The 71,403-nt window shown below is 43.6% G+C and overlaps 2 protein-coding genes and 1 long non-coding RNA gene across 6 annotated transcripts; 1 reads left to right on the top strand and 2 right to left on the bottom strand.

Moving 5' to 3' along the window:
• Window positions 1-22,373: 22,373 nt before the first annotated feature.
• On the bottom strand, window positions 22,374-27,641 carry LOC147654962 (uncharacterized). Its single transcript, XR_015283573.1, has 2 exons — window positions 25,102-27,641; window positions 22,374-24,266 (listed from the first exon to the last, which is right to left on the bottom strand). It is a non-coding gene; the product is annotated as an uncharacterized LOC147654962 (long non-coding RNA).
• On the top strand, window positions 27,615-49,382 carry MRPS18A (mitochondrial ribosomal protein S18A). The gene is made up of 6 exons (XM_023924441.2): window positions 27,615-27,798; window positions 27,968-27,999; window positions 30,676-30,780; window positions 38,737-38,860; window positions 39,676-39,742; window positions 48,402-49,382. The coding sequence occupies exons 1-6, from the start codon at window positions 27,699-27,701 to the stop codon at window positions 48,544-48,546; spliced, it is 573 nt and encodes a 190-aa protein (XP_023780209.2). The 5' UTR covers window positions 27,615-27,698; the 3' UTR covers window positions 48,547-49,382.
• A 1,075-nt stretch (window positions 49,383-50,457) lies between these two features.
• On the bottom strand, window positions 50,458-70,825 carry RSPH9 (radial spoke head component 9). Of its 4 annotated transcripts, none has more exons than XM_086878256.1 (5): window positions 68,731-70,825; window positions 68,391-68,553; window positions 67,564-67,693; window positions 66,843-66,995; window positions 50,458-50,716 (listed from the first exon to the last, which is right to left on the bottom strand). In XM_086878256.1, the coding sequence occupies exons 1-5, from the start codon at window positions 68,955-68,957 to the stop codon at window positions 50,556-50,558; spliced, it is 834 nt and encodes a 277-aa protein (XP_086734382.1). In that variant the 5' UTR covers window positions 68,958-70,825; the 3' UTR covers window positions 50,458-50,555. The 4 variants fall into 4 exon arrangements, with proteins under 4 accessions (XP_086734382.1, XP_086734383.1, XP_086734384.1 ...); XM_086878257.1 differs by having other exon boundaries at window positions 66,849-66,995; XM_086878258.1 differs by lacking the exon at window positions 50,458-50,716 and adding an exon at window positions 59,595-59,831.
• Window positions 70,826-71,403: the final 578 nt, after the last annotated feature.

Below are 71,403 nucleotides of genomic sequence, written 5' to 3'. Positions count from 1 at the left end.
TCACCTCATCCTGAAGTTCAATGCAGCTCACACTGACTTAGCATCCCATCCCTGGAAGCGTCCAAGGCCAGGCTGGATGGAGCTCTGAACAAGGCGTCCCTGCCCATGGCAGGGGGTTGGAACTAGATGATCTTTAAGATTTCTTCCAACCCGAACCATCCCGCTAATCTATAATTCTATTATTCTATGACCTGCTTTTGGCACTGGATGGATGTAAACAATAAGAGAAGGGAATCAGTGGCAAGGAAGAAGTACTGGCTGGTAGCATATGCTGGTTGAAGGCAAACAGTTGGCACTTGTGGTCAAACTGGTCAGAGAAGCAAAGCCAGAGGGTTAGAATGGTCCATCTCTATGGGACACAAAGCAGCACCAAACTCCTCCTCACTGTTCCAACTGCATGGCAGCTCAGTGCCACCAAGGGTTTGGCAGAATGTCCACCTAGCTCCCTTCCCTTTCTCTTCACTGAAGTCTTACCTTGTCTTCTCTGCCTGGGAAGGTCAAGGGGAGAGAAGAGTGGTGCAGCAACTTCAGTCACAGCACTACACCCCAGCAGCACCCTGCAGCCTCCTAACTATTCCATATAAATGCCAGAGGCTATAGAATGGGTTCCCACCAGCTGATCATGGCTGGGATCCATACCTTCACCAGGTAGAGACTCTGCCTCCCTAGTCATCTAAGTTCAACATGGCAGGAGACCAGGTCATTTTCCCTTTGCTGCCCAACTTTTAAGCCCTTAAGTATGCAAGTGCAAAGGGGTTACATGTAAAGGCTTAAAGAACACTCCTGCTGATCCCACATCTGGGTCAGCACTGGCTCCTTTCACAGATGGGCCTTTGAAGAAAAGGCTACAGAGCCCAGGAATATTCAGTTTCTCACCTGCACTTCAGATCGCTGTGGACTCTCACCCGATCCCTCCAGCAAAGATGTGGGCATGTTGTGGGTGCACCCCACAGCAGCAGATCTGTAACCCAACTGTGCACAGCTGGCAGCACTGGCAGCATCTGGGGCCTCCAGCAGGAGAGGAATCGCCAGCCTATGTGTGCTGTATGGGCTGTTCCTTCAACTCTGAGAAAGGAGCTGGTGCCCCCTCTCAGCCTTTGAGACAAGAGCTGGCTGGTCCTCTCTGGAGAATCCCACTCAGCAGGACTTTGTGTCTGGCTGCCACTACATAGCAGTGAGGAGGGAGGATGGTCAAGAGACATTGCTTTTTCCCTGATCACCAACTCACTCATGAGCTCATCATGGTGCCCTAGACAGGTCAAACTCCAGAAAGTGCTTTTCCCCAAACCCCCACCAGGATGAATTCCTTCCCTCTTAGCAGAAATGGTTCATGATAAAACAGGACTTCCCTTGTTTCCTCAATACCTGTGATTTAGGGCTTTGATTGCCCAACACTTGTATGATGGGCTTGAAGGGAACGGGAAGGAGGTCAAGGCAGTGTCCTCAGAAACTGATGACCATCATCCCCAAAAACCCTCAAGCATGTCTTGGAGGTCTGCCCTGAGTTATTCCCTGTTGAACTCAACATAGCTGTACAGTAAACATCCCATTCTTCAAGCCAGCAACGTCAGATGCTGACTGTCCTGACTGGCTGCTCACATACACTACTCACGTATTACTAGAGAGCACTCACAAATCTGTCGCAGCATCAGAGAGGGATTGTATTTTTCCAGTCTGTCGTGATTCACTGGTGAGCAATGGGACATGCGGATTGTGTCTGGTGATACTGTGACATGTGTACACACATCTGGGGGAGTAATTAGATCTGTGGCCAAACTCTAACCTCAGCCTTCCTCTGTGGTCCCACACTCAGCCTGGAAGCTAGAGACTGAGGGCATAGTCTGGCCTTGCTGACCCCAGGTTGGGGAGACCTGCAGTTCAGGAACATTCCTGGGACAAAATGTTCATTTTAGCCCTTACCAACCAGTGCCTTACAGGCAGCACAAATGTTGGTGAGAGGATGAAAGGGTGAAGGATGCTGGTGAGGCTCAGCTCCCAAGGCCCAGCACTGCACTCTGTGGTACATGTCTCCAGGGCGCACCATTCCCAGCCTCGACTGCCCTCATCGCTCTCCCAGACCCTCAGCTCAGTGACATGTCAGGCAGGGTATTTTCCAGAGGGTACAGCCAGCTCGTGCTCAGCTACAGGAAATGAGGCCTCATTCCTCAGGAGTTCCATGGACAGGCAGAGATTAAATCCTCCAAAATTTGCTCATAAAAGACCTTTTCTCTTTCCTTTGCTTTTCCGTACCCTCCATCTCTCTCTCCCCACCTCTGACAGCCCTCCTGTACTCCCAATGAGGAGGCAATGATAACAGTAGAGCTGGAAAATATCACCACTCTGATGCCCAGAAAGCTTTTGATATGTTTGCTGAGCGCTGTCTTGGCGTAGCTGCAGTCCTTGCTCAGGCAGGCTGACACATGGGGGAAGGTTTCTGCTGCCCAGAGTTCTGGTGAGGAGGATTGGGATTCTCCAGACTGGGCAAGGTGTGAATAGACTGTGCCCTTGCAGATAAATTCCAGGGGTGAGATGGGGTGAAGCTGCTAAGGAGCAGGGAGGGGGCAACTGGCCAGCTTGCAAGGGAATCCCTCTAGGTGAAGAATGGCTGTAGTTTAAAAAATGCAAAGATTTCCCGTATTTCCCTACCAGTGCATCTTCTATTCTGCCTCAGTTAACGTCAGACCTTGGGGAGCACACAAGGCATGGGACAGGCAGCAGAAGGGCAAATCCACACACCCTCTAACAGCATCACCATCACCCACCCAGTCACACACAGATCCTCCCTGGCTACCAAAACATCACTGTTTTTTTGTGTGGATGGCTGCTGCAAGGCCATGGGATAGATGCTGCCTCCTCCCAACAGTAACAGTTTTGCCAACAGTATGGTCAGAGAAACCCAAATCTGTAAACAGACCACATTCATTTTGAAAATTACTTTCATCCTTCCTAAAAATTACTTTCATCCTTCCTTCCTAACAGGATATATTGACGATATATGCACCCCTATGCACCAAAGCTAAAATCAGGCAAAATCAAGGCTGGGCTGGCAAAACTTTCCCTGGCTATTATGGCTTGGTGTAGCTAGGGACCTTTGGGGGGCTTCCCATGATTGTCTTTCAGCAGCTTTTGAACACACAAAACATGAAAGTAGAGAGCTGCTCAACCTCTGCTCTCCACAGAGAAAGCAGAAATGAGTGTTTGCAGGCTGCTTTTAGAGAAGTAAAGTCCACCCAAGCCCACCCCCTCAGCCCTCAGTCCTCCTCTTCACTCACTGCCAACAAAAGTTCTCACCAGGCCCCAGCTCTCTCTCCACCCCAGCTACTTCACCAGATGTTGGTCATTAACAGGGACCAGTGTGAAGCGGGGCTGTCCTTTGGGAGCAGCCTCCCTGTGCTGGTGTGAGCGAGTGTCTGTGTGTGTGCAAGCCAGCATGTGTGTGTACAAGCATGTCTCCAAGGGCTGCAGTAACAACTCCTTTGGCCTGCTGCCAGAGGTGAAACATCTTTCTCACACACTCACACTCTTGGCTTTTTGCTCACCCTTGTCCCCTTGCTGTTTTGTAAAGCCCCAGACTCATCTGACTCAACAGTTGAACTATCCGGAGGCCAGGAGCTGGAAGTGTCCCTCCTCCTCAGCTGTGTTCACATCCAACATACAGTGCTTTCCCAGTGCACAGAAGTGCCACCTTCTGATGCCATTTCTGTCATACCCATTTGGCTCTTGTTCTTGTCAGCCCACTCAGACACACACACAAAAAGCCCTGCCTTCTGATTCATCTGCTGTGAGTCCTGAGGAAAATCAATCTTCAGCTTTTGTTTTCAGAGGATGGAGTGGGAACTGTTTACTCAGCGAGATGATTGAATCATTTTTTTTCTCCTTTACACCAGTAACGGAAAACCATTTCAAAGGGAAAGGAGTGGGACCGGATCTGGCATCAGATGAAAGTTGAATGAACCCAGACAAGAGTCAAAGGCAAACAAAGCTTTTGGGTGGCTTGTCCATAATACTGATCAGTCCTGACCCAAGTTCTCTGCCACCAGAATCAGAAAAAGATTCTCCATTAAAGGTAAAGCTACAGCCTAGGAATCCTGGCTTCTCATCCCCTCTCCTGGCTACCTAACCTCAGTGCCTCCTACTGCTAGAAAATTATTTCAGCCATCCTGCCTTCCAGGGGCCTGCTTCATCTTTTAGGTCAATTGAGCACCTAAGGCTGGAAGGGAAGCTCTGGAGTCCTGTTCTGGTTGTTTGGCATTAGTACTTGGAAGAGCTTTTGTTTTACCCACTGAACCCAGCAGGGGCTGTGAAGGCACCTAGAAATAAAGCAAAAAGTGGCACTAACTTCATCCATACACATGATCCCTTCAAAACATGGACACAGGGTTCCTAGCTCATGCCCAGAAGGATTGATGGATTGATGGCAGTAGGATTTGAGGTCAAGCACCTCCATCCTAGAAGGATGGAGGAAGAGTCTTTGACCCAAACTGAAAGTACAGTAACATTGTCTCTAATATGAAGGTTTTTTCTTTCCAAATATTTGTCTGATCTTAAAGTCTCCTCCATTTGGCATTTACATATTGCAGAAAATGCAGCCGGAGTGCAGCAGACACTGTGTGGCTGCTTGGAAAGATGAGCAGAGACTTGTTGCCCTTCTTGCTGCAGGACCCATGGCAATCACTGCTGTTCAGTCATGAGGAGCAGCACCTGGCAGATGGCTCCTAGTGCCCAGTAGCTGATAGATTTAGCATTTTCAAAACTTTCTTGGCCACAGTGGGTCAGTGGTCCTAGGGGTGTCCTCAGCATCTTCTTGCAGCAAAAAAATAAGCAGAGATTGCAAAGCCACGGACAATGTATTTACACAAACCTGTGCTGCTAAGCAAAGATGCAGCTGGGATTGACACAGTTGAAGTCTCCCTCATTCCCCCTTGGCTCTGTTCCCAGATACAATGAGTTGTATTCCAGGAGCTGAGAGGTCTTGCTGCCAGATCTGCATCCAATAGAACATGCCCAGGGACAACCCATGGTCATGTAACCCCCAGGACTGGAAATGTCATCATTGACTTCACTGGTGCATTTCACTGCTCTCCAGAACCCCACAGAGCGACTCACTGACATCATTGCTATGGGCGGGCTTGGCAGAGGCAATGGGGATGAGGCCCAGACCAGCCAGCAGCCTGGGGATGGTTGACATGGTTTCCACGTTACTTTTTCCTCAGGAGTCCATCTTTTCTGCTCAAAAGCCTCAAGTGCCCTCTTTAGCTCACCAGTGCAATAACCGTAACTGCTGCTACGTATGCAATTTCAACACACTTACAGCAAGACACCCCGGCTAAAGGAGCAACCAACTGGAAATTCTTCAGCTGATTCTGCTATAGGCAAAGGGAAATTAAATGAGTCATCCATGCATAGCCCATCCTTTTTGTTGAGTTGGCTATGAAATATAAGGTTTTTACCACTGCTGGAATACTACCAGCAGCTCACAGCAGGATTTTGGATGTACATACATCTGTGCTTCCCCAAAGGTATCTGGACAATGGGCAAGTTGGATGGGCAGAGAAGAAAGGGAAAGCAAGAGAAGGAGAAAGAGACAGGAGCAGAGACAGTTGGATAAGTACAATACCAGAGCACTGCTCAAAAAATGAACAGCAAAGAAAGAATAAGGGTTGCCATTATAAATTAACATTATCACATCCCACACTGGTTAACAGAATCCATTAAGCAGACAAGAGGCCACAAGAATCTTTCTCCCACGTTGCTTTCCAAAAGGAAGTTAAAATGAGCATAGATTTGACTTTATCTGGAGCAAAATGCACACACCAAACAATGGTATTGTCCACAAATAGCCAATGAGAGTGGCTCTGCATCTCAACACTTCAAAAACAGAGAGAAATGAAAGCTATAAGTAACAAAATAGGAGGATAAACATAATTTGTTCTAATGAGCAAAATAACTAGCTCCTCCAATAGACTAACAAATTGATGTATGTGCACATTATCACAGAGCCAGATATGCTTGAAATGAGGAGAGATTTCATGACATTGTGGAAAGTGAGATGATGAAGACTTACACATACAGTCTCAGTCAGGATTCTATGAACAGGGCTTTATTTTCTGATGAAAAATATCACTGGATTCATTGATAAAGAGGACGATCACAGGCCCGTTATCTCAGCCAAAAGACTGTTCTTCCTACACCCTAGTTTCTCCTAGTACTAGGATGTGCCATTGAGTTCAGCAAGGGAAAGTGCCAAATCTTGAATCATCAGGACTTCCTGTTCACTCCGCAGTGACTCAGAAGACAATTTCTAAATTCTATCCACTTCTTGTTTCCCTTTTCACCATGCTGTTCACATTAGATAAGGGTAGTCAGGCAGAAAATATTACACAGCCTGATTTCTGTTACCTTTTTTGTCAAACTAAAGATCCATTTTGTTGGGTTTTTTTAATTTCATTTGCATGTACTAGTAGGCAAAAGGCTTACTAAGTAACTTTGAAGTGCATTTTTTTTCTCTATGAGATTCATCTGATGCAAGATGATTTCTGGTACAAATTCTTTTTTGTGTGGGAAGACTAACATGACTGGACTAGATCTTACCTGATACTTCTCAGCAAGTTTTCGTGCCAGTTTTTTAACTGGAAAAAAAAAATAAATTACTGGACATTAACAACTTTGTGGGAATTTTTCAAGGCTGAAAGATCACACAGGTCAAGGTTAGGTCTGCAAGAAGGATGCAGGAGACCCAGATCCATGATCTGCATCAAATGGACCAGAGAGACTGATTCATTACTCTGCTGTGGTTCCTTTGCCAGGATGAGGCCTTTACTCAAATCCCTCACCCAATGAATAGTGAATCCCTTACATAACCTGAAACAGCTCCTTGGGAAGAGGGAGACCACTTCCACACAGAAACTTGCAGAATGTTTCTAAAGAAACTCTAAAGACTGAGATCTCAGTCCCTGTTTCAATCCAAGCAAATATTTAAGCAACTCTCACACAGCATCTTCAAAATACCTTGTGCCACATTGCCCACTGTGCCCTGGGTGGCCACTGCAGTGACCCATGCCTGGCAGGTCTCACCTGAAGCCCTGCTCATGTACCCTTTCACTCAGGGGATTAATTAGGACAGCTGAGCTGCTCCCAAAGCACATAACTAGTTGTTAATGATGCCTAAAGAGGCTGCCTGGAACAGAGGCTGGACAGAGTTAAAGGAATAAAGTAGATATTTATGAAAAGGCCTTCAAAGGATACACTTTGGCAGTGCAAGAGTCCGGCCATGGCTCTACCCAAGATGGACCCAAGATGGATACAAGATGGACAATTGGTTACGAGTTTTCACATTTTAGTAAGTTTTGGGCCATTTACATATTGGGGTTAATTGTCCAATTACAACTTTGGGTTATGAACTGCCATCCTCCCAATTTGCTCTCCTCAGTTCACTGTTGTTTATACTTCTTGGGGCCTGAAGCTGCAACGGTGTCCTTGGCTTTCAGGCTGGAAAAGGATTGTTTTGTTTAAGTACCCTGTGAAGAGTACCCTGTAAGAGAACTTGCTAACACTTTATTTGAAGTTCAACGTCACACACTAAGGCAGTACAGAATTTGGAAAATATGAAAGCTGAAACTTAAGGCATCATTAAAGAGCTGAAGCAAAGTGCTGAACACCTACAGGGTAGTGAATGATGACTACAGATACTAAAAACTGTTGGGAAGCCAGTTAATAAGCCATTTCATTGCTGAGAAAACAATAGGGCCTAAATCTCCTGAAAGGCTTCCACTGGCACCCCAAAAAGCAGATGGGATTTCAGGCGCTTCAGGCTTCCCACTGGAGGCCCTCCTCCTCACAGGCCATGGACAGTCCCTATAGGCAGCACCCAGTGGACCCAAGCAAGTATTATACTTCATCATTCCCCAAACCCCATTGCCTAAGCAGGTTCCTAAGCTGGTAAACAGCTGTCATCTCCACAAAAACTGAAGAACAAGACAGACTGGAGCAAATAAAAGCCACACTACACACCCACTCCTCTCCATCAGAAAGCACACGGTCCACAAGCCAACAAGGGTTGTTCAGCCCTTGGTGTCTCAACATCAGTGCAGCAAGTGCAGCCCCCCAGAACCAACCATGCTCTGACAGACAGACAATAATCCCGACTCCCACAGCCACCACGCTGCGGGCCAAGACATAAACAATAATCCCCAGCATTAACTAAACCACCAGAAGGATGCACTGATTACAAAGCTCAGACCTCATGTCCTTTTTCTCTACCAACTTATACCTGGTGGTGTAAGAGGCCACCTCTGGAGTGGGACATCAGCTGTGGGTTTATTTTTCATGAGGGGACCTCTCTGCTCACTGCAGGGCCACAGGAGCCTCTGCCTGTCTGCAGGCGCACTGTGGTCAGGCACGTATTTGCCATTGTGTAGGAAGCTTGGCTATCAGGAGAGCTTTGAAAGCTTCCCCCAGCTGCACCTTGGCAAAGCTGCTTTCTGGCAGAAAGAATTTCTCATTTCTAGCTGATATGGAGAGCTAAGGAGGCTGTACCATCCTGGTGTTTTCTCCTGGTCTTCCTCCCCACTCCAGTCCTTGCCCAGCCAGGGTGCAATCCCTTGCTGCTTTGCTCCAGGGGCAGTAGCTTCTGGGCTGCAGGACCAGCCCTCCTGAGTGCAGTAAAGCTCTGTGCAAGGCAGGTACCCCTGACTCTGCCCTCCCCAGCCAGCCCCATTCTGTTCCAAAAGCCCTGTTGGCAGAGTGCCTCTTGGCTCCTAAGAAAACATCCCCTCGGGAGGTGTTCCTAATTGGTGGTTTCCTCCTCTTTCTCTTACAGTGAGTTTTGCTTCCTAGCTCATATTTTATAAGGCTGGTTTTTAATAGGCTGTGCAGGCTGCCAGACCTGAGTCTACCGTCAAACTACTGGGAAAAAAACATCCTGTCTGCAAACCAGAGGATAGACATGGCTTTGTGTCTGGATGTGGGCTGGGCTAGTGGGCCCATCCAGAAGCCAGTAAGAGTCCTAAACTTTTAGGTTTCAGGCCTTCAACAGTTTGAAGCACCCAAGTATCAGTGCAGCACAAAGAACACAACCCGCGGTGGTTTCCAATGTTCATTCCTGAGATTGGCTAACCCATGACATAGTGTATGTGATGGGTGTGAAGGGCAGGAAATTTCTTCATAGGCTGAAAACAGCCTGAATATTTATTACCCTCCCATCATTACTATATCCTTCTTCTCCAGAGGTCACCAGCTGGGACAGGGAATAGACTGAAAACAGCATTGTCTGAAATGCAGACAGATTTTATTGCTGCATGCCCCAGCTGCTAAGGGAGGAGTGACTACACAAAGGTAATTTGCCAGGATATGGCATTCACACAAGAGGAGCCTTTCTGCTGCCTTCAGTAGGGCAGGCAGAGAAGACAGAGGCAGGCAGAAGCAACACGGTTCCCTCCAGCTGCCTTGGTCATTTTTGTCTCTGTCTCACCCCTACAAACCATCCCAGTCTCCCTTAAGAGCCAGGACACTAACGTTTCCAAGGCTACTTTGGCCCTTTACTCCTATGTGGGGACTTGCAGGGTGGTTCGGGCAGCAGAGTTGAACTGAAGCTGAACACACATTGCACACCAGAGGCAATTGGGCTGGCCAGCATCTTTGTATTTTCCCTGAGAGCAAGTGCTGGCTCTGGCAGGGCTGTCACAGCAGCAGGGCCCATGTCCCACCTCTAACCAAACTGCCACTTTTCTGAACACCTGAATTCCATGCTCAGGGAGCAGGCAGGGATGGAGGCACATGGCTATGGTTGATCAAAGCCACAAGTTATTCCCCAAGAAGAAGCCCAGGCTGAACTCTGTGGTGGCAGTTGCTATTCCAGATCCTGGAGGTAGACTGCAGTGGGAACGAAGACAAAAAAGCCCCACACAAGCTCAGACAAAATCTCTGTTCCTTCCTCCATCAGATTGTCTCCTTTGCTAGCTGCTTAGGTCCTCACCTCCAAATCTTCACCAGCTCCTGGGCCTAAGCAAATCTGTAAGTTATCAATCCTCACCTGCCTTTTTGCTCAGATCCAAACTGGGGAGTCATTACCCCTCCCACCTATCACCCTCATCACAGTCCACTGGTGCTCGGAAAGGTTTCTCCTCTCCAAGGAGCCCACACACGGTGTGACTGCTGAATTCCACACGTGGCTGGAAAGTCATGAGGGGATGTTTGTGCTCTCAAATCCGATTTGCAGAACCGACCAACATACAACCAATTACAAGTGTCAGATATCATAGGCACATCTCCAGCTGGATTTTCCATTCACAGGGGAGGTATTGGTTCCAGAAACGGCAGCAAGTGCCTCCCAAGTGTAAGAAAGAAGGGTAACTGTCAGAGAAGGGTCATGGATTGATCCCCTGTCTCTATCCTTCCTCCTTGCTCACTTGAATATTGTTTGTGTCACATCTCTGAGCCTTTGACCCTATTTGCATGCAAATCTCCTTGGAGACAAGGGGCAAAGGAGGGAGACCAGAGGCAGGATTGTTTCTAGAGAGAATAGCATGCCCTCTGTTTTCCCAAGAAGAATCAGGAGCATTCTGCATCCTTTCCAAGACACTGGCCTCCTTGTACTCCAGGGATGAGCCCCACCACCAAGCCTGGACACCAGGTCAAGAAGAAGGAACTTGCAACTTAACCCTGTGAACAGCAGAGCAAGGTTTATTTAGGTGTGAATTGTTACTAATTGCTGTGTGCACTGAAGCAGAACAGAGGGGCTCCAGTGGAAATAATGGTTTGCAGGCAAAGACACATACACAGAAGCTCATCTCTGCCTCAGAGCTTACAGACTAAGGAGGAGCAGATGCTGATGCAAAAGGACCCAGCAGGAAACATCAGAGGCTGCCTCAGTCCATCCTGAGTGTTTAGTTATAGGGTAACACATGTAGGGAGAGAAAAACACTGAGGGGCAGCAGGGACTGTAAAAGAAAGCAGGTAAAGTACTTGGGAGACTTGAGCAAAGAGATTCCCTGGCACAAATCCCCAGCACCATTTATTCTTGCAACTGGAAGGCATCCTGATGAAAGCGTACAAAATACTCACAGAAAGGTGACTGGGTGTTGCTGCCGTTTTTGGACACACAAGAGCAAACAGATATTCAATTAGATGAGGAAGTGATCAGTCCAAACTTCATCAAAGTAACTAATTTCCTTCACTCATCTGGACTAAGCCAGCCAGAACACAAGAAAATGTGGAAGACAAGAATTTAGCAAACTTTACAAAAAGATTGGACAATTATGTGCATGAGAAGAACAAAAAAACACACTAATGATAGCTAACAATACTTTTGGAAAATATGCTAAAATGCATCCTCCTGGTCACAATCCCATCCCTAACAGTGAGTAACCGGAAAGTGATATTAAGTGTTGAACAGATTATATTACATCTGCCTACTGCAGATGTTCTTGCACCTTCCCCTGAAGCATCTGGCAAAGGCATCGGAGAAAGCATCAGATAATCAGTGACAGGATCTGGGAATAAATGGATTTTTAGGGTTCACCCAGTTTGACCATTTCAAGGTTCTAGTGTTTCCAGAGACAAGACTGAAATCTCCATATTTGCATATACAAAGTCCTTGCAGACCCCAGGGAAGTGAAGCCATTTGAAGCAGCATTGCCAGTGTTTGTGATGGATTGTGGATCTCATTATCCTGTTCTGTTTTTCCTTAAAGCTCCAGAACCTGATGACAGATGATTAGGTGAGAAACATGTTATCTGCATAAGACAAGTTTCTAGTCTTGTGTGTGGGGAAAACCTAAAGTTGTGATACCAATGAAACATGTTTTCTACGCAAGAGAAGTTAAGTTTCTAGTAGTCTTCACTGTGGGTAAAAACTAAAAAATGCTATTTAAAGGGAGCTGTAAGGCTCAGAAACCAAGGCAAAGAGAAAACGTTGCATTTATTCTTCTATAAAAGCTCATGATTTTACAGTTATCACAAATTTTTGTGGTCCAGCTTAAAACATCTGAACCCTTGGAGCTTAGAATACTGAATTTAAGGCAATGTAAACTCTTTAAGTTCCTTCATATCTCAGCTCTTTCTAGCTTCTCTCAGTTGCAGGGCAGCTCAGCAGTTCTTCAGAAGCCCTCCTCTGCAGGGTCTGCCTCCCCCCATGCTGCTGACTTTCTAGATTTCATCAGACATCTCATTGGAGTCGTTGTTTTTCTTAATGCTCCAGCTCTCAGACTCACTCAATAATGTGAAAACTTACATCATATAAGGAAAGTTCCTACACCTCATAGCTGCCAGGAAAAGCTAGCAACAGAGCCCTGTTGTAACCCAAAAGCCCAATACTGAAGGCCTGAGAAAAACACCAGTATTTTCTTACACTGTTGAGACATTATGATTTGAGAGATTCAGGTCTTGGATCATGTGTCTGAACTCCTTCTGCTGGCAACATTGCTCTCCCCAGCCCTCGATTTTGAATGGGTCTCTCTTGCCTCCAGCCTGCTGCTGTGCCATTTGCCATTCCAAATTTACACTGCTGCTTCTTAAAAAGGCTAAAAGGCTAAAAAGTACTCCACAGCAGCATGGATTCTGGATAAAAGAAGGAAATTGATGTTCCCTTGAACACTACAACTCAGTCCAGCTCAGGCACTTGTAGTATGTCCTTACTATGGCCCTGAGCTTTGTCCCAGCAAATGTCACTGCTGTGTCTGCCTCCAGCTGAGCTCTGTGTCCCTCCCCCTCGTCTCAGAGCACAGCATTCCCTGGCCAGGCAGCAAAAGTAGCTCTCCTCTTTCTCCTCCCTTCCATTCCTCGTTCCCCTATCAGGTTAGCAGAGGTAGCCACGAGCTGGTAAAGGTTATGACCAGTTTTCCACTGATGTTGTAATTTGGCTCTTGTTTCTATGGCACAGCACATTTTTGGGGGCTTTTGGAACCCCGAGGGCTAGGACATTCACAATTTGCATGGGAAACAAGTTAATGCTCAAGCTCAGGCTCTGACCCAGGTTTAGCATACAGTGTGAACATGCCCACATATTACAGTCTGGTCCTGGGGCCAACATCTTACATCAGCATTTTGAAATTGAATGCACACATATCCTAACTTCGTGTAACCTGCTCAGTAAGGGGTTTCCAGTGCATCCCTCGCCCCATACACAGGTGTGTTAGATTTGCATTTGTGGCTGCTGTACACAGGCACAGCTTTTCAGGAAAGGTGTTTTCCAGTTCTTTTCTGTGCCAGTATTGCCGCCACCTGGATATAAGAGGAATGAAGGGCTCCCAGCCATTTCCTTACCTTCATCCCTCTGCCTTTTCTCAGCCACAAAGCATCCTCCTCAATTTCAGCTGGAGGGAGAGCTGGCAGCCTCCCAGCTTCTGTGGTTACAATATCCCATGAGTACAGCCTGTTGTGAGCCTTGCTCTGTGAAAGATGGGGGCCCTTACGCTCTTGGTAAAGACACAGCTCCTGGGCACTGGGGGAGGCTTTGGCAAAAGGAAGCAAGCCCCCCTCAACTTACTCACAGTCCTTCCTTCACCTTTTGGGAGGAGGCAATTTGCCCTGGGCTTTCCTGTACTTGTTAGTTTAGAATTTAAGTTGCAGATCTGCATGAATGAATACAGGCTTGTGTGTTCAGCAGAACTGTACACATAAAGGAGAAGGGGTTTTGTCCATGTATTTTATGGCACTGCCTGTGTAGGGAGATGGGAGGGAGCTTATACACTGAATGCACACGTGTACATTTTCATGTTGTCTGCATGTGTGTGCATGCGTATGTGCATTTCCATATTGTGTCTAATAGGCTCTTTGTTTCTCCAGAGAAGAAGGAAAAGGAAATCCGCATGTAATGAATCCATTTATTTTATGGAGCTCCCCTGGAGAGGGGCTGGGGAGCATGATTTATGCAAAAAAACAGGCAGCTGCTGTTGGGAGTGGGGCATCAATCTGGTTTTGATTTTAATTCATAAGTGGAGGTGGCCACACAAGCCAAGGCCTCATAAACTCCCCATAGAAGAGAGTGGCTTGTTGGTGTGAGGCTGTCAGAGCCTATTTGGCCATTAGTACCGAGCCGCTCTCCATTGCATCTAATTCCCTCCCTGTTGTTCTGCTTTCTTAGGATGTGCTTCCCTGTGTTGAGGCCTCCCATTAAAAGAGAGAGGCAGAGCTGTACTGGGGCACAGACTGAAATCTTTGTACTGAAGGGCAAAATAGTCCTTTACAGAGCATTTGCAGTTTATGTCACAACTCAGTGTACAATGTATACTAATAAAAAAAAAACCAAAAAGTAACGTGACTTGTATGTTACAGTCCAGTTCCTCCCTGCCATTTACAAAGACATAGGGAGTGAGGTGGGATGTAAAGACTTCTGGGTTGGCATAAATGGCCTGGAAACTACATACCACTTTTTTCCATGCCTGCCATTCTGCATAACTCAATGCATGTTGTCAGGACTCTGAGTGTAAATGGACAGTGAAGAGATGTTTTAACAGGGCAAAAGTCTTCACAGATTCTTCATCAGAATAATACTCCATGGAGTTTAACCGTCAGCAGTATAAGAGAGAACTGTCCATAGCATACTCACTCACTCACTCGCTCACTCACTCTGTGATTGTCCCATATAATAAGAAAGTTGCATTTGGCTTCCTATCTCCCCCAGCTGTCTGTGCATGGCATAGCTGATATGCAAAGAAATTATCTCAGAATCTAACTCAGGTCTATATTCTTCACCATAATCTCATGCACGTCTAGAAGAGGTAGGCAGGTAAGTGAACAGACAGTTCCACTATATCAGCTCAGGAAGCCAAGAATGAAAACTGTCCCACATGCTACATTCCCAAAAACTGTCCTCACATGCTACCAGCAATTAATTATTGGACCAAATTAATAATTTTTGTATTTCACTTACTCTGTGTAATTTGGTTCCATAAAAAAACCACAGATTTTCTTGTTCTCAACACTGAATGATATTTTTAGATCACTCAGATACATGTTGTCCCTACAGAGAACAGACAACACTTATCTGTTGACATTGAACTTTAAAAGACTTTTGCTTGGCAGAATTAAGGTCTAGTGAGGAAGAAGAGGTGTGGTTCACTTGCCACTCCCTAAAATGCCCAAACCACCTTGCAGAAGAATTGGTTTTGAGAGCTGCAAAAAGGAAGGTGGCTAATTTGCATGTTACACCTTCACTGATTTTCCAGATAGTTTTTCCATGGCTTTCTAAGAACTTAATTTGGCAGCAGCTTATACATCGAGAGTGTTTATGCTGCCAGCAATGCAGCCCCTGGCATCACCCTGCTCTTGCATCACCAAACATTCTGAACCTCCTGTTCCCAAGTATCTGGAAGGGAAAGAAAATAAAAACCTTTGAAAATATAAAGGCCAAGTATGCACCAATGTGAAATGCTGACTTTAGGAAGCAGCCAAAAGGAATGGATTGTTGTTTTTTTTTAAATCAGTGGGATCAGGGCCTCTCCCTGAAGCCAAAAGTGGTAGATCAATCGGACCATCAGTTTCCAGGCCAAGAGAAAGAGCTGTTTTTACACGCCATGCTGAAAAAAGCTCCTATAACAAGAGCCTGATCTGTGGAGGAATGGATGAGGCCACGGAACTTCCCCCAGCAGTAGCTTTCAAGCATAAAGCTGGATCCACTTCACAATTTTATTTTGGAAGAAACCTAATTGCTTACTAAGTCTCAGAACTACTAGCCCTGTAACAGAGACTAATAAAGATTAGCTGAAAGGCCTCAAATTTTCAGTGAAGTGGCATTATCCACACTTGTCCTTTGATAATCCCTAATTCAATGATTTTACTGTTTCAGAGACAAGATTGAGCACCAACAACCAAAACACTGTGAAAGCCAGGTGAGCAGCTAGAAGTAAAGAGATCACCTTTGTGCTGTTCTGTTTTACATTTTCCTTTCTTGTATATAAACATAAGTGTCTTAGTAGCATTGCAAAGGATATTTATAATTAGGGAAATGTTTGAATCAATCTACCATTCCACCTTCTGCCTGTTTTCACTTCCACTTATCAAGTGCACAGGTTTCAAGTCATCTTATTAACTGTACATTTTATGAAGTCTTGGTTGAATGATATTGTACCTATCAAAGTTTTTCAATGGTCCCTTCAGCTACAGCTTGTGCAACTCTTCATTTTAATGTGTTCATCTTCATACAGACCTACAGGAAAGAGAGGCACAACTATGTCTCAATTATGGTTAAGTCCCTGAGGAACTCAAAAGACTAAGGCTTGTCCCACACTGCAAAGCTCATTCAGCCAAAGAGGGCTGCTGATGTAACTGTGCCAGCAAAACCTCTCATGTAGATGTCTTCAAACTGATGCAACCCTATACTGTTCTCATTTTTGTCACTGGATAAACAAGAAAATGGCCCAAGGCTGGGAAAAGAAGGCAGTAAATAATTCCCAGTCTAGCTTCTAGACATGCAGAACATATTCCTCCTAGGTGGCTCAGCCAATGTTGTTATGCTCCTGACCATAAAGTAACTAACTTATTAATCCTCCACTAAAAACACATTTTGGTAGGTACACTCTACTTCATGAATGGCCAAAATACAAAAGTTTATTCTTGCTATTCTCTTGGAGCTTCTCTTCAGCTTCTAAAAATGTGTCCCTTAATTGCTCACAAGAAAAACATTGGAAAAATCACCCCATGACTTTTCAAGGTCACACAGAAAATCTGTAGCAAAGCAGAGAATTCAGGCCAGGTGGTCTGTGTCCCCAGCTAGTCACCGAAGAACATGGATCAGATGAGGCATGAGAAGCAGGACAGCCTAGAAGCACCCTGAGAAAATTTGTGTCACCCTCAGAATGTAACAACCCAGAAAACAGAACACAAAATAACTGTGGGAGAAAGGATGAGCTACCTCAACCAACAGGCCCCAGGACATGTTCACACATGGTGCTGCAAGGCAGACATGGCTTGCTGAATATTCCACAGGATAGCACTACCTACATTGGTGCGTCATGCTAGGCTATGACACCTCCTCTCCAAATAGACATCTCTGAGGACAGTGAGAGCAAATAGTTTCCTGCATTATCTCTAAAGATCAAGAGAAGCCTCCATACAGCTGGAGTGAGGACCACACAGTGGGATTGAGACAGCAGCTGGAAGCAGAGGAGGATCCAGCCTGGCCTCTGGGCACCCACAAAGGGCATAGTAACTTCTGACGCTCCTTACACAACAGTTGTAGGGCCATTGCTGCCTGTTTGGAAAGGGTCTTAATATACAATGAGGAAACTTGAAAAAAAAATCTTGAAGAGAGTAGTCTAGTTCAGCTGGTTGAGAACAAAGACTCTTCTAGCAGCAAATAATGCAGCACAGCCATGACTCCTTCATCTTGGAGGTGACTTTCATCCAAGAGCTCCTCACCAGGAATTACACCTTTTCAGCCAGCTCTCTGCAGTTCCTACTGATTTGGTCTAATGAAAGTGACTCCTAACCAATAGTGGTTTAATAAAGTTTCCACCAGATCAAAACTGACCTCAGTTGGCTCCTGTCATTTCCAAAAGTCTCCTGCTGATTTGGCTGACTGACTGAGCTCCAGGAAAATTGTGTATAAGCCTTGCAATTGCAAAGGGTAAATTCTCCCTTTCTGGAACACAGAGGAAACAGAAACAAAGCCAACAGGAACAAACAGAGTCAATTTGTCTGGATGAAAATGATACAGCAGCCCCTGCTCTAAGGCTACTGCCTCTGAGCTGGACACCAAGACATCCTGGGCTGACCAGCATCCCATGCCACAGAGACACAAACCTTCCCAGCCCCTGGCCACTTTCTTTCTAGCTTTAATTGATTGCCCCAGGCCTGGACACCAGCACAATTGCATGCTGCAGCCACTTGCAGCAAGAACTATCATTACAAAGAGTTCTTCCATCTAGAAAGGGGGAAAAAGATTAGGCTCAAAACAGACACTCAAAAACACCCTGTACTTTGGAGATGAGCCCAACAGGACTTTCAGGCACTTTCCTCACCCCTCTCACTCTTGGCTGACTGTGATTCAAAATTATTGCTTTAATTAGAGGCTTACAGCTACTTAAGCATCTGACTTCCATGCATGGCCCACCTGGCAAAGCAGGCACACCTCCCCCAAACCCACATCAGGCCCATAACGTTTGCAGGCTGTGTGGGCTGCTCTGTTTCAGGGCTGTGGAGCCTGTCGTGTTCCCCTCCAGCTGCAGTGTCGGCAGCATCATACTGACACGTTCAAGACATGCAGAGACAGTTGTTTTTATAACCCACTGTCTTTGAACAAAACTTTCCCTAGCTCATTCCTTTACATTATAGTTAAGATCATCTGCTGCTCAAGGGGATTCAGATTCTTAAAGGAAAATTGGGAAAAAAAAAAACAAACAAAAAAACCCAAACCTGGAAAACCTGGAAAAACTGGTACATAATGGCATCCAAGGAAGAATAAAGCACCTCAGTGCTAGCCAGTTAGTCCAAATACTGAGCTCTGCTAACATGTCTCATTCCTGACTGGCAACTCCCCTCCTCTCTCTGTTGTTCCCTGGTGTCACCACAAGAAGCAGTGCTGACCTACAGCTCTCCCTACTGTTCCAGCCCTGGGACCATGACATATTTCCCAGTAGTTGTCTTTGAGCCTTGATCAACAGCCAGTATGACAGTGACATGCTGGTCTACTCACAAATTACTCACATCTCAGCTCTGGGATCCCACAACCCATCTCTGCTGCATGCCTTCACTCATGACATCCCAACTGTTCTTGTCCCTCATTCACAGCACAGCTCCTTCCATGTGCTTCAGTCCCAATTCACCACCCTCTTTAGCCTGTACAGACAGAAACGAGCAGATGTGGAACATGTGAGTTGCTCTGTTGTATCAATCCCAAGGTCTCCATAGTTCAGTATTTTACCTCCTGAAAAAGCTACCAGACTAGAGAGGGGAGGGTTTAAAATCCACTTAGTAGCCTGTGTACCATCTAAATTTGAACTGACATTAGCTTAAAAGCCTGAAACATCATGTTTATTCTGGCTTTCAATTAATTTTTTCAATTTTCAATTAACTAGAGTGGTTCTCCACATACTTGCCATTCACACACTGCCCAACCAAGTAAACAGTAATACTGTAATACTGTAACACTGAGTAGTGCTACTCAAGTTTTTTCCTAAATGTATAGAATTAAATTAGAGCAATTCAAGATGTCTGAACAAATGAGTTTTCTCTCAAATCATGGATTGTTTCAAATCATTCTACATTCTCTCAAATCATTTTACAGGGAACTGAAGTTGCCATGGAGCCTCCTCTTCAGTAAGTTTAGCTGGGTCTCTCTGAGCTCCTCTCTAGTCTTGATCAACCTGAATTTGGCTAATGCTCACATAGTAATATTTAAAGCTCAAGCAGTGCAAATGAAAAAAACATGCTATAAAAGGATTCAAAACAATACCATTTGTTTGTTTTAAAATTGTGGTATTGAATTTCATGCTATTGAATCCACAGCCCTGGAGACCAAAGTCCCCTTCTTAACTCAAAAGGAGCTGCAGAGGCAAGACAAGATTCTTCACAGTGTGTTGGAGAATCGACTTCTATGCTCCCTAGTGAGTTTTGACTCTGAGTAACATTTAGTCCGCAACTTTTTTGATTAAAGTCAATGAATGCAATGAAAGTCGAAGGCCTTTTAGAGAAAGGGATATTCTCTTTCACTAGGACTACAAAAAACCCAACTGATTTCACAAATGTATTACCAAAGAGCTATCAAATGGAAACAGCTTATTGTGAAATGTTTTTGTCATAAGAATTAATATTCAGTCAAGAACAAAACAAAATCTACCAACTTCTCTGACTTTAAAAACAAAAAGCCCTCTGGCCAAGAGTTTCAGAGCTGTTCATCTGGCCTGAGATCCAGGATCCAACAAAGTTCAAGAACTGCTGCCCAGTAGGACAGAGAATGAGATCCCAAACAGGTGTGTACCAGGTGTGAAAAAGTAGAAGGTTAATACAGCCCATCCATCACCAGACAGCACATCTGTAAAAACGGAAATAAATACTAACTCAAGTCATTATCTTGTCTGGAGATGAGCAGAATTCCCCCCAGTGGCAACTACAGAATATCACGTGGTAAGGACTGCAGCTGAGCTGATTTACTGCTAAACTGTGCTTGTATGTTTGTTGGAGGCTCTTGTTCCCTTGCTGCTGAATTGCTTCCTCTTGATACAAGAAACAAAGAGTCCTAGTGCCCTTCTGAATATCTCTCTGGTTCATTTTTCCAGTTGCAAAGCAAATGGTTTGAAGTTTGATTGTCTTGCCAGACTCATAAAAAGAAACTATCAAGTTCTAGCCAAATTGTGAAGAACAGCATGTTTTATGAAAACCCAATTAAACTATGGCCATCAGTGTCTCGTTTTTATCTTTGCTGAGCACTGTCTCAGCTTTCTTGTTGCATGCCAAACTCATATTCTTCTATGATGCACTCAGTGAGACTACAGTTAATAGTTTTGTTTTGTTGTTTGGGGAAAAACACACACACACAGTTCTTGTTTATATACTAGATCTGCAGGGTGCCAGAAACAAGTATCTTTGGGGCCAGGAGGGAATCTTATTTCCATGTATTGGATGTCAAAATGGGAATTGGTTGTTATTATCACTCACACAAACAGGCACAGAATGTCTTCCCCAAAAACAAACTGACAGACATTAAATGAAAAGCACCACACTGTAATACACTTTGGGAATCCCCATCAGTGGAACAGCTCTTTGAGCTACCCAGCTTGACCCATGTAGACCCTACAGTCCAATGCATTATGAGATTTGGAAAGTGTTATTAAAGTATCCTTTTAGAAATTCTCTTTTCCCTTACCTGTCTCTAAACAGGTCAGGCATCCAGCTATCCGTCCTGGAAGACAAAGGGAAATGCAAGATCATATTGTGTTTTCACCTGATGGCAAGAAGGACATTGCTATGGTTTCCCAGCAGCCTCCAAGTCTCTTCGCAGTTGATGATAAATAAAAGTAAAGAGTTCACTAAAAATGCAATGCAACAGACTGCAAAGCAGAAAGAACATACAGATAGGGAAGAAGTAAAACTGACATAAATGGACCACCAATCATCACTCCAGCCCACCTAACCTTTTTTCCAACATGCCAGTCCAGGAAGCAGGCTTGATGATGACTGAAATAAAACAGAAATGCCCTACTGTCTTGCACTGTTATCACTCTTCTATTGTCTTCTATTGTCCTCTCTTTAAAAGACTGTCTAATAAGATGGTCTCTTATTGTTTGCTACTCAGCGCAATTTTGATGCTAAGTGATATAAATGCATTGAGAAGTGCATTCCCTGCTTTTATTTATTCTGATATTTGAGGCTTTTCAATACTGGAAAATTAAAAAAAAAACCCCATGAATTCATCAATGCTAAACAATACTGGAAAATTAAACAAACAGAAAAATAAACAAAAACCTAGAAAGCAAACACATTCTTTCCAGATTTGCAGAATGCAATGATAAATCAAGGTTCAGATAACCGTTCTCTGTGGATTAGATAAATCTGCTGAGACTCAGAGTGGTAGCATATATAGGTTTGTACAAGAAGTGCCATGTTTTGAAATTTCTATCCAGCTGAAAAACAGCAGCATCACAAAGAAATACCACTCTGAGAGCTACATCAACAGCACAGTTGGCTAAGTCAGCACTCTTCTCAGAAATCCTTGGAGGAGTTAGATGACTGAAACTTTCCAAAAGTAAAGGACTTTGAGGCAAATCCAGCTGATATATTTGTAATATGGTGCCAGCATAATTTCCCCTAATGGCTAAAGAAAAAGGGAAGCATGAAAGCGGTCAGTTGGGAATATATGTGCATGTGGGGGAGGGGAGCAAAGAAAAGGCAAAACTAGCTGAGAACAGGCTCCATTTAAATTGCATACAGACCTCACACAAAGCACAGAGAATTGGTCAGTAGATTGAAGCCATCTGGCTGGAGAAGCCATAAGAGTAAAACCCTGCTGGAGATCTCCCCATCACGTCCCACCATGGTCCAACATCAGAGCACAGCACAGACTTCCGCCACTCCAATCTCATGGAGTGAAATATGGGAAGATGAGCAAGAAGAGGATTGAAAAGCTCATCCTTATGACACAGCCCCTACTCTTTCACAAAGTATATTGTCCCAAGGCCTCTCCAATAAATCTCAAGCTTTGGTGGCAACAAGAGAGAAACTGAGTCAAGGCTCTACGTGCTGCAGCCAACAGCACAGAACACTGACACCAGCAGCTGTTCTCAGGCTTCTGTGACTCCCTAGTGAAAGACCACCCCAGGGCTCTCCTAATGTGAATGAACTAGAGGACTCCGGTCTCTTCCTGCTCACCCTGGCCATTTACAAACATGTCTGTTGTAGAAGGCAGATGCAGCATTTGTTACAGTGCAGCCTGGAAACATCTGAAGAAACAATATTTTTATTATCAAAACATACAAATGTATTTTAAAACTTATAAAACCTATCTTGATTTATGTCTCAGATAAAGCCTCTGATTTCATTTAATTCAAATTAAGACTGCTTGTGTTTCAGAACACTGGTATCTGAACACTCAGCAGTGCAGCAGTCTTTATGCCAGTCAACCATTACAAATTTAATGGTTTTTATTGTCTGTTTTTCTGAAGTCCCTCCTTCACCTTCGTTGGAAAATCAAGGCACTTAACATCTGGAAAAATTAAAGCTTTGGAAGTTTGCCGGTCTGATTGCCACAGTGGTGTTACAGAGTTTTTGTTCCTTATGATTCCTCCATGCAGCCCAAATATTAATTGCCAGAGATCAAATCCAGTGCAAGTGTTCAGTTGTTTTCCATAATTTTGACTTGCCCATATGGAACATTCCCAAAGCATCAAGTCTTCAGTAGTTTTTAAACACTGAGAAGCTCAGAACTTATCATTTCTATATCTGAAGTAATTTTGAGTGCTCCTAAAGTCATCTTCCTCTAATAAATGCCATCACTGAGGTATTTTAGCTGGTGTCAGCAGTGCCACAGATACTGGGTATAAGAACAGTAGCAGCGAAAGTGTATAAGGAGTGTGGTGGCGGGGAGAAACAGAACTGAAATGCTCTTGCAAGAGGAAGTTGGATTAATTTTCCCACTGGATTTTTCTTGTTTACACTTAGCTTGAAATCTTGGAAGGAAACGTAATGAAATTATTCCTTGGTTATTTTACTTTGAAAAATAGCCATATCCACTGGGAAAATAAGAAAACCTTAAAAATATAAACAAGTTATATTCAAGTGAGTCACTCATTCTTCTACCCGAGTGCCATCTCTCTCTGCTCTCTTTGCAGCATTTCCTTCTTAGCATCTCCAGCCACCTTTTCATCTCCCTTCACACGTGCAACTATTAATTTTTTGTCCCAATGTCATTCTCCTTCACCCTCTAAAGTCAGTTTCAGAAGCTAGCTGTCACTTCTTCATGGATGCAGGCATTTGAGGTACACAGTTGTGGTGGGGAATGGGCTGGCCTTTGCTGCTGATGAGATGTGGCCGCTCTTGACCAGACACCTGATTCACATATGATGAACCCTGCAGCAGCCTCCATGCCCTAAAGGACTCGTGACACTGGACAATCTTCAAGGACATTCCTGTATCTTAGTGGTTGAGTAGGATGATCTGTATTTTGCTGCAGAATGATTGTTATTCTCTTCCTTAATTTAGACTTATGAGAGTTTTTGTCACATTTGTCTTTTATGATCAGAGTTTTCTAAGTATGGACGACCCAAGAGGATAAACCTGTGAATCTGTGTCACTCTCATTACAGCTGAGTACCCCAGAACAGCTCTTAGGATCTGTAACATATGTAACGTATGTACATATCTAACAAGTAATTTTGAAGAGCTCACTAATTTTTCTCATTTAAAATCTTGGATGATTAATTGTTGGATTTGAACACATTTCTTCTGCTTTTGATCAGCCAACATCAAATTACAGACTTTAACATCAATTCTAGACATTTTGCAACCTGCTTGTAACCAGATTCAGGTTTCCTAATTTTTCAAGAAGGGGGAAGGGCTGTTGGATGCAAAGTGAGCGCTGACCTGCACTGACCCCTTCTGGAAAGCACCAAGAATGTACCATTGGAAACAAACCTACACTGGTCCTGGGAGTGCATGTGGGAACTACTTGACCTAATAGCTTTTTCCATCTTGATTCCTATGACTTTTAATCATGTTTGGTTGGAACAGTCTCAGCCTTCAGAAGCTATTTGCATGGGTAAGGCTCTGGAGCAAATATACAAGTCATCCATTAACATCCAGCAGACCAGGGAAGGCTCGCAGGACCAGAAAAGTTTCTCTGTAGATGGAAGCAGATACACTAATACATTACAAGAAACAACAAAAATAAGAAAACATAGTTCATTTTCAGACAAGAACATAACACAAATTAGTATGAAAAGAAAAATGGAGCCTTACAGAACATCTACAATGTGTAATCCCAAAGCAGTTCAAACAAGGGAATACAATTTCTTTGAGAACAGTCCTGTAAAATCTCTGGAGGCCGTGAGCAGTTAGGGTATAAGTTTCTCAAGTAAAATATGTTGCTTCACTGCTCCTGACCAGACCACATTTAGGAGCACAGATTTAATTTGTATTCAAAAGGAAAAGGACTGATTCTTCAATGGCCAGTGACATCCTGTTCTGCTCCTTGGAAACATCCAGTTCTATCTAAAGTGGATGACCCACCACAGTGCTGACAAATCACAGACCACGGCTGAACCAGCTTACAGAAAGAAAATCACTTTCTTTTCGCATGTACAGGGACATAGTATTCAGGGCTATATATCTTCTTCCCTGAACATAAGAGCTTGATGAAATAAACACATTCAAAAATTATCTGCAAGAAATCAGAAATATGTCAAATTTCCAAATTTGGAAATAGATTATGGGCTTCAACTCAAATTGGCACATGCTTTGTTTTTCTCCTTGGGACTCGATGGTCTGCACTACTAACAGTTGAAGAAATATTCACAAGACTAAAAAAAAATCTCAGGAGAAGAGACAAATTGCTCAACCCAAGCATGCAGGTTTTTAAGAATGCAATTATCTTCTTTGCATTAAATTATTTGTCACTTAAACACCTTTACAGACAGCATTTGTTTGAAGGTCAGGCAAGCAAGTGGAGTACTTACTGCATTCGAACTATTACCACGTTGCTGATCTCTTTCTGTCTGACCAAAAGCCACACTGCTGCTTAAGTATCTGCTTCAAAAGTCTCATGACACAGAGTAAGTTTTGAACAACCACTAATCCTCTGTCTATGTAACTTTACCATGGTGAGCCAGCATCATGCTTATCAGCTGTTGATTTCCATCCCATAAAGAGAGCCATCCCTTAAGTTTTCCCAATCACAGAGTCAACAAAGCCAACAGAAGAAACTGCATTTATTTTAAGTCATTGAATAAATTTTTCTGTTAGGTTGTTTCTTCCCCAGGATAGAGCTCACTTTATAAAGAAAAAAAAAAAACAACAACCAACTCATAAAATTGTGACTTCACTACACCACTGTGCCCAGCAATGTTCCTTCTCCTCATAAGAAAATAATTCCCAGACGGGATGGCAGTAAATATTTTGTTTGGCTCTTATGTTTAAGCTTTTGGACAAGTTGAAAATCACTCTGCTTCTAGAAATCATTATATAGCATAAAGCAACAAGAGAGGAAGAGGTCTCTTCCGGCAAGCATTCTTACTCAGTTTGTTCTCTGAATAAATGGGATGGCCCTGCTTTCACTGCTTGGCATAAAGCACAAGAGTGTGGACAGAAGCCCTGCCTGCATTCCCACTTCTTTGGAAAGTCCCAGAGTTGAGAGCTTAGACCTGCAACATAAAGAGATTTGCAAAGTAGACTGTAACAAGAAGCAAGTGTAACACACAAGAGGAAGGAGATGGAAGGACCTCCTGTGATAGGAAGATCAAGTTATATTTTACAATAAATTTTACATTTATGTTGCAGTTAACGTTTTGCACTTCTTAGATACAAACTCCAAAAAACATATAAAACATCTTGGATGAGCACTGCTGACCAGTGATGAAACAGAATGTCCATCAGTGTGCATGACTCACAAGTGATTTTAATTTACTTTGTTCGTTTTCACTTTCTGGATTTTTTTTTTTAAGAGTTGAAATGACAGAAAACAAACAAGCACTTGGAGAAACTCCATGAATGATCTTTGCCCTCAAGTACAGTTCAACTCAAGTACGTTCTTCACAAAGATGCAGCATTACCATCTAAGACAAATTGTTTCTTGGTATCTGAATTCCCGGTGGACTATGTGGGTCTGAGCAAGCACCTCTAGGCAACCATCCACCAAAGGCAGGTGTAAGAAGTCAAGTGATGAGGTATGCTAAGAAAGATGATGGGGAAAATGATCTCTCAGCAGCCTTCAAAAACGGTCAAAGGCAAGTGATATTAAAACAAAAATGTAAAGTTTTTAAACCAGACTGACTGTTTACAAGAGTTACAGCCTGGCAAGATACTGCTTCAAATTGTCACCTGCTGAAACGCACAAAGCACTGCAGGACCAGCCAGGAACCTCAGGATTCCTTGAACATAAAGGCGTGATAATGCTGATACAAAACAAACCCCTTTCCTGAATCCCACAGCTGGTCTGAAACCCTGGTGGATGTGGGAGTCACACCAGAGCCCATCCAAACAAAGGAGCCATATAGCTGAAGTAAAACTACCTCAGTCTTCCCTCACTGCAGAGCTAGGAGATTCAAGAGCTGTGGCAGGAGTGCAGCTCAGGCTTCCACAACACAAAGGCATCACTACCTCTAGATTTACCTCCATCCTCCTAAACATGAGCCAACTTGTGCCCAGGTGGCCAAGGAGGCTGATGGCTTTCTGGCTTTGTGAGCAATAGTGCAGGGAGGAGGACCAGAGCAGTGATTTTCCTCCAGTACTGAGCACTGGTGAGGCCACACCTCGACTGCCAGGTCCAGTTCTGGGCCCCTCACTGCAAGGACATTGGAGTGCTGGAGTGTCCAGAGAAGGGCAACAGAGCTGGTGAAGGGTCTGGAGCACAAGTCCTATAAGAAATGGCTGAGGGAGCTGAGGGTGTTTAGGCTGGAGAAGAGGAAGCACAGGGAAGGCCTTATCGCTCTCTACAACTCCCAACAGGAGGCTGTAGCCAGGAAGGGATCGACCTCTTCTCCCTGGCAACCAGTGTCAGGACAAGAGGACACAGCCTCAGTTCAGGTTGGATAGCTGGAGAAATTCCTCTACAGCAAGGGTAATTCGACATTGGAATGTGCTACCCGGAGAGATGGTGGAGTCACCATCCCTGGAGGTGTTCAAAGAAAGAAAGACTGGATGTGGAACTCAGTGCCAGTCTAGTTCCCATGGTGGCGTTCAGTCACGGGTTGGACACGATGACCTCAGAGGTCTTTTCCAACCTGGCTGAATTTGTGATGCTGTGATCCCAAGCTCACATGACCGCCAAAAAGCCCAAGCCCTCAAACGAACGAACGAACGAACGAACAATCCACAGCAACAAAACCCCCAAACAACAGAAAAACCCAAGCCAAATACCAACCACAGTAAGCTTAAAAGAAACAAACGAAAACAATGCGGAGGACCCCGCAGGGAAGACGCTAAGCGGGGTAGAGGACACCTCCCTCCCCCTGTGCTGCCGCTCAGACAGCAGGGGGGGGACTCGCCCCGAAATGGCGGCGGCAGCACCGCCCCCCGCCGGCGGAAGCGGCGTGACGGCAGCGCCGCCCCCGGCAAGATGGCGGCGCCCAGCCTGCTGCGCGGGGGGCTGCGGCGGATCTTCTCCGGGCTCCTGGGGAGCCGCTGGGCCGCGCCGCCGGCCCGAGCCCTCCGCCAGGGTGAGTCTGGAGGGGGCTCCGCACGGCCCCGCGCCCCGTTTCCTTATCGCTGTCTCGGAGAGATGGTTGCGGTCACTGTAATTCGCCCTCTTCCCCCGCACCCCAAAATGCTATTTCTTTCAGGCTTATGGGTCTCATTCTGGCTTCCCGTCTCTTTTTACTTTTGCAGTCGTGGAGGTGACTGAAGGCAACACGACCACAGTAAGTCCCTTTTCCTTGGAAACTGCCTTTGCCGCGGCTTCTCCCTCCTTCAGCCATGTGTGTGTTCGTGCCCTACCCCACAACAAGGAAAAAGGGGGATGCTTTTCTACTTTAAAGACCTCTCAGGGTGTGAAGGCAGAGGCAAGGTAGGAGTTGTGAGTGTAGGTGAGCAGTGGAGGGTTTGGCTGCTGAAGGCCGGGATCATCACCTTGTTGCTGGTGCCAGGTGCCTCCGGTCAGAGCCACTCATGAGCACCAAACCCCCTCGCCGCACCCGGGTAAAGTCGGAATCCCTGACCAGAGGCATTCAGGATCTAAAACACTGGAGGCTGTTCTTCAGACAAGTTCGTTTCCTAAACTGCTGACATTTGGCATTGTCTTGGGTGTGGACAGGCACAAGGCAGGATTGCCAGTGGTTTTGTCACTTCATGCTGCACTGGCAGTGCGATGTGGCCTTGCAGGACATGTCTGTGCCGCCTACATGCCACACACGTCTCATGCCTTGGGTCTGTGTTGTGTTTGTTAACGGTAGTGTGTGCCATTTTGACTTCAAAGCTTCCATCTTATAACACACATGGTAAAAAAAAATAATCTAAATGAAACGGGTGTTTTCAAAGGAGGACCCTTAAATACTAAGGGAAAACTGAAAAGAAGTTCTGAAGTAACTGATAAAGAAGAGTATCTTCTTAGATACAGTTTAAGATAGGAAGGAAAATACTATAGCAGTAAAATTAGAATTTTTTCCTAGTTAGCACTATCTAATATGTTATACTTTTATCAAGAGAATTGTCATTTTTTAGAACTACTGAAATTACAGTTATTTTTTGTGTAACATCCTAGCATCAGTCTGCAATCCATCAGTCCCCCTGGATTTCCCTGGAGGAAAATGTTGTCAAAAAATGGTGTAAATTTACAAACTAAAGGACTGATATGTTTCTCAATATATCCATTGGTCACTCCATTTATCTAGCCAATTCTACATCTGTCTTCCTCTGCTCATCTTTATGTTTCCTCATTTTTAATCAGTACTCAAAGAAGTGTTTGATGTGAACCAATTAATAAATCCCAGAAAAATACCATTCAGATTTCACCAACATACTGAGAATGTAGAGCCCCTACACTCCCTCTTAGTTGTTTAACAGAAAAATAGCAACTGAGTGGATCAGCAGTATAGAAGTCCTTAGCAGCTGGGAAATAATTGCCAAAACTTGTACACTGAAATTTATATCAAGAAAAATTGATATTGACATAGCATTCTGAATCTTTATTTACTTCCAAGATGGAATTACAGTCTGAAGCTAGACTGGCAAGAATCAAGACTAGATACACCAGCTTCCCTGAAAATTACTGATAAATAGGAAATTAGATGCTAGCCTACATCTTATATTCATATAAGTCAAGTATTTGTTTTTGTAAAACTGGCTGATGTGGGGGGAGGAATCTTACTTAAAAATTGACAATGACCTTCTGACTGAGGTACTGAGATGCTTGAACTATTAGTAACTTACCTGTTTCCATTTTTTCATCAGAAAGGCAGAAATCTGGGGTATGAAATAGCTCTGTGAGTTCAGCTGGATGCCAGGTTTCCATGCACACTTACAGGAAATGTCATGCTTTTCTCTTCCCAGGTTTTCAGGCACAGAACCTGATGTTTTCTTAAAGTTAACCTTGCATTCCACCCAGGTTTTCTTTTTGAATTCTGGTGCTTGCACTCTTTGAGGCTGACAGTTGCTGTTCAGAATCTGCTTTTAATTTTAATATGACCAGAGGAAACTCCAAAATATCTTGGAGGAAAAAAAAAAAACAACCTTAGTTTTATTGTCTCTTCTGTTCAATTTGGTACAATTTGAGATAGCTCTTGCTTCCATTAGTAAGTCCTCTTAAAAAAACAAATGACAAGTGCACATGTAGCTAAGACTTTGCATTTCTAACACATCTACAATTAGGAAACAAATTTGTCAAGTTCTTTCTTCACACCCCTGGTACATCTCTTTGCATGTTACTTGTGAGAAGATTTGAGTATTAGATGCCACCACTTAATAGTGATGTAGAAAAGATAACTTTATAATCTCATAAAATAATTATTCAGAGAATTAAACTGGATAAAATATAGGTATTATAAAATCTACAAGCCACACAGACATTTCCTAACTATCCTTTCTTAAATTTAAATTTTGCTCAGAGTTTTCCCTGCTGGTGATTTATAGTCCAGCAAGCCCCTGCATGTTTTTAACTATAACATGCATCTGCTATTCTGTGACAGTCTCATGTTCCCAGAAAAAAAGTTATTTTAAAGCTTTTGGCTGAAGGGCCTCTACACTTTCAAGGCATGGTGGTTCAAAAGAGTACTGCAATAAATGAAATACAGGTGAATATGAGAACTTCATACTGACTGTCAGCTAGTCTACATTTTAAAACAAGCACAAGAATTTGCCAAAGGCTTTTCTATGCCCTTTGAATTTGTCCTTCTCCCTATAGTATGTGGGATAAGCATACCAAAGGGCTTGTTGTATCTATATAAAAGTGAGTTGAATGATGCAGATGCTGTTCCACTTATATTTGCACAAAACTGGTCAACCTACTGTGGACCTGATGAAAAGTATTCCTTGAGTCACAGGTGCAGGTAGAGCTGTAAGCTGTGCCTGATCATCATTACGTGCTCTGAATTGTTTCCTAGATTGAAGGGAGAATTATAGAGGAAGCTGAAGCACCACCTCCTCCAAACCCCTCTGGCCAGTGTCCCATCTGTCGCTGGAACCTGAAACATAAGTACGATTATGTGGTAAGTTTAATGAAGGAGTTCCCCCAGTCCTCATTGCTAGACAAGTGTTGCTTTCAGATCTATGTACCCCACAACCTGCCCCTCTTGTCTTTTCTTGGGTCTAGTAAAGATACTTAACTCCAGCTCTGCTTCTCTTGGGTGTGGCAAGAGCCTCCTACACAGTAATTGTTTGCCTTAGCTGATGGTGTTCCTGGGAAAAAGGATGAGCTTGTATCAAACAGGAGATTTGGAATTACTCACATGGCCATCTGATCTGAAAAGGCCATACAGTTCTTCTGTGCCCAGCTGCCTTTCACCATTGCACTTCCCAGAGAATCAAGCTGGAATGTAGCATTTAGTCAGTGGATACAGGCCTAGTTCCAGAGAAGACTGGACTCCAAGTCTCCTAGAAGACTTGACCATGTCAGTTATATGACTTCAAGCACTATGGTTTCTCATTTGTTATTGTCCCCTAAGTTAATAACTGTTTCATACAGCTTTTAAAATTCTTCATGAGGATGAAGGAGAGCATACATTTTTACTCTACCTTGCAAGAAAAAGAACAGGTTTTATTCAAACATTTTGCAGGAAATGCTGAGAAGTTTATTAACTAATGAGGGGATAACTGACTAAACCTAGAGTATGGGAAGGAAATCCTGTAGTGCTTTAAAACAAAAGCACAACAGTCAGGAGCACTTCAGAATAAGAAGTGTGATATAGGAGACACAGAATGTAGCTTTACAAGAGGTCATTCACAGAGTTTACAAAAGGACTGACTTCCCCCTTTGCATGTTCAAAACCCAGCACTGGAGTTAGAAAAGAGAAAAACCAGACAGGAACATGCTGTTACTAAGATAAGGCAACAGAAATCTCAGAATAAGCTAATGTCAACAAGATTAGAGAGGGTGATAGAAATACATTGGAGAAAAATGTTTGTGGGAAGGTCTGTTAATGAGAGGAGAAGGGGTCTGAAAGCCACATTGGTTGCAAAATGATGGAGCTGCTTGTGTGTAGTCCTAGTGCACACATGCAAAGGAAAAATTATGGTTTAATATTTGTATATTGATAACAATCTGCAAATGTAAAACAAAAGGAAAAAACAAATACAGAAGTAACTTGAGCACTTTCTTAGGTACAGACCAGCAGGCCTGGATTGCATGTTGCCTCAAGATTTTGAAAGAATTAAGTAACAAATATATTACTTCACAGGATTTTTTTAAAGCATGAAAAAATAATCCTAGGGAATCACCAAATGGTTTGAAAATGGCAAGTAGAAATACTAAGTAGATAAGAGAGGAAGGAGAATGATGCTGATGATTACCAATTGGTAAATAAAATGTTGCAAATTCCGAATAAAAGGTGTTAACTAGGAGTAAAAGCAAATAGCCTGTTGGATAGGACTAATTAAGACTCATGAATTATGAAGAATATGGGTACAGCAATAGTTCCAGACAAAATACTTGCAATTACTCCAGACAGGTGAAACAATGGATGTGAGATGTAAATGAAATATGTTTAGTGTCTTTCAAAGCATGTGTTGCAGAATTGGAGGCATTTAGATTCCAATGCTGTCAGTGATGCTTACTCAGGCTGGGTGCAATATTAAATAATGAAATAAGGCAGGGGAGTATTCAGTGTTTTCTGGCCTGCTTTTTCAACAGGTATGAAACCTGGAAACGCAATGAATCTGCAAATTATAATAAGGTGAAATGATAAACATTAAGGTTTCTAAAATACTACAAAGACAAATCATGTCTGTTTTGTGTTACACATGTTCAAATGCAGAGTTTCCTTGCAATTGTTTTTCATGTTTGCTGAATTATGTTGTTATCAAAACCAACTAGTTACTTACTCTGGAAAATACTTTTTTAAGGTTCATATCATTTTATGTGATTTTTAAATGGAAGAAATAAACAGCATCATTAAACTGGATAATTCTAGAGATTTACAGAAAGCATTCCATGAGTCACACATTAACAACCCTTGAGAAACTATAAACTTATGTTCAGGGATGAAATAGAAGTTATGGCAGTGGATTACATCTTGGAAATTTATATATATATTTACATAGACTCTGTTCCTACTGCCATGTGTAGTAGAAGACTCCATTGAGTGTCTGGAGAGATAATCCATCAAGAACCAAAGAAGTTTTAGACAATGTGATCCTGTAGAGTCTGAGTTCCAGGATTAGGAATTGGTCACAACAGACTGTGAAACATGAATTTTTCATGTGTTTGTAGAGTGAACTAAGTTATGAGTTATGAGTTTTCTTCCACTTCATTTTGATTCTTAGATACCGATTTCTACTGTTCAGTAAAGAGGAAAGAGAAATCTAAATGTGAAGAGAAGTTCTGCAGCCAGTCTTGAGAATCATTCCTAAGATAATTTCTAAGAAATTGTGGTGCTGAGAGACAATCTAGAAATGTGTCCATCTCAGCTGTCACATAGATTTTGAATGCATGTACATCTAGTGTGGATATATCCAATACTCCTCCTAAACAAAAAGCTAAAGAGAGGAGTGTGAACTGGTATTTTGGAACTGTAGAAGTTTCCTTCCACATATTAAGAAACTTCCCTCTGTGGGGGCGATGAGAACTAGAAGTTTGAGTTCTGGAGTAGATCTCTTCTCCAGTTGTGTAAATCCCTTATGTTTTTGAATGCTTTGTATCAGTCACAGATTTTCAGGATTTTAAACGTTACGGTGAATAAAAATCTCTCTTTTCTACACTAAAGCACCCTCTGCTATTTTTTTCTTTGCTGTAGCCATGATGAGCAGCAGAATCTTGAGATGCTTAAGTACCAAAGTGCAGGCATTTAACTCTGTGGGCAATTAAACAGTGGGACAGTTTTCTCACTGATGGTTAATTGTCCTGAATGTCTGTAAATTGGGAGCAGCTATTTTTGTTAAAGATATAGCCTAGTTCATACAGCATAATCTATATGCTGAGTTTGGTGAGAGATTGGAATGGTGGTTCCTTTGAGATTGATAAGCTGAGATCAGTTGGTAGCACAGAAGGGAAAGTATGAGCTTTTTTGCTTGGGATGCTTGTAATTGGACTGAATGAGGCACTATGAAAAGGGAAGTGTTGAATTAGCCCCTGAGGGAGTTGAGTAATATGACCTCACAGGACTTTCCTTTTGTCATGTGCAACTAGCACAGTCTAAAGTAGTGGCATAATGAGTTACTCTGGCTGTCAGAGAACTGGGAGACTAGTGTCTCCAAAATCATTAATCAAATGAACAGGCATTGTGAGCACTAGCAGGTCATGATTCCAACCTACCTCAGCTGTGGTGTAGAGGGCTGCAGTTGTCTTTGCCAGTTCAATCCTGATCCTCTGCTATGTCTCAGGATAACAGAGCTAAAGATACAAATTCTCACAGTTTGTGGTCTACATGTGTCTCTCTGTCCAGTGAAACTGAGATCTCGGTTGATTTTTTATTCATATCCATTGGAGATAAAAAAATTATTTTGGTCATTGTATGGATGCAACTGGTTTGAAACCTGCAATTCTGTTACAAAAATGCGTGAAGAATGGTGTACAGCTCCCAGGAGTAAAGGAGAAAGAAAAAAACTAGACTCTTGTATAACTGGAAATAATGACTGGCAAACTTGTCTGATACAGCCCAGTAGTAATTTGGCTGCACAGATAGAACTGTTCTTGCAGTAAATCAAAGTTTTAATGAATTGTGTCAGTCAAGGATCTTGCTTTTCAAAGTGTCTGCAGACATTATAAATGCAGGTGCCTCTGCATTTTGGTTACCATCTATTCACAAGAATGTGCAGTATATAGTACTTCATCTAGCAAGTTTGTGTAGCCTTTTTAGAAGTTTCCCCCCCTTATCCACTTCAAACATCATTAGTTTGAGCAGGCAGTAAATATGTCATCTTGCTTTGGCAACAGTTAGGGGAAACCAAACTGCAAGCTTTGCCTATTAGCCCTAGATTAATTCAGTCTAAGTTGTTTTCATCAAATGCTGCAGATTACAGGGGTGGGAATCTGTGTCCAGCCTCGTGGGAGCTGTCCAGTGATTAAAGCAAATCTGCGGTTGCAGGCTTGGCTGTCCGCTAGCACAAAATGTGAATTTCATGGAACATGACGGCACCGTGAGAACTTGCCAGACATATTTTTTAATTTGACTGCTCCACGTACTTGTTCACTTCCCTCCACAGCTGCCCCATGAAGTTGGCTGTACCTGTCTGCTTTCTCCCAGTGGTAAGATACATCTGTGTGAATACTCTGGGAGAGGCACCTGGCCTGTTAACTGTGGGGAATCTTCAGAAGTGGACAAACCCTTGGTCACATGTGCAGCATTTTAAGCCAAGCAGCGTGACTGTAATTTGGAGCTGTAGCAGCCGGGACATGACTAATGATTTTGATCAAGAAATGACTGCCACACCAGGGTGTTGGTCAGTTGGTGACACTGTTGGTCAGAGATGATAACAGAGAACAGATTTTCTTGATTTTTTTTTTCCCACAGGGAGAAAAAAAATTATCTCCATTTGCTTCGCACCACCCGCCTTTGCATGGAAACACTTGATAACAAGCCTCTGACTCCATGAGGTGTGGTGGTAATACGAGAAATCACTTGGACCACACACACACCCTTCACAAGAGTGTGTGGCCTACTTAGCCTTTCATGGCTGCAAAGACTGAAACTACTTCAAACTTACCATCAACTCTCTTCTCCACAGAATAATGCACCAGGCTAGTGCAAAGTCTTGCAAATTTTTCTCTTTCTAGAGAATTGGAGCTGAACAGCCCTTTTTCACTTAGGGAGGTGTTATGTGCTAAATGGCAAATTGAGCTGTTGGCGATTTGAAGATCGAGAGAGCTAAAGAAGAGGAAAAAGGGGGATCTTGCTCTGGTTTCCTGAATCCAATCCAGTGTACTTCAGGAGTAGTCAAAAGTCAGTACCCTTGGACTGTTTGGCTGATCTCTATCCAGTTTCTACCAATGCAGTTGGCACCATCTGGTGCCCTGGTTACTGTTCTCCTTGGCAGGGCCATTTTTTAGCTGGGCTGGGGGACACTGCTTCCCTTTTAACCATCGATGGCCTCCCAGGAACCTGCTGCTAGTTGCTCGGCTGGGCTTTTCTCCTTCTTTGGATACAGCATTGTTCTGTATGATGCCTGATAAGTCATTTTGTATCAATGAGACATTGAAGTCAGTGTCTAAATATTGGTGGGCCTAGATGACATGCCATAGCATAGCAAGGAGCTAGATCTGAAAATCAGTCTGAACGTGCTCACTGTAGACAAGTGGATGCAGAAAGAAAGCCAATTATGGGAAGAGGGAAACTGCGTGTCATGATGATATGTGAGGATGGTATTGATTGGGGATGGGGGTGAGGAAGTGTGCTCATCTCCTCATCACTAACAGTCAGTAAGGCAGTCAAAGAAGGATTCCACAGAAGGAGTCACAGCACCACAGAGTAGCTGAGGTTGGAAGAAGTCTCTGAAGATTTAAAACAAACCACAAAGACCTCAAACAAATATAAACTCTTAACATTTTGTCTAAAACTCTTGTAACCAACATTTTGTTCCAGATGACTGGAATCAATCTTTAAAAAGAGTAGAAAGGAGGAACCTGAGAACTACTGATCTATCAGCCTCACCTCTGCCTAGGGAGATCACAGAACATTCCCCTAGAAGCTGTGCTAAGGTACATGTATGACATGGAGAAGATGTGGTACAGCCAACAAGGCTTCATCAAGGGCAGGTCCTGCCTAACGAACCCAGTGGGCTTCATTGATGAAGTGACTCCATCAGTGAACAAAGGATGGGCTTCAGATGTCATGGTCCCCACAACATCTTTCTTTCTAAATTGGAGAGGAATAGACTCAATGGCTTTACTGTTCGATGCATAAGGAGTTGGTTGGATAGTCGTATCCAGAGAGTAGTGATCAGCTGCTCAGAGTCTGATAGACACCAGTGACAAGTGGTGTATGTCAGGGGTCCTTACTGGGGGCCAGTTTCTATTTAGTACCTTCATTAATGACATAGCAGAGAGATTGAGTGTACCTTTGTCAGGTTTGCAGATGACACACCTCAGGGGCAGGATGCCTTCCAGAGGAGACTGGACAAGTTCAAGAAGTGGGCTTGTGGGAATTTCATGCAGTTTAACAAGAACATGTGCAAAGTGCTGCACCTGGGTTAGCACAGCCCACGGTATCAACACAGCCTGGGGATAAACAGATGGAGAGCAACTCAGGGGAGAAGGACTTGAGGGTGCTGGTGGATGAAGAGGCTGGACATGACCCAGAAATGTGCACTCACAGTCCAGAAACCCAGTTCTATCCTGAGCTGCATCAAACAGAGAGTGGCCAGCAGGTCAAGGGAGGGGATTAACTCAATGATCTTTAGGGTCCTTTCCAATCCAAACCATTCTATGATTCTGTGACAGCATCTGACATAATCCATCATTACCAGAGGGGCGCCCTAAATTCCAGCAGCCCCCTTGACAGCTGAGCTGGTTTTGTGCAGTGAGGGTGGGTGAATAATTCCTAGTTAGCTAGATTTCTGAATACTCACTTTATATTCACTCGTGATTATTTGCTTTTTCAAGGGCAGTAAATTAAGGTAGGAATGCTCCAGAGAGAGCTCTTTGTAAAAGAGCAAGGATGTGGGATAGGAGGACTGTGAATCTGTGAACAGGCAGTCAGGGTCACCCAACATGAAAAGCAGCAAGTACTCTTTGTTCTCGCCTGTTGCCCTGGCCAGGGGGTGCAAAGTTCTGCCATGCCTCATTTGAACTTGCTCTGTCCAGATGCTTGCTGGCAGGTCCCTTCAGCTGCAGGCAGCCTCTGCATGATCCTGCTGCCTCAGCTAGGAACATACTTAAAAGAGCCATGGAGAAGTAAACTCTCAGCCAGCAGCAAGTCTGTTCACAGCAGGGGAAAAAACAAGTGCAAAGTCCCTGGAGGCCCTTTGGGCCATTTTATGCTGATGTCAGGATGCCAAGGATGCCTGCTTACATTGTACTGAGGGGTATCTTTGCACTGGTGTTGTGTGTGGAAACAGAGAGCATGGATCTGAATCCTGGGCTGTTGTACTGTGTACAGTTAGTGGGACATTCGTGCAACAGCTGTTGCTGCTGTGTTTAAAAATTTGTCATTCCAGCTCTGTGATACTATCTGATCCTAGAGATCCCTTTAATTTTGTTTTTATTAAAAGGACTGCTTTACATTTTTAGAGTTTTTAATTGTAAAGGTCAACAGCAGTGTAGTCTAAATGGTTCTTGAATCACAGACAAGCCCTCAGCATGCTTCAAGTGCTCCTTTCATCTACCATGACTGTCACAGCCTCACTAATGCACACAAAGTTGAAGGACTGAGTGCAGCAATTTATCCTATTAGTCCTTACTCATCAGCACATATTGTTTTCTTACACAAAGCTTCCTCATGCAAGATCTTGGACCATTTTCCTGCTCTCCACCCCTCCAAAGAGACCTGAGGGAAGCTCCACCATGGGAAACTAGATAAAAGTTTGAGTAGCAGATAGCACAGAACAGGCCTGCTCTGAGGGAACAAGGAGGAGGTCAGAGGTGATCTAACATATCTGTGAACTTTAGGACAGCAGCTGTGATGGCATTTCAAGTTGTGTAAACAATATCCATCTGTAGGTCTTGTGTAACTCTGCCTGAGTACCTACGACATATTATCTTAGCAAGAATTTTGGAGCAAGTAGTGCAACAATGAAGGAGCAGGGGTTGCAGCTGACATCATGTGTTTACAATAGTGAAGTCAGAGGAAGACTCAAACCATCTGAGTGACCTTACTGAGCTAAACTGGCATGCAGTGACAGTGAACAAAAGCCACGTGTTGTCAAGCTGCAGACAAAATGCGTAGAGAGGAATAATTTTTTGGTTTTACATTGTTTTGAGTTCTGTACACACCACAAGGCTCAGCACAACACCTGCAGTCGCAGCAGTGAAGGTGGATGGGGCACTGATGTTTTTGTCCTTCTCTCTCCTTCAGGATGTCTTGCTCCTGAGTCAGTTTATTCGTTCAGATGGGGGGATGCTGCCACGAAGGGTCACAGGCCTCTGCTTGGAGGAGCACAAGAAGGTTGCTGTCTGTGTGCAGATGGCTCACCGTGCAGGTTAGTAGCTCTGCCAGAGATAACCCTTGACTGTAGGGCATCTACTGAACTCCATGAGAGAGGTCTTCTGCCCAGTTGGTATAGCTCAGTGAGATGTCATTGTCCAGTCACCCAGCAAACTCCTTATGGTCTAAGTGCTGGGACAGGGTGATGGAACAGAGATTACTGTTCTGCTTCCTCTGTGCCATGACACTCCTGCCTTGACAGCAGACATTTATACCTGTAGATAAGATGACCATTGCAGAAAGATCTAGAAAGTGGCTCAGTCTCCAGTAACTAATGATTATACACCTGCTTCTGAAATTAATTACTTGATTTACCTAAGCTTGACCTACCCCATTAGTAATACGCAACTTGCCATCTGCCATGTGATGACTTTGTTACTTTTCCCTGAGAGTGGGACCCAGGTTGACAAAGTCAAGAGTATTGTGCTGATCTTTATGCCTGGTATCTGATTTGCATCCAAGTTAAATGAAGTGAGAATTTTAATAGTCAGGTTTTCCATCCTGGAGATGAAATCTGTTTGGTCACCAGTACCCTGTGTCCTCTGTAAAAGCCTCTGCGATGAGCTCAAGTGACAATGTCTTTGGTGTGTATTTCCTCCCTATACCCAGTACAACTTCCCAGCTTCTCCGGCTGAGGTGCAGGTTCAGCAGTGACTGAAGATAAAATGCCCTTTCTACTGTACTTGAGTTTTTGTTATGCTGTCCCAGCAGCGACCTGGGTTTCCTGGCTTATGAGGTGTAATGTGACTTCTGAATGCAATAGAAGCAAAGAGACACTGCAAAATATTCTCACATCTTTTTCTGTTTCAGGTTTGTTGCCAAACCATAGGCCTCCACTTCCTGAAGGGCATATTGCCAAGAAACCCAAACTGAACAGGTGAATAGTCTTGTCTTTCCACATTTCTCTTTTTCAGGAATACATTGGAAAGGGAAAAACAGTTCCTTACAACTGGGTGAGTAATGCCTTAGGCAGCAGGATTCATAAAGAGTACTCAGCATTTTGGAGATCTGTCACAATATTCTCTTGTCAGTCTTCATGGTCAAGTTGTATCTCATATATACCCTTTATTCAAGATTAAAACTGACACATATGTTAGAATCTGCCTGCCCTTCCTCAGCTATGCTCACCTTCTCAATCAGTAAGGCAGTCACAGGAGGGTGCCACAGATGGAGTCACAGCAGCACAGAGTAGCTGAGGTTGGAAGAGGCCTCTCAAGATTGTCTAGTCCAAGCTTCCTGCTTAAGCAGAATCACCTAGAGCTAGTTATTCAGAGCTATGTCCAGCCAGATTTTGAGTATATCCAAGGATAGACCTTCCCCAGATTCTTCTGAGGGCAGCTTGTTCCAGAAAACCAGTCTCATACAAGACAGTGTTCTCTTACATTCAGACAGAACTTTTTTTAATTTGTGTCCATTGCCTCTTGCCCTGTCACTGAGCACCAGTGACTGGGGAGAGCCCACCCCTCTCTTCTTTACACCCTCCCTTCAGGTACTTATGAATATTGGTAAGACCTCACTGAACCTTCTTTTCTCCAGGCTGAGCAATCCCTTCTCTCTTAGCCTTTTTAGCCCTCAAGGGCAGAATGGTGCTACCAGCAGTGATACCAGCAGTGGGGGGGGGTGGGGGGGGTGCACCAGGCAGGGGCTGAGCAGTCAGAGGGGACCCATCACAGGCCTGTTGCCTTTTGCCCCATCCCAGTTTCCTCCAGTCAGCAATTTGCCCTCTGCCTGCCCTTTCTATGCAACCAAGTCTCTTCCCCCTCCCCAACCTGAATGGCCCCTGGCCTTTGGTGGGTGAAGGGAAAGCCTGCTGCCGCTTCCTGCTCTGTGCTGGGCACTTGGAGGTGCTAATCCCCTGTTTATAACCTCACACTCTGTTTCCATGGGGATGTCAGAGCGGTGTAGGAACCTCGCATTAGCAAACCATGGGGTTACTAGAGGCCATGGGGCTGTTGCTGGGAGAGCTTAGACTGCAAGGCTGAGGATGGCTGGAGACTCCTGCATTTCAGGTCTGACTCTGTAGTGGAGGTTTGAGAGAGGCTTTTGGAAGTGCTGGCAAGCTGCATAATGGGTATCAGTGAGGGTCAAATTAGAGAACTCTACGTTTGATGCAGCCCTGTAGCCATCAGATGCTTCAACTGCACGAACTTCTTTCTTGTATCTTACAAGTCTTGGGGATTCTTTAGTATCTGTGTCTTATCTGGCATCTGTGGGGTGGAGCACATTATCTTGTTAGCATTCACATTGCAACCCTGAGTAGCAGGTTGAGACTGGAAATGGTAAATGCGGTATCTTGCTGGAATCACACCAGGACTCCGGATCTGATGCCCTGACTTTTACAAATTGTTCTATAGACCTTCAATAAGAACAAAGAATGAATACCTCCAGATACATTCTACATGCAAGTAGGTGTGCTACACCTCCATATTAATTAAATTGGTGGTTATTGCATTGCTAGCCCATCCCTACACTACCCTTATTTTTCTCTTCCCAAAGAGGGAATGTAGCAGGCCCAGTGGAAACAATTTAGAAAAAGAGAGCAGAGCTGTTTGCTGAGACATTGAAGCAGACAGACTTTGGGGTCTGGGTGGAGACAAGAGAATAGGATCAAGAAATAGGATTGAAAGTTTTGGCGATGGGCCTGACACTGTACAAATGAGCCCCAAAAAAGGTAGGATAAACTGCAGGGGTACTTGAGGAGTGTTCTTCTGGTCCCTCATGATACTGTCTTCTCAGCCTGCGGGAAGGCAAAAGCTCTGTGTGTTGGAGCCTTGCAGAATCTTGGCCATTCTGTATGAGTTTTGACTGTGTGAACCCCCACCTGTACTTCCCTCATTGCTCTCTGGAGCAGTAGCTGGCATGGCATAAGGCAGGAATTACAAATTGCTTCCTTCCTCTAGCCTGAAGTGCACCCACATGCTGAATGACTGAAGTAATTTAGCCCGCACTTACTTTGGGAATGAAGCCAGAGCTCTTATCAGAAGTTTCCCACATAAATGACTTGTCCAAGCTTACCTTGTCTTTTCTTCTGTACTTGCTTCCAAAGCTTCCTGTAAGTCTGCAATAACTTGGGAAGCACTCAATCTGTGGTGGTGCCAAATGCAAGTGAGCTGACAGGGGACAAAAGGGGCAGAAGTGGGCTTGAACTTCCGAGTGGAATAAGCTGCCTTGTCCAGTGCCATCAGAATGTGTCTGGGTCATCCTCTAAATGTGTAATATCAGGGCTATTCACCTGACTTAGCTTGTTCCTTCACTGTGTTTCTGTGTACTGGATTTTTAAGTGCCAGTTCAAGAAGGGATCAACAGGATCTAAAGAGAGCCTATTATAGCAGGCGGTGCATTACACTGTTAAGTGATGTATTTTCCAAATCTTCAAGCTTCATCTCTTTTTTAGATCACTGTATTGGCTGTTCTAGACATCTTTACCAGTTTGCTTAGATGAGAGGTAGCGGTACCTTTCTGCACTACTGCTGTAGCCCTGGGAATGTCAACAGGGAGAAACTGAGATGCTTCATAATATTCTTGGGCCCCTTGTTAAAGCTTTTCCAAGACACAGAAATGTAAGCAAAGAAACACAGGTAACGTAAGCAATCTGTTGTCTGTGTCTTTACTCAGAATGGAGAAAGTTTTCACTCTTGTAAAGGAAGGGCTTCTGAGAAGTCACTGTCTACTCCAGATGTTACATGCTTCTGTGGGAATTTGTAGTGTCTGGGAACTGCCTGCCATCTTACACTGAGCTGAAGAGTGTTTTGCTCATGTCGTAGAGCTTTTGACATACTACATGATCAGCTGCTAGAATGACATCCCTAAGATAGCCTTAGGGACTGATTTCACTCACACCACCTGAGACTGAAGGAGATTTGTCACTTCATTGTGAAGTGGGAGTCAGAGCCCAGTGCCTCTGCCATGCTACAGACCTGAGCATTGAATTACTAAATGTAGACTCAGAGCAGTAACCCCAGCCTGGCCAAAGTCTGGCAGATTACTTCGTTTGTATGAGCAATCCCTTTCATTTTTTTCCTGTCTGGCAAAGTTCTGGTTGGTGCTCCCTGTGGCCAGGCTTCTTCCAAGGCTGTGTCAGTATTCTTGAGAGCAACTTCATTTGTTGCCAAAAGAAGGACAAACGAACCTGATGAAAAACTGATGTGTCCCTTAGACAATGTACAGGCCAGCTACATGGGAGGAACTCTATGGCTCCTAGGCAAAGGCACTAAGGGAGTATATAAACAACTGAGGAGCTGCATTAATGTATACTTTTGAAAACACTAAAAAATTGCTGTCCCTCAGCTATTTTTTTTACTGCAGTTGTGGCTCTCTTGGCCAGAATGGCCCATGTCACTCTCACCCTGATTAAAGTGAGCCTGTTTCAAATCCAAAGAGTCTGGCATGCACTGGCTAGCACCTAGCTGGGATTAAAAGGTATCATGCCACCATATGGAACTATCAGCAAACTGCCTTGTTTTAACAAGGGTCAGGGGTGCTGACATGCCATTTAGTGTTGTGAAGTGTGGATTTATCATGCAGAACCCCTCTGCTTCTTAAGAAGGTGCTCTTCTGGTGCTTATTCAGTGATGTTTTCCAAAAAGCAGAATTCCTGCTCAGTTTTCTGAACTGGTTGTACTATCTCAGTTGTACGAACTTTGGACATTCCCGTCTAAGTGCCCCAGATTTCTCTCCAAAGAGATAAGGATTTCCCTGCTTTGCATTGGATCATTTGGCAGCTGGCTTTCTTCTACCCACTCCGTCTCCTTATCCTGTTTCCACTACTGGAATTCAAGAAGAGCAGAATGCTTTGAGAATATCTGACCTACAGATCCTGCCTTGAACTTGGTTATACAGCTGTCTAGCATAGTATGGAACATTCATCCATGATATAATGTAACGCAGAGGAGGAGATTGGGAACTGCAAAAGAAGGCATAACATGGAAGTGAAATGCTAAGCTATGTGGTCCTGAGGGTGGTAGGAGATGCATAAGAACACCTTGTGGTCTGAATTCAACTGGGGAGCATTCCACTTCTCCCTCTTCTATCCTTTGTAGTTGGGATAAAGGCTAGAAGGCAAGTCCAGGTGAGACTTGCTGTGATATTTCTCATTTCTCGGACTTCAGGTTCTTTGCATTTTTACTTTCTGCCTGATTTGTTTTGACAGTGATAGCTCATGAATGTTACCACTTAACTGCTTTACTGGCTATGGTTCTTTTGAAGAAATGCCCTTGGGAGTAACCCACATCATCCATGAACTCTTGAGTGTCATGTCCTCACCTTCTCTTACTTACATTTGTCTGCAGAAGTTGGACATTGAAAACAAGTGAAGTTTACCCTGTCAGTGCAGAATTACTCCCTACAGTTTATTTTCGTCATGTTTGGCCCAGTCTGGGGCTTTCACTCTTTCCAGGGGATCATTCCACAAGAAAATTTGGTCTTGCAGCCAAGGATCATTCTCTCATCCTCAGCCTGTATTCTCCCTTTCAAAACTTCCTGCTGTTATTTCTGCATTTGTTCATGCTCCAGCCTGGCATGTTCCAGTTAAATGCTGCAGCAACAAAATATTTTCTCTAGCCTGTCAGGCTGAGGAGGTTCCAAGCAATTTCACCAGCATTGTGTAGGGTGACAGTCTGTTCCCATACTCCAGAGTCATGTGTGTGCAGGCCACATCACATCAGAACCATTTGGGAAACAGTCAAGCTCAGCTGTAGGTCAGACTTCTTCCTTTCAGTAATGGAAACCTGAATAGTTCAGCAGTTTTCTTTTCAGCATGGAGGTTTTTGCATGGAAAATGTGGGCTAACAGTCTGTCCAGAACAGTCCCTGATTTCAAGCCAGCATCTAGATGCTCTTTTAATATGAATATAGCACTTACGTTCTTCTGGCAGGTCCAAAGTATTGGTTAAAACACAACACCATGAAGTTGTTCCCTATCCAAAAGGACTGGGGGATATCAGAGGTTCCCTGACTCTAGGGTCTGTCAGCAAGAGGTGCTGTAAGTACCTGATTTTGAGTGCTCACCTTCTACTCCATTTCCAACTTTCTACTGGAAGAGCATAACTTGGCACAGATAGTATCCACGTCAATCCCTCCTCTGTCACCTGAACTGGAAGAGTCTGTCTGTGTTAAGCAAGAGGCAGGCTCCCTACAAATTCCTCATGAATTACAAAGTTCTCAGGCTCTGTGGACACCTCTTGTCCCTGGGAGCAGAATTTGGTTTCCCTACTATCAGCATTTCACTCCAGCAGCATGTGGTTCCTCTCATCTGCATGGAAATTCTGTTGTGCATGCATGTGTATTCAAAAGCAAAGAGCCAGAGCAGCTGCAGGTGAGCAAAGCCAAGAGGTGTCATGGGAAGGGATGTGGCAGGGAAGAGGCAGCCTCGCCAGCACTTTGATCGAGTGTTTCCTGCAGTCTGTAGCCCTCTGCCTTCTGCTCTTAATCCAAACAAAAGCCATATTGAAAAAATTCAATGAGAGTTCAGAAGTTCAGACTTGAACTATACCAACATGGCCTTTGCTTGAGCTGTGTAGAGGACTGTGGTTTTCCCATATCCCTTACCCATGGAAGCTTTGTGCCTATTCCTTGGTCTAAAGTGGCAGCCTCCAAGTGGGAAGGCATGCCCACTGAATAGAATCCATGAAAACGGACTTCCACATGCTACAGAGATTTTAGGCTATTAAAATGAGTGCAGGTGAACTAACCATAGTTGTTTCCATCTTGCTTATATCTTGCTTTTTCCCATCTGGGTAATGCCACCAGGGCTCCTGTCACACTTTATCCAAACTACTCATTTCTGCACTTGGAGTCTAGGAAGTCTTGTTCTTGCTCAGGACCCTACCATACTCAAGGGGGCAAGCAGAGCTCTGAGGTGAGTCACAGTACCCAGGACTGGCAGCTCTGTTCCCCTTTGTCCAGAGTGGGAGCTCTGCACACTGAGGTGACAGGTTAGGACACTGCAGACCAGACACATTTGGCATACACCTAAAGGGTCTGTCTTGACAACCTTCAGCTACTTGAGAAAATTCAGAATGTCTGCTAGTGTGTGTAAGTGATTATAAAAACTCCCCAAGACAAACTTTGTTGGATACAATGAAAAGTTGGGAGACTTGGCTACAAAAGGGTGTACCCTAGCTTACATGGATGGCGGAGTTTGCAGAAAAGTCCTGTGTGCTGGGCTTTGAAACTCTCCTATATGAGTTTTGTGGATTGTTTTTACTCACAGAAAAAAACCCCAGAGCTGGGAAATCAGTAGGAAATGGAGTTAGTCAGAGAGGAGAAGGAACTTTGTAGACTGACTGCTCCCAGGCATCAGGCTTTTGCACTGCTGAATCAAGGTAAAAAAATAAAAAAAAATAAAAAAAAAAAAGGAAAAGAGGCAGCAAACAAAATAGGACAAGTTTGAGTTTGGGACAAAGCAAGTATTAAAAGCCCTAAAAGCAAATGTGCTCCAGGAAGGGAAAGCGTCCAAATGTCTGTTTCAGCTAACAATGAAAAGCCCCAGCCTGCAGTCCCCAAAGGAAGCCAAAAGCCTGGACCAGAGGGCTGGATTAGACCTGCTCAAAAGAGAAATAACAAAAGCTTTAAAATCAGGCCATTACCAAATCCTCCTTCCTATGCAGAATTGGGGTGTGCACTTCCAGCCCCCACACAGAAACAGAGGGATTTCTTCAAAAGCCACTGTCTGTCTAAACCTGCATGCAGCATTGATGTGTATCTCACATTCACACATTCACTTCTCTCCCAGTGAGATCATTTATTATCACAGGAGCACTTTCCTGTAATCATGTGGACACGTGACCAGAATTGCATTTGGCACACTGATGCATTAAAACAATTTGGGATTTTTTTTTCCCTCCTTTTCTGTAAGTGTAGTCTTGCAATACCAAAATTTGTGCTATGGCACCCCTCTTGCAGCAAGGGGAATATGAAAAGGAGGACCTACCCCATGTGCCCATCTAATACCCTGACAGCTTCTCCCAAAGGAACTGCATTGCCATGGTCCTTTGCCAGATTCCAAACTGGGGACCTGCGTTTGGTCTGAACTCTGTCTCTGAACTCCCTTTGCATGTGAAATTAGAGACAGGAAAATCTCTCCTACTTCCTGTCCCAGTCCTGTTATGTAAGGGATTCCACTAATGCACTAGCATAGCATTACTGGTCAGAAGGGACGAGTTTAATGCACGTATAGGAGAACAGGTGGCTGGATCTTGCTCTGTGTCGTCACCCAAACCCCTTCTGCTGCTGCTTCTAGGTGTTTTAACTGTCAAAAAGTCCTTAAAGCAAATAATTTTGAAAGTGGCTTGATTTCAGAGGTGGAAAGTTCCATATGTGATTAATTGGTCAGTTTGTGCTGTTAGGGAGTACTGAGGAAGAAAAGTGCTAAATGTGCTGCTGTTAGGCAGTCTGTAGCTGCCTGGCATAGCAGGCTTTTTTTGTAATTCTCAGGAATGTGCCAAATGCCTTCAAACAAATGTATTACATGGTCTCTGTCCAAAGTTCTTAATATCTCAAATTTGCACGATGCAAAGAAAAGGTAACAAAGATTTTGTGGGGAGGATGAGTGATTGAGGTTACATTAAGACCATGGGATTACTCAACAGAGGCATGCAAACATCGCTGGACAAAGTTTATCAGTCTGTTCCAAATTCTAATTTGTTGGAGCATTGTTTGTGCAGATTATGCTAAGGTTTTACTTTGGATCTTTATTGTCTGAAAAGACTCCTCTTTCTCTAAGGACCTCTATTCCCCTCTCTACTGGTAGCAAAAGATTCAAAGCCTAACAAAACTCCAGCCCACCCAACCACAGGGTAAGATTTCCAGTAACTGATTCTGGATCTGAAATCCCCTGCCTGTTTGCAAAGCCAAGTCTAAAACTTCAAATGGTAAAAAGCAGAGGATACTTGCCAGACACAGCTTTTTACAGAGATTTGTAGTTGTGATGATAATTCCATTTTAATACCTCTTCCACTGTAGGTGCTGACTTCCTGCACTAGCAAGCTGCAATAGTGTTGTACAGAGAACACTAGAGCAAATTTGGACATATAAAAATACAAGACTAGGCAGGAAACCCATTCCATGCAGAAGTAATAATTAATTATCCCCCCAAAGTAAATTTATTCATTTTTAGAAGCTTTCTCACAGAATTTAGCTTTTGTAATTAGTTTACCTTATTGAGACCAGCTGTTGAAATAACACTTCCTCTAGAGGCTGGATATATTCAGTCTTAGACTTAATGAAGGGATTTGGCACTCCAGCTGCAGGTGGACAAGTTGCCAGCAGCCTGGAGGCTACACCTGTGTTGTTTTGTGAAACTGGAAGTCAAGCAGGTGCCGATGAGTTCAGTAGAGAGATGAGCTTAGAAATTCCAAAACAAACATAAACTCCTTTCCAGTGGTCACTTCTGAATTGAGGGAGCTCTGCTCAAGGTTATTCCTTTTATAAAGAGGCATGTTAGGGAGGCAACAGCTATAGTGCCTTGCTTCTGCTTCAGTTGGAATATTTCCTTGGTGATCAGTCTCAAACTGAAGCGTGTTTGTGTTGTTTTGACAGGTACCTGACCCGCTGGCCCGTCAGATCTGCAAAACCCATTTGGAAGAGGGGTCCTAAGTGGTGCAAAAAGCCCTTTCCAGTTGGACACCCTTTGCTGAAGGATAATGTCAAATATACACAAAAGCCTCTCTGTTTAAACCACTAGTTGCCAGAACTGGCAGTCAGTAAGCACATGTTTTCCACATGTTCTGCTGGGTTTTTTTTCAAGTTTGTCAATATCTCAAATTTTCTTACTCCAAAATTGTCCTTAGTACTCTATATTGTGTCCAGCTGTGATCTCTTCCTCTAGGAGAGTACAAGAGCCATCAAAGCAAAGTTCAGTGTGCAGGATGATTTGACGAAAGCAAGGGGCAAAGACTTCAACCTCAAAGGCAGAAAGGATCTGAAGGCTTTTGTTTCTTTATGCTCCACAAATGGGTTTGGGAAAGGATGTTGTTTCCTTCTTTTCCCAGCAGTGAGTGGTGTTTCCCCACTAACGCGTGTTTCAACGCAGATTTACCTCATTTATGCTTTTGTACCTGTGACACAGATGGAAGAAAAATCTCTCTGCAGCACTGTATTTTCTCAGCAGTAGCAGAAATTTTTAATGACTACTGAAATTATTTTTTTTATTATCTGTACTATCCATAATTTGTAGCAGAACACCTTTGGCAGTGGCAGACAGGTGTGTATCTTACATGCCCCCTTAAGAATTCCTGGCTTGTGCTTCACTCCTGAATCTGGCAAATACACAGTGTTGACATCCTTGATGACCTGGCCTGGTTTTTTCCCCTTGGCAAATAAATTTTTCATTAATCTTCCATGCCAGTTATACTGTTTCTTGCTGGAAACTGGGATAGTTTGGAACTGATTATCCATCCTGTAACTAAAAGGTGGCACCGTTTCTCTCCCCGTGTAGTACACATACAGATCTTCCACCTACTGACCATTGCTAATTATGGGCCTGGTATGAAAGTCTCATTAAATTTATCATGGTCATTACTGTTTTGGTTCCATTTATTTGGTATTTATCTGGGGGCTACAAATAAATACAGAATTTTTATGTACTGCTATGCCACTTAACTTTGTATTGCTTTTATCGGAATCATCTGCTAATACCATCAGCATGGACAAGAACAAAAGGTAAGGATAAACCTGTATTATCCAGGAAATCGAATTAGATTTAAATGGTTCTTTTTAGCCTTACTTTGTGAAATGAAAGCCCTAGATTCATCCCCTTGGCCAAGACCTTTTGCTTTGGGAGACATAGCCAAGACTTCATTAACCATACTGAGATAAAAATCTCTGGCTGACTGTCTCTGTTTTATGAAGCTTTGAAAGCTACAGCCCTTCAGAAAGGAAAACATTTTTTTTTATTCTCATACATACAGAAATTACTCTGTCTTCTAGTCCAGGTAGCTCTGGCTCAGTGAGCTTTGCTAATGGAAAAGTCACTGGATTAAACCATTGTCGTGAGATGAACCGAAATAAGCACATTTTTCAAGACCAGGTAATGCCCACAGCTGTTTTCTTCCTACAGTTTAGTGACATGAGCTGGAAACACCCCTCTAAATTTAGTGAAATCTTAACATCTGAAAAGCAAAATACTCTCTTCAATATGCCTTTCTAGAGTTCAGGGTTTAGTACACATCTCTTATATTATTACATCAGCTTTCTACTCTGACTGCCTCTGCTTTTGTCATTCGTAGGTGACAGCAGGTATTCATTCATGTTTCCAAATTCTTGTGTAAGCAAGGTGCTTTGGTAATCAAGACAGATGGCCTAGGTTTGATTTCTGACCTAGAGCTTGCCTGTCAGGGAAGAAAATGGCATTTGTTACTATCTAAAGGATTTGCAGTGACACATTACAGGGAGAACTTGGTGCTAATAATGTCAAGGTTGTGTTCAATCCCCATATGGGCCATCCACTTAAGAGCTTTGTGGACCCCTTCCAACTAATAATATTCTGTGATTCTCTGAATTCAATCTATAGTTGAAGGAGGATTGCGTACAATGAAGTCCTAGGAAAAGAATCAGGGCCAGGATCCAGGCACAAAAGAATCCTGCTCAAAGTGCAGAGGTTTCACATTTTTATTAGAACAAGCAGTAAACAAAATTTCCTAAGTATAAAATCTAGATCTTTTCTAGTTCTTCAGTCCTTCTTCCAGACAGAAGTCAAAGCATGAAGGGCAGATCCAGATTCTTCTCACCAGTGCCAAAGTAGACGTAGCCGAATTGCTTGGTTGTTGGGACATGGTAGAATGTAAGTCCCAGCCACAGCAGGCTCCGCAGCACCACCACAGTGCCTCCCTTCTCCAGCTGGATACTCCAGGAGCCTGTGTGAGAAGATGTGCAAATGAATTGCTGGAAAAGAGAAAGAGGCAGTGTTCCTGCAGTAAGTTATCCTAAGCTGAGAGAAGGGCTGCCGTGGGTTTTGCCAGACAAGTTAGCAGGGTGCAAGGCTGCACTGGAGTTTGTGACACCTGAAAGGAGGGAAGTCAGGGAGAACATAAACCTCAATGCCCTGTTTTCCTTTTGTCAGTTCAGCATTGCAGGCTGCCCTCATTTCCAGATGTCTGTCTGGGTTCACATAGTAGGATATTCCCATGGCTATGGTGGTAATGTCATATGCGTCACAAGAAAGGACCCTCAAGCTCCAGACTGGTATAGCTGATCCCCAGGAGAAGCTGCAGCTATTTTGGCTGTTTCTGAGTGGGCAGCAGTTACTCCAACAAGCTCTGCCACCTACTTGGTGTAACTAATAGCTATAGAGAGCCAAGATGAGTTACAGCAATTCTGCATAGGTATGAAATTTGTCCTTAAAATAAACTTCAAGCATTAGTAGTGGGAAGAGGAAGAAGGTGCTTTCCTCCTTCGGGGAAGACTAGTTTCTCTGATGCAGTAACTGGAAAAAAACAAGAAAATTAAAAGTAGGGTATTTCCTATCTGAAAATTTATGGAAAAGGTTAATTCTTTTCAGTCTTTCTTGGCTCCACCATTGAAAAGGATGTGCGTGGTAGGGGCAAAGGGATTAGTTTCCACATTAATTTTGTTTTGGCTCCACAGAAGAGGTTCAGAGCCAGTGTGAAAATGCAGTTTCTTCTGGATGCAAGGAGCTCAGAGCCTCTGAGTATTTATTTTGCATCTGACATGACAGCTTGGGAATTGTGCCAGAGGGAAGGGGCTGAAGCATCAGCATGGATTCACTGCCAGAGGGCAAGGAGCTGCCAGGAGAAGAAAACACCAGCTTCAGCATCAGTAATGTCTAGAGGCTACAGTGTAGGGAAGAAGGTTCCTGTTGAATCTCCCTTTAAAAAAAAAAAAAAAAAAAAAAAAAGAGCAGGCCCACACTAAAAAACATGTGGTTGGAACTGTCAGGCTACCACTGGCCTACAGTCAGCATATCTGTACCCAAAGCCAAAATTGCCAATTCCAGGATAAGCAGAAAGCACATAATGTATTGGGCTATTTAGGCAGTATTCATCTTTGTAGATAATTTTAGGCTCATTAATTTTAGGCTCATCCATTTAAGCTATGATTCATGCTTACTCATGTCACAGCCTGGGGAAGGACTTCTGTGATTGCTGTCAGCTGCCTGTGCTCCTGCTCCACTCACTTAAAACACTTGGCCAGTTTTAGTGGCATCCAACAAAGGGCTGAAGGGCTTTAACACCCCAGGTTCCTACAGCAGATCGCCCTGGGATGTGGCCCAATGGCTGACTGCAGCTCCTGGAGCTTTGGCCTGCCAGCAGCTGCAAGGAAGCATGGGCTGTCAGGCCTGCCTGGCAGCCACGAGGCAGCAGCTAGCTGGGCAATCAGCATTTGTGGAGTCTTGGGCTCTTGTGTGCTCCCTTGCAGTAGATGTCATGCAGTTCATGACAAACTACAGGAGCTGAAGGAAGTGGAGGGAAAATGTTTATGTGGTGGCTCCAGAATCAGAAAGGAGCAGTACCATTCAAAACCCTGTAAAACCAGGTGTTGTGAGTTCTGCTGCTCACCTGTTAAATAGCTCTTTCTCTTCGTATTTCTGTACTTATCAAGTTTTTTGGACACCATTTCCTCTGTCTCCTCCAGTAGCAAGTTCCACATGTTTGTTATACTACAAAAAGCAAGTCTTGTGTCTTCTCTGATTTGTTACCTTTCAAAGTCCCTTCTTCAGTCATGTGCAAATGTGGAACTCGGTGAACAAGAGCAAGAATACCTACCTCCTTTCTGACAGACTGACTTGAGCTGCTGGACAGAAGTACAAAACAGACATTCACAGTCTTTTTCAGGAGATTCTGCTTTAGAGAACTTACTTCCAACTCACTCTTCACATTTCCACTGAGGACAAACAACTGGGGTTGCAGTAAAGCAGAGCACTTCCTAATATTGTACGGTCAATGCAGCTATGTGCCATCTTTTCACCTTCCTTGCACTGTAAAATTCTTTACACAAGTCCTAGGTACAGCATGAGCTAATATCTTCACAAGCAGTGGTTTCATATACAAGGCAACCCCAGTCTCCCATCCAGTCTCTCCAGTGCCACTCGCATGAGCACAAACTGGACTGGATCTTTTTCATATCTGGAGTAAAAACGCCTATTATGGTTCAGCCAGTGGGATTAGAAGTCCTGACTGAGGGGATCTGTGTGTTCTTAAGAAATTTCACCACGTGAATAGCTTGGAAACCCAGATGAGGAACACTTCACTACAAGGCAGATTATCCAGTGATAGAAGTACTACAGCCATTGTCAAAGGACAAGCTTTCAGTTTCTTGAACTTCTTGTCTGAAAGTTTTCAGCACTAGTGTGTCAGTACTGTCACATGCTAGTGACAGTAGCATGACCACGCATAGGAGTGTTGATCAACAAGTAGCAGGCAAATAGGTCTGAATGTAATGGTGACAAGTAACTCTCAATTTCTCATTTGAATGACTGCTCCTAGCACATGATTCTTCAGCTTGAATTTGTAGAAATTATCTACAAGTCTTTCCTCCAAATACTGATGGTACTTGCTGCAGCTTTATACATTGGTTTGTGGGGAAAGACATGACAACACACCATAAACTTATTGAAAAATTTCTCTGACAAAAAGATAATGCAATGAGGAACTCTCATTGTCTTTGATTTAGGACCAGTCCTCTGAGAAGCAAGTCTGTCAAGAATAGTACTGTGCCTTGCCTTGCTGGGTGGTGAAAACTTTTAGGGATTATGTAATTTGTTGATGCCTCCCAACATACTGAAAGCATCTAACAACCTGGATATATGTGATAGTTTGTTTATATGAGTTCACCTACACAGATGAACCCTCTGCCCCAAACCATTTACACAGAACAAAAAAGAATTGCCTGGAGCATGACAACTGGGAAAGGTAAGAGGGAAAACAGGGTTTTTAATGCTCCTAGGAACTATATGTGGATTTAGAGATCTTTTTGTTGTATAAATTCATAGAGGAGATGGAGTAAACCAAGTTTAAAAAAACATAATTACTTCCCTGTATCTGTGCTTTGGGCAATAGAGTACATGGATCTATGATCTCCTCAGAACATTTACCCAGTGACACACAGGCTTATCAATCTTAGCATTCATCATACGTATTCATCAGCAGTTAACTTCACTGATCAAAGGAACTTCCCATGCACCTTCATACCTGACAGAAATGGACAGATATAATTGAAGATGACTCCGTTCACTTTCACGCTACATCTCTGAAGGCTGTGATGTGCAGGTTCTACATTTCCCTATCATCTGTCCAAGCTGCCAACTCCCAAAGGGCTCAAATTTGTAATCTCATAAATGTGAGACCTTTGGGGAATAGTAATTCTTATGGTTATACTTTCCAGCTCTTCTCTGGCCCTTCATTCTGCCTGTAGTTCTGCACAAATATGAACAGTGAAGTTTTGCTGATGCTGCATAAGCCTTCCTGTGAAATGAGGGCCTGAAGAAAAACAAGTAGGTAACGTAAGGGTGATCCCATCTCGATCAGCACAACATAGGTTGAGAACAGGAAAAATTACAAGAATCTGTCTGGAACTGTAATGTCATTTTCACTGGCATCCTGCTTTCAGTCGAAATGATGATTAATCCTAGAGTTGCTCTTCATTCTGCAGAGCCAAAGAGTAGCAGCAGTGCCACCTTCCACCTTCTACTAACTGGATCACTAGAGACATTTTTCTAACCTAATCATCAAAGGTGATTTTTTCAATTTATTTTTCCAGACTGGACTCTTGCAACACACAAAACCCGTTCAGAAACTGCATTTGATATAGAATGCCAATGTGTCTTCTTCTAAGAAGAGATTACATTAAAGTTCAGGAACCTCTCTGTGTTCTTTGGACTTTTTAATAAAGGGAAAAAATTAGAACCCGTTATCTCATTACTTTTTTTTCCCCATACCTCACCACATCAGCAGTATTTCAGGAAATGGTGCATAAAACACAATTTGAACTTGTGAGACATGAAGAAGGTTGTTCTCTTGGAAAGATACAGGACATTTGTGTTCTCTTCTATCACAGCTCAAATCTCACAATATTCAAACAAAATGCTTTTTTTTTGCGAAGGCCCACCTTTCTTATAGGAGTTTGAAATATTGATGTCGTAAATCACTCTAGAAGTTCTTTAAACAGTAACTAATGAACAGTATGCAATAATAGCTTAAAATTAATATGCCACCTTTTCTTCCTTAAGAGAAAGTCTTAGAAATGCATTTAACAATGCAATATAAAAAGGAATGAGAACCATGAAAATTAAATTCTTTCATCCCTTTTTTTTTCTTATCTCTTTTTGTTTTTTAAACTTCTGTGCTATTACGGATGGTTGTTGGGGTAAAACCATTGCATAGACAGCTTCAGGTCTGTATTACTGTAAAAATGCAGAAGTGGGCTTCTGGGTCCAAATCCTTTCCATCACTGGCTAAGAATATTCCATGGCAGTCCCTGTGTCAGACAATATGTCTCTTACTGAGAGACTGGGAAGCTCAAAGCATCAGTCTGTAAGGTACACCAATATTCCTAGATCAAAGTTGTCAAGAAAAATATTTTTTTAAATGTTATTATTTGCACTAGAGAGAATACAACTAGAACTAGGAGACAGCAAATTAAGGTTGGATTTCCTAGACTTAAATACTGATTTTAACTTGCATCTCCATGTGTGCTGTCTCTAAGTCAGGTAGCAGAGTTAACTTCACTCATCATGTAAAGCTCGCTGAAGTGCAGGGAACTGGTCATTGTTCTCAAATGAGAGATTCCTACCAGTAACACTGCTCTGGTGGAGGTTCCCAAAGTTCAAAATACATTTCTTAATGCAAGTTAATATTCAGGCTGCACCCAGCAAACTTAAGAAAGCCAAGCACTGTCTGTGCTGAAACTATTGCCTGTTGCTGCTCCAGAAGGGAAGGGAGGGAGCTGCTGTGTGGGAGGAAAGAGCATGGGAAAAGTATCCGCTGGATGAAGATCTGGAGCTTCCTATTCCCTCTTTGGATCAGGCTGCAGCCTCCACCCCTCCAAACACAGGCAGGAATTCTGAGGAGTTCCTTACATCTTTCCCAAACAAGAAAGTGCTTTGAAGATCCTGATGCTCACCCAGTGTTAAACCACTGCCTTTTTTATGGCCCTTCAACAGCTGCCAGAACACCAGGGCTGAATTTCAAAAGTCAACTCCTTCTCAGCTTCTTCTTCTTTTCCAGTCGCCAATAGAAATCCCTGTCTCATCCCCCATGTCTGCCTCAGCTATGGGCTGAATCTTGTAATCCACAGAAGCAATAGGGTGCGTGAGACATGGGCTTTTAAACAAAACCCTTTTAAGAGGGCTGTTTGTAGAACTTTGCTGCTGTAACTGGTCCACTTGCAGTATGACCTCTCATAACACTGTTGCTTTGGAGGTGATTCAGCAATGCCTCATTTCAGTGCAAGCTTGAGAAAAAACAGCTTTAAGAGCTAGACAGCCTGATAGAGAGGCTCCATGTGGCAAAATCTCACAGAGGGCCATAAAACTGACATTATCAATTCTTCTTCAAAGGATGAAATGTCTCAAAGGAAAAGCAGCCATAGTGTGGCTGCACATACCATTAACACATTATGCTGCCACAAGAGCAGGTTACAACATCCATTGCTGCAGCTAGTCCTGAGTAGGAGTCAAGTATGGAGTTACAGGACAAATATTAACACCCGGAGAGGGGCAACGTAACCATTTCCCTCTGCAAAAGCAGCCGCTGCTTGGCTGCATGACCCCAAGCACTTAGAGCTGACAAAGCCTCCCTACACCCATGGGATTTAGCTTCCATTTCCCTCCAGCAGAAAATCCTACACTGGGCAGATATTACTACTGCTAATTTTTTGTCTATAGGGAACAAAGACAAATTGCAAACAGAGCAGCTGTAAGGAAAGGTCACTGTGCTTTGGCTCTCAATAAATTGTGCCACACGGACGTTTCACACACAGCCTACCAGCCATAAGGACACATCCAAACAGTCCTATGTGAGGCCCAAACTCTTTTGTGCCACTTACTGGCTGCAAACTAAATCTCTTCCATTTGCTTGACACACCACCTGCACCCCATATGTTAACACTGCTGTCAATATTTCCAATTCCCCATATAACTATTTAATAATAATTAAATAAAAACACAGACTGGTTGCAGGTTCAGTACTATTTTTAAAAGCCTCCAGAGCCAGGAAAGCACAGCTTACAGTCAGATGCTGCCAAGCAACTCTTGCGTGGTCCTAATGCCTGCCATGTCCTTGACACACAAATACCACCATGCCCAAACCCCAAAGTAAAATGGTCACACTTTAGATGCTTTTCCTCTCCCACTGGGGATGCTTCTGCAGTAGAAATTATTTCAACAGGCACAGGCCTTCTATTTACACATTAAGAACCTGTTTCCTGCTGATGAGGAAGACTCAGAGATTGCAGTGCTGTCCCAGATACACAGTATTCATGTACCTCCAAGTAAAAATGAAATTCAGGCCTTCCTTAGGCATCTAACAGCAGTGCTGCTTAATCCAACTGAAGAAGCTTTTGCCCTCAAACCCTTATTCCCATCCTCATAATTCTTCCATCATAGAGACCACAAAAGTGTTTATTTACTGCTTAGTGAGTCAGGTTGGGGAAACAATCCATCTGAAAAATATACTGGACAGAAATAACATTATTTTTCCAGCTGGAATCTGACTGCACAGCCGGCAATGCCAACACAAAAGAAGGGACAATACACAGATATAAATGAGCAGCAGAGGATGGGAAGGACTGAAAAAGCTAGCACTGACTCAAATTAGAGCCTCCCTTATAGCCTTGTTAGTTTGCCCTTTAGTCCTAAATCCACCTGATGAAACAAAACAACAGCAACAAAATATTCCAATTAAGAGAAAGATGCAGATTGCACAGAATGCATTGGAATAAAGACTTGGAATAGGGCTGTGCACTACAGGAAACAGCAAAACCATATGCAATCAAAACTTAAAAGGAGTAGGAAAACCTGATTAAAATCCATGCGATTTGTATTCTGACAACTATAATACAGATCACTGAATATTGGGTTTTCTCTAGTAAATTTAGAAATCTCTCAGAGTGGCAAATCACCTCCTTCCAGAGCACAAGGTTATGCAGGATCTCATCACACTCCATATTTCTTGTTCAGCTGGTCGCTGTGGAAACGTTTTTGGAGCGTGCTGGGAGTCACGTAGCATCTACCTGGGGAGCCCCTGCATTAATCCGTCACCTTCCTGGGTTTCTCTGAGCCCATTGGTTGGTAGGAAGAAAAAGGAGTCTCTCGCCCCTCCCTGCTCGGAATGAAAGACGCTTCCTCTAAATCTTGCTACAGGATTTCAGGCTCAATTCAGCTTCTTTGGGGCTTTTGTCACCAAACAAATGTGATGTCTTTGAAAGAAAGATTAACAGTTTGATGAAAGGATGCAATGGGCAGCTTTGTTCTAGCCTGCTTCCCCTAGAGCTTTTGGTCACTGTCACTTTCTTACCCACGGGAGAATATGTCTGACTCTCAGAGGAGATTATGGCCACCTTGTAAGATTTTTCCTCTCTTGGTAACAAAGCTTTGACCACTTTGAGGAGGTGATAATGATGAACAGGGGCTGGATTAGGGGCAAAGAACCTCACATTGATCTCTGAATTCTGAGAAAACACAAAGGAGACGATGCTGGGATTCAAAACCCACCAAATGCTTAGAGCACGTCCAGTTCACTCTCCTGCAGGAGGGGCAAGTCCACAAGCCTTGTCAGTCCCCCAGTTGTAATTCTTACCTCATCATCAAATTAGCAAGGCTAGTTAAAACGGCTTGGAATGAGGAACAGATGGCACGGATTATAAACTGTTGATGTTTTTGTACTAAACTAGATACAAATTCTGGACCAAATTACCCACAGAGTTTACCAGTTTCAGCGAATACTGTCACACTGAGCACATCCACACAGCACAGTGCAGTGCTAATTCTGAACACTAAAAGCTAAGCATCTTTTAATGCCTATGATAGCCTAGCTATTTCTGCTCAGCATAACTGCTGTACAAATATACCTGACCCTTGTCTTTTCCCTTTACACACTGCCACACACTTCTTCAGCATGCAGAATTTCAATCCATATGATATTTGTGTATGATAAAACAGAATAATGCCAGTGGGCTTCCTTCTTTCAAAAGCTCTGTGGCCAAATGGACAGCAAACAGCAAAGCAAAGCTATGGGCAGGGCTGGCACCAATGCCAACGACTGCACAGGCAGGAGCTGCCACTCCTTGAAGCCCCTTCAGAAATAGACCATTCCTAGCAAAAGCTGACCTCGTTCTGACTTCAGTGACACACAAATGTCCTAGGATTTCCCCCACAAATAATTTTTCATCATTCGTTAGAGAAAAAGTTAGGCCAAGGCTGACTGATGTGGTCATAAAACTGCAGCTTCTGGTTCTGTAAGGCTTTACCAGCATTTCCCATCATTTTAGCAAGAAGTTAATCTCCTTTTTATGTCCAAGGAACCAGGAGCTTAAATGGAGACAGGGTGGGTGATGATTTCTTTCACTGAGGAGAAAAAAACCCTTAAAAAAAAACCTTTCAACCCTGGAGAGTTGCTGCAAAGACTCTGCTTCTGTCCTCATTCTTTCCCTGCAACAGTCTGGAAGGTGAAGGGCTCCACCACAGCTCTCAACTGATGGGCAGCCCTGTTCCAGTATAAACTCATACAAGGTCTGACTAAACAAGACCCTGAGGTGATACAGACTCCAGACCCAAAAGCCATGAATGCGCTGCTTTATTACCCATAGATATAAAGCCCAAGGAAAACAGGCTCCTTTCCAGTAATCAAAGCAGACAGTGATCAGCCAGTCAGAAGCTCTAATACTAACTGGGCCGGGAATCCTCCTGCTGTGCTGCCACATGAGAGGTTCCAGTCTGATCTTGAACTCCCGAGCTGGCAGCACCCCAGCTTGTAGGAGGGATAGCATCTTGTCTTGGTCTTGGGTCTTGGGTCCCTGTAGGAACAGCATTAATAGCCTCTACACATCACTGGCAAAAAATAAGAGTGACCCTGCTTCTGAAGAATGTAGGGAACATGCTTATATATTGTGTATGTCCATTTGCATGCATATCATTCAAGCCTAGTGCCTATTCCAGAAATTGCCTAAGCTTGAAAGGGAGAGAACATCTTCTCTGTACCTACAGTTCAGGAGGCCAGTATGCCACACTGAGCTGGGAAACTCAGGGCATACCTTTTCCTTGACTTGATGCTGTTCTTGGTGATTTTCTTTCTCATTTTACTTTTCCGTGTTTTCCTTTTTTGTGCTCAGCACTGACAATGCTGGCACCATAGTGCACCCTGCTGGAAGGCAGCAGCTAGAGTCATCCTGGAATTATTTCTAGGAACGGCCGACTTCAGTTTGAACGGAGAAATTCAGGTACCAATGCTTTTACCAACAACCCACTAAGGTTCGATTTTCAGATCAGAAATCCTGCTGTTCAAATGCACACTCATCTGGTTTTCTCATTCTCTAACACTGTATTCTAAAGCTAATTTGTCAAAATCACTTGTATAAATATCAGGTAACTGATACCATGGGACTCTGTAGCTCAGTTTCACACATTCACTAAGCCTAAGGATCACATCTCCTAATGAGGAACGAGGATAACTGCGAGCCATGGTAGGTATTTCAGTCTACATTTTCACTACCTCTTTTTATCCTTGCGAACATCAAGTACTGCCTTCTCATTTATTATTAGTCTTTTAGTTTGGATTTCAGTGAGACAGCTTGAAAAACCTTGTCCCTGCATGGCTCTTGGCAGGCTAAGGAGTAAAGTGCTCTGGCTCTCGGCTTTCACAGAGCTAGGGAGGTGCTGCTTATTGTTAAGCAATGAAAGGGGAGGGTTCAGGTCACATCTGTGAAATGTTAGTGGAGAAGGGAGGCTGGGTGAAAGTAGGTGGCCAGCACAGCGTAGCACATCGCTGGATTTTGCAAGGCCACTAGGGAGATAGGCAGCCATTTGTCTTAGAGCCCCGATAAAGGGCCCTCGCCTCTGGTGGCTGGCTGGGGGCTGTAAATACCTCTGCAGACACAGACTCTTCAAATGGCTGGAGACCGAGGCTGATAGGGGATTAATCGCCTCGAAGGGAGGAGGGAGGGGGGAGTGGGATCGAAAGCAAGTTAATTAGCTGTGTTAATGTATGGAGATAAAGCAGGGTCGTGCCTCCTGGCCTTCTTCCTTCCTGCACCCTGACTTTTGGGACAGCCATGATGGGGCTACCAAAATGGCCCTAGAGAGCAGCCACGAAAACTATCTCCCACTTAGAAATGCAGCCCCTCCATCTTCAAGGACCCATTAGGCACCAGCTTTTGCTAAACCGATAAAGACTGTGCTAATGAATCTCAGATGACAGGAGGTTAGTGTTCTAACCCAGGCTACTGTTCAGCAAGCTTACATAAAGGTCATGCTCAAAATTTTCAGCCAAAGAAATGGCTACAAATCCCTTTGTCTGCAATGCTGAATAAGGAGTGCTCCATAACCACTGCACTTTTGGGTGAAGAAATATAGCTACAATCCAAGTGCCTGTCACTTCCTCCACAGTCAAGTGGTAAAGGAGTTTGAATGATCTTCTGTCTAGGCACTTCTACCCTACCTTCATCTTGAAATGGCAAGTAGACAAGACTCACTGATTCACCCTGCCACTGTATACCCATTTGGATTGATGCTATAAAATCTCTCTCAGCAATAAAGATCCACAATGGCAGTAAGTCAGGAATCTCATCAGTCCTCTTTTGAGCCCTCACATATCGTAGTTCAGAAAGCAATGCCAGCTGACTTGCACTTGGAACCCATTGTCACCTTTGTGTTACTGTCACTGACAATGAAGTCCAAGATGAACATAATCCTCCATGGCCATCATCAAGTTTATGGCCAGGCACACCAGGAATCTGGACTCCTGGTGTACATACCACTGCCCATTAAACTGAAGTCACTTATGTGTGTCTGGGACTATCAACTTGTATTTGCATTTGACAGAAACACAATTCCCACAGAGACATCCAGCATGATGTTAAGATACCAAGATACATAGGCTCATCCATTACCCTTGCTAAGCGGTAATCTTTTCACTCTTGTAAATTGTATCTCATTGTTCGTTTTAGTTCTGGCTATAATTTTTAGCCACTGATTCCTGTTACACCTTTCTCTGCTATAATAAATAGATCTTCAGTAGGTAATACTTAAACTCCATGTAGTATTTACACAGTGTAATAAAGCCATTCTCATGGGCTTTTCCTCAAGATAAAGTGATTGAACTGTTTATGTCTCTCACCAGCCCTTGAATCATTTTGTGACTCTTTTCTGCAACTCTCCAGTTTTGCAATGTGCAGTAATCCAGTTATGATTCCACTAACAATATATGTACAAGTAAAGTCACCCCCCTGCTCCTCGTTGCTACACCCTTGTTTATGTATCTGCAGATCAAGTTACCCTTTTAAGTATCAGGATCAGCCTGGGAGCTGATGTTCAGTTGGTTGTGCCTGGATTTCCTTTCAGAGCCACAGTTTCTAGAATACAATTCTCAAAGTCTGATTTACTTTCCTCATGTGACTTTGCAGATAAGTACACCAAAATGTACTGTATTTAGGTAAGCTCAGTTTTCCAGATCTCTGTATCCATCCCGCCCTTGTCATTATTCGTCTCTCCACCAACCCTTTACTTTTAGATCATTTATAAATAAGTTGAAGAATATCAACATTGGTACTGGTCCCTTTCTAACCTCTCCCAGAAATACACCCATTCAGCGAATTCTGAATCACAACTGCTAAGGAAGATTAAATTTAGGGGAATAATTCTGCAATGCCGGGATTTATTAAAGATTATTATGCCACAAGTCTCCTGAGATAATGATTTCAGAAGTAACTTGTCTGACTGCCATTTTAATGTTTTTGATCCACAGTAAATGCTGTTTAACTCTACCCTCCCTTAGCAAACAATCTGAAAACTGTCTGGAACACTGTTTTATTGTCTTTGCTTGATGCAAGTCCATATTCCTTCCAAAAAGAAAGCAGAAAAAAATTGAGCTCTTCTGCCCTTCCACATGCTTATCAGCCTTTTTACCATCACCATTTAGTGACAGTTTTCAGTATCTTTACTATGCTTTCTTTTCTTTCTCAATATAGTTTAAAAAATCTGCCTTACCGTTGTCACGGACTACTCCAGTTATTCTGGCTCCTTTTGTCATTCTTTACTCATTATAAATTCCAATTTATATCAATCATTAATCATTCCAAACCTTCTGTATTTCCTTTTACATGTCTTTTTTTATTCTAATTTCTACTCTCAATCTGCAAGTGAACTGTGGTAGGTTTTCAGCCAAAGGCAGCTATTTACTGACTGGGGGTCATGACTTTTGAAGAAAATCTTCTCATAGAAACCCTATTTCCACTCATATCTTTTCCTATGTAGACATACCTCCCCACCTACATCAGTTTTTAGCAGCGTTCTGTTGGTGACCCTTATCTCCATATCAAAGTGGTCTGAGTCAGTAATCTGTAACAAACACCCAGAGTCAAGTTATTGCTTTTCTGAATTGCAGTTTGATTGAAAGTGCCAAAGAACTGGATTCTGCAACCCTTGTCTCACTTCCAAGCTTTCCATTCTACACTAATACCTCAGACTTTCATTCATCCCCTTTCTTTATCATTGCAGAATGGGTCATAGTCTGATCTGATACCAGGGTCACAGTAAAATCAACCTTCCCCCTCCATTTTCACTTCCCCCATCATTATCAATGCCTGAAAAGTGTCTATTATTTCATATCTGTGATTTCAAATCATATTTCATATTATTTCACAACATTAAGTCATCAAGTAAAAATGGTGTAGGCATGCTAAGAATTACTGCTATTTGCTTTGCCATTCCGTTATCTACAAGGAGATGTAAAACTGCCACAGCCCTCGTTCCTGAAATACTATGTCCAGGGTTCCAAACTCCATGCAGCAGAAAGGACAACGCTGGCAATGTGCCAGCAGCTGAAAAGCCACATCTAATTGTGCATAAAGTTGAGCAGATTGTCTGCTTAGACTAGAGCAAACAAGCTTATCTTTAATGCAGACATATGGCCAGCAAAACCTACAGATCCCAGCATGCAATGTTCTGGCCAGCTGGCCTTTTGGATCAGGATGAAGCATTACATGATCTGATACTGTGGTGACAGAAGATCTGTATCACAATCCCTCCATGTTCATTCTGTCGAGACAAGTTTCTCATTTCCCACTTTTCTCTAGAATCATTTTTAAAAATGAATTCTTTTTAAAAAAAAGCTAAGTCAGTCACTTTTCTGTGGGAGTTGATATACCAAGAAAAAACAGACAGAATAATTAAAGGAGGAGCAGCAACTTATTCTGAACTTTTGAAGTGCACAGATAACCTGATAGACACACAAACAGAATCTGGAACCCGTAAACACCACAGATATCACTGGTAAAGATAAGAATGGCAGACAGTTTTGTTACAAAATTCCAGGTTTTCCAATTTTGCACTAAACTCTGCTTTTACCATTGTTGCCTTTATTCAACTCAGTTTTAACTTCCTTTCTTCCCACCTCTCAGCTGTCATATAAAATGTTCTCTTTGCCTCCAGCTTTCCATTCTGTAAGACACCTCTGCTCTCCTCTAATGACACACCATATATCTTATGACAGTTACCCCCTTGACAGTCATCACAGATGCTAAATCTCAATTAATAGAGAAAACTATTCCAACAGAGTTGTTACTTTTAGACAGGTTAAAATCAGCTCTTAATCTCTCAGTTCTGTTCTTTAGGTCTTTTAAGATGCTAGGAGAATTTAGCCAACGCAGGCTGGGAGCTTCATTCCAACGTCACTTACCCCCAGATCACTTCTTACGTATTACTGAGAAAAGAGGCAATTCTATCTTCATTCACAATTCTAGATGCTATAAATTAGAGAATTCCTACTTCTGCTCTGACAATAACTGTTCAAGACATGATCTAACCAGGAAAGGCAAGAAGAACTTCAGGTCAAAATGAGGGGATTTGCCAGAGATATGAACAGCATGTCAGTTAATAGAAAAAGCACTGTCTACTTTTTCTGCTCTGTCAAGACCAACATGCACTGTCAGAGCTTAAGGAAAGTAATCTGAGAACCAGAGTTTGAGTATCTCACAACCAGGAGTGACTGGCAAAGCCATGCAGATAAAATCAGCAGAAAGCCTGCGTCTGTAGTGGTTTTATTTCCCTCACATTTTCATAAGCAACCAGTACTTTTAGGCAGCCTGAATTCTCGTTAAAGGAGGCTGAGTTGATCTTTCTTTAATGTCAGAACTCCTATCTGCGTCTGTGATAGAATGCAATTAGAGAGGCTACACGCCTTGCTGATCCTGTAACCAATTCCTGTTACCAATTACCTCCTTCACCTCCTCCACCTCTTTCCCAAATTCAGGACAGAGCAGGCAGAGCCGCACAGGCACCATGATGAATCTTCTCTTCCATTAAGAAGCACTCAGCTGCACTTCAGCTCAGGTAGTCTTTTAGAGGCAACTTTTTTAAGGATACTGAAATCTACACTAACAGCAACATCCTCCTGGGAAGGGGGTGAAGGTTCATGCTTACACAGACATCAGGCTGCCACAGAAACACAATCTTGACAGTGGTATAGTTGAATCTCACTTTCTATCTGCCACTGGGTAAAATACAGCTACAAGTCAGATTTGATTTGAAGACTTTAAAAAAACCACCATCTTCATGTCTAACACATGGCATGTTTCCCTACCATGAGGGAGGGAGGAAAAAAGAGTGGGGAGCAGCAGGAAGACAAGCAGTAGCAAAACCTGAACTATCCGACAAAACTGCAGCTAAAATTTTCTTACAAGATATCTAAGATCTAATTTCTATTGCAATTCTGCTTTGAGTCAAAAGGTCCACCTCAATGAGCCAGTGTATGTAAAAATGTGCAGTCCCTCCATATTACACCTCTGGAAAACAACTGCATAAGGACATTCCCAGTAAATTGAAGAGTGGTTTAGATTTTAGTGGTTTATGCTCTGTCAAAAATGTTCAGAATTCAGGCAGAAGCCCACATTCTCACTTTTTTGCCAAAGGTAAGATTGGGAGGAGGAGGAGGTAAGAAGAGAGAGGAAAGGCAGGAGAGAGAATCTGAAAAGCTATTTACAACACTGCCAATTCACTGTCCATCCATTCAATTCCATCTAGCACAGGTCACCTAGTATCCTATCCTACTACTCCTGGACAGGAATAAAATAACAAATCTAAGTTTGAATTGTTTCCCAAGAATCTCCCTAGACAGAAGACATGAAAACACTTGTCCAATCCAAAAAATTGCAGCAAATCAGCAAAAAACAGATAGAAACAAATAACAAGCCACTCCCTGCCAGAGGGATCCCTGAAAGAGACTTTCAATATATTTGCAGTTGTCCAGCAGAACAGTAGAGATGTAAACTGCAGATACAATCCAGTGTGCCTGTATTTTTTCCTCCTTTCACAGTGTATAATCCTACCACAGTACAGACTATTCCAACACAGTTCATCAAAGGAACATTTGAATTCAGCCTCTCAGAGATACCAGCTTGGTGTTAATGAGAGCCCATTTAGATAAAGAAGAGAAACACTGGGTGGAACAAGAGGTGTGAAATACTTCAAACCACATAAATTGCCTCTATCAGTAGTGGAGTTATCTCTCCCAATGGGGTCACCAGTTGTCACATGCTTTACAGAAGCCAGGACGGAATATGGCACTGAGGCAGTGTGGTCGGATGTGTTGTGAGGATGTGACAGCCCTGGTACATCTTTCTGTTGTAAGCATTTAGAATCACATAAAACAGGAAGTAACTACAATGTTTAGTAAAGGATAAAGTTCCTTTACAGATTCACAGAAGCTTCTCATAACACCTCTACAGTAACCCACACCAGTCCCCACAGTGTTTTCAAGGCTATTCAAACTTTCCTATTGCCTTCCTTTTCATTGCATCTGTTGATTTTGCTACCTTTACCTCGTGGGATATCATGCTCCAGAGAATCTAGAAAGTCAGTGGATGGGTCCAGGTCAGCTTTTTCCAGCAGGGTTTTATTCTTCAGGTTAACAGGCTCAGTGAAATGGAAATAGGAACTTAACTTTTTTGCCTCCACTAAAGACAGACCTGCAAAAAAGTCATTGGTGAACATTAATACAAATGCGAATGAACTAGGGTAACATTCATTATACTATCGAGTATAACATTGTTTCTCTAATGCCCACAGCCTAGGACAGAACCACAGTCTTTTTCCATAGATGCCACAGAAGGCTTGTTAGAAACAGGTGTCAGCACTCCCCGGTGCTGTGCATTGCAGACCATACTGACTGCAGTCCCAGATAACCAGTGGCTACCAACTTGAGGACAACTTTCTGTGCCCTTTTGTTCATATCCTATATCTAAATGGACGATTCACTACACCTAGAATTGCTAAACACTGACATAAACCATAATTTATATCGACAAATTATTCAGCTTAATGATTCAGAACTATTATTGACTCTTTTCCCACCTTTCAGAGTGGAATCATGTACCTGAACATTAGTGGCACTGGATTCTCTGCTCCCTGTTCATCTTATCCAAGGGAAAAAAAAACAACAACTGAAATCAAAACATCAGTTAGAGAAAATCATCTTAATTTACAGCCTTTATGATCAAAGTACAGTTGATCCTGATAAAGACAATCAGAATTTACCTTCAAAGTGTCTGTTTTCATGCACAGGCCCAAGAGGAGTCTTCACAAATGCCCCCCGGGGGACAATGCCAACTGCTCTGTCTATCTGTTCTATCGTAGCTATAAGGCGGGCCTCCTCCTTGATCACAGGCTTTAAAGAAAAATAGGGAAATTTTAAAGGCAGGGCTTTCCTCGTTTTCATTTCTGAAAATAAACTTGGGGTGACACAATGGACTTATCATCTTGGAGTCCAATGGCATTAAGAGGACCTCAAAAGACATTTCTCTCCTAAGACAGGACAGAAAACATGCCTAGGAGCAGACAGTTTAGAACCACCAGAGATCTAACTATCTCTTCATCTATTCTTTCCTCCCTCTCAATTCACCTACTTATGACTTGTCTATTAATTTATAAAGAATGCTGCCTGTAGTTATTATTAAAGCTTCAGAAATCGCAGTGAGGATTAGTACCAGTTGTGCACAATAAAGCATAAGGGATATTTACTATTTCTGAAGTCTGTTGAACTCCAGCAAAAACTGAAGTAAGAGTTCAATCATGAAGCTGTTGCTAACACAATGGCAGCGAGGAATCACAGACAGAGTTATAGAATATTCTGAGTTGGAAGGGACCCATAAGGATCATCAAATCCAACTCTTAGGCGAACAGCCCACACAGTGATTACAACCTTGGTGTTACAAGCACCGAGCTCTAACCAGGAGGAAATTGTGTATCTTTTGCCTCACCACAGGCTCATGCTGCTCATTACAAAAGAGGAGAAGCCGCCCCCCGTGCAGCGTGAGGGGCACAAATGTAGAGAACAGAGTTCGAAAACGTCTTGCTGTATTTACCTCTTTACCACTTTCAATCAGTCTTGCAGCTGCTTCTGCGTTTATCTCAGACAAGTTGTACTCAAAAGAAGGATCTCCCTGAAAGCGGCCCTTCACCTGCTCAGTCAGTGCAAGCATCTCCTTGGTGGCTGGCGTCAGGAGGCTCCAGTCCAAGCAGTTCAAGCTGCCAACGACAAGCACGACTCAGGGCCGAGCCCGTTAAAGAACGGGGCTCGAACCAACTTCGCCAGGCCCCTTAGGGCGCAGCGAGGCTCCCTCCCGAGAACCGGACAGCATCACCCGACTCGCACGGCCCCAGACCGGCCCGGCCTGTCCCTGCTCCCCGGGGCGACCCCCGCACCTGTACAGGCGGCTGCGGGGCGCGGCGCGGTCGGGGCCCAGCCCCTCGGCGATGTAGTAGGCGCCGCGCACGCCCTGGATGCAGCCCCAGAACCAGAGCCGCTCGAAGCGGTAGTCGCGCTGCACCAGCGGCAGCGAGGCGCCCAGTGCCGCCCGCCGCTCCGGGCTGAGCCCCGCGCCGCCGCCGGCCACCAGCGAGAGCGCCGCGGGCAGCGACAGCGCCTCCATGGCGCCCCGCGTCCCCGTTGCCGGGAGACCGCGGCCTGCCCCGCCAGGGTCACCCCGCGCTTCCGCCGCGGCCGCGAGGGACGAGGCCACAGCGCCGGGCTCAGCTCACCTCGCCCGGGACACAGACGCTGACGAGCAATAAGTCCAATAAGGATGCGGTTATGGGTGTGCTCCTGCGCTGTGTTCCTCCGTTTCAAGAGGCCTAAATCCAAAGTCGAGTCCAAAACCCAGGCGGGCAAACAATTGCATTGCTCCTTCACCGGGATACCACAAAGGGCTCCATTTGCTTTATTTCTTACAGGGACAGCAGGGAAAAAAAAAACAACCCTTCTGAAGCTCACCGCTTACAGTGTCACTCTTACAGGTCCTGAGGCGGGCCATGAAATTGATAAAGGGGACTGAAGCATGTCCCCGATGAAGACAGGCTGAGAAAGTTGGTACTCTTCAGGCTGGAGGTTTTTGGAAACCTCATAGCAGCCTTCCACTACCGACAGGGAAGCCAGGGAGGGACACAGAAGCGATAGGACAAGGAGTGATGGGTACAAACTGAAAGCAAGGAAATGTAGGTTAGGTATTAGGAAGAAAACCTTTACTGTAAGCATGGTAAGACAGTGGAACAGATTGCCAGGGAGGTTGTGGAGGCCCCAACCCTGGCAGTGTTCAAAGTGAGGTTGGGTAAGGCCTTGAGCAAGGTGGTCTAGGGGGAGGTGCCCCTGCCCATGGCAGGGGGTGCTGGGATTAGATGATTAGAAGGTCCATTCCAATCCCTTAACGTTCCATGATTCTCTGATCTTATCTAGCTCATGTACCTCTGTAAATAAATGGTTTATTTATAAATTACAGCGTTTGGATTGCTCTTTGGCAGCTCATTTTGCTGAATCACAGACATCCAGGAAACAGCTCCTGCACTTAAAAATCTTGCCGTCTGGCTTAACACAAAATACAATAAATAAGTAATGAGATTGTGCAGCTGTTTAGACAAGTAGAATTTCTCTTTGACGTCTTCAGGAAATTTAAGCTTTTATATGTGTGCATTGTATAAATAAATATGTGCATGCACTTACATTTAAATCTATTGTAAAGTCATAAATCCTTTCTTTTTCATCCGTTTCCTGTTCACTTCTAAGGAAAACACTGATCCTGGGACTGCTGCCTGTAACACTTGTCACCTGATTTTTTGTCAAGTGAGATGTTTAATGGGCTGTACGGCACACAAGCTGACCCATTAGCTTTACTTACCCTGTACAAAAGGCAACTCAGATTCCTGAAGATTAACCACCTTCTCTGACACAAATGAGGCAGGACACACTAGAGTGACCACAGACTTTTTGTCCACGCTGCCACCTACCTGTGCCTGATTTGCTCAATGGAATAGGAATTTTCATGCTTTGTAGACCCATTTAATCACTGATTTCTCTATAAGTCTGTTAGTATTTTATGTTTGGGCTATGATTGACCAGTAAACAGCAGAACTGCAGGCCAAACTCATTTCACATGAGTCAGAGAGGCAACCCAAGATGATAATGAGTTTCTGCCCTTGTCAACCACAGCTGGATTCAAACCAGATGCTAACAGCTGAGAGGCTCTTTAGCCTGTTGTGGATCTTCTAAGCCACCTAGTCTCTAGTCTTTGCCTGCCCTGACTGAAGATTATCAAAAAGAGTATCTATAGCTTAAGGAAATTCTTCCTGGTTTGGTAAAGTCTGGTGGGTAACTCTGCTCCCCTTTGTCTTGACCCCAATTACTAAGCACTGATAAGGATCGGGAAGTAAGTGGTTGCATTATTTAACAAATGAAAGGTCAAAAGCGCTGCTATTCATTAAGGTCAAAGGTTACCATCACTGTTATTAAACAGTTCTCAAGCAGTTTCTCCCATTCCTTGCCATCCCAGGCCTCAAACAGGGAGCTGCTCAGCAGTGGGCAGACAGGAGGGAAGAGACGCACCAGGAATCAATCATTCAGCTGGCTAGGTGGCATTTCTGGGACACCTGCTTCAGCAAGATAAGGTGCCACGGTCTAGCAGCTCCCATCAGAGGACTGAATTCTCCTGCCCTTGCACAGAACATGCACATACCTGTGTGCCAAACGGCTTCAGCTTCTCCCAGCTCCACCTTTTAGACCTGGCATCCTTTTGGGGGAGAAATCAGTCTCAGGCTCCCTTCCATTCATCTCAGACAAGGTAGCAAAGCTTACAGAACATCTTGAAATACGTATGAGTTGCTGCTGTGTGCACAGTGGCTCCTGAGTGCTTGCACACCTTCATAAAACATTTGAAAACACATTTACTGATGTAGTGAAGTGAGCTCATCTTCCTATATGTTCTTTAGTATACTTCATCTCTGAATTAAGAAGAATAGCTATCATTCCCATTCCATGTCACTTCCATTTCTGCTCGTACAAATTAATAAGGCTTAATTAATTAATTAATTAATTAATGAGGCTGTCCT

Source organism: Cyanistes caeruleus, chromosome 2 (assembly GCF_971803275.1).
Source record: "Cyanistes caeruleus chromosome 2, bCyaCae1.hap1.1, whole genome shotgun sequence".
Lineage (NCBI taxonomy): Eukaryota > Metazoa > Chordata > Aves > Passeriformes > Paridae > Cyanistes > Cyanistes caeruleus.
The sequence above is the reverse complement of the archived record's forward strand: the minus strand, read 5'-3'. Positions and strand labels throughout refer to the sequence as shown.

Coding starts and splice junctions, on each gene's coding strand:
- MRPS18A (XM_023924441.2), top strand. CDS start 27,699: ATGGCGGCGCCCAGCCTGCTGCGCGGGGGGCTGCGGCGGATCTTCTCC. Junction 30,781..38,736: donor AACATAAGTACGATTATGTG/GTAAGTTTAATG, acceptor TCTCTCCTTCAG/GATGTCTTGCTCCTGAGTCA. Junction 39,743..48,401: donor AAGAAACCCAAACTGAACAG/GTGAATAGTCTT, acceptor TTGTTTTGACAG/GTACCTGACCCGCTGGCCCG.
- RSPH9 (XM_086878256.1), bottom strand. CDS start 68,957: ATGGAGGCGCTGTCGCTGCCCGCGGCGCTCTCGCTGGTGGCCGGCGGC. Junction 67,694..68,390: donor TGATTGAAAGTGGTAAAGAG/GTAAATACAGCA, acceptor TTTTCTTTAAAG/CCTGTGATCAAGGAGGAGGC. Junction 50,717..66,842: donor TGATATCCCACGAGGTAAAG/GTAGCAAAATCA, acceptor CTTCTCACACAG/GCTCCTGGAGTATCCAGCTG.